At 46.3% G+C, this 72089-nt stretch overlaps 3 long non-coding RNA genes across 4 annotated transcripts; 2 read left to right on the top strand and 1 right to left on the bottom strand.

Annotated features, from left to right (window-relative positions):
- Nucleotides 1-20936: 20936 nt before the first annotated feature.
- On the top strand, nucleotides 20937-24800 carry LOC140395541 (uncharacterized). The gene is made up of 2 exons (XR_011936227.1): nucleotides 20937-21734; nucleotides 24535-24800. It is a non-coding gene; the product is annotated as an uncharacterized lncRNA (long non-coding RNA).
- LOC140395543 (uncharacterized) lies at nucleotides 21915-33167 on the bottom strand. 2 transcript variants are annotated; one of them, XR_011936230.1, is made up of 3 exons: nucleotides 33056-33167; nucleotides 28121-28194; nucleotides 21915-22178 (listed from the first exon to the last, which is right to left on the bottom strand). It is a non-coding gene; the product is annotated as an uncharacterized lncRNA (long non-coding RNA). The 2 variants fall into 2 exon arrangements; XR_011936229.1 differs by lacking the exons at nucleotides 28121-28194; nucleotides 33056-33167 and adding an exon at nucleotides 22955-23702.
- LOC140395542 (uncharacterized) lies at nucleotides 33113-58930 on the top strand. Its single transcript, XR_011936228.1, has 4 exons — nucleotides 33113-33321; nucleotides 42656-42710; nucleotides 52740-53013; nucleotides 57747-58930. It is a non-coding gene; the product is annotated as an uncharacterized lncRNA (long non-coding RNA).
- The last annotated feature ends 13159 nt before the right edge of the window (nucleotides 58931-72089 follow it).

Raw genomic sequence — 72089 nt, 5'->3', positions numbered from 1 at the left:
CGTCCCCTTGAACATACTTAATGACCCAGTCTCTGTAGCCCTCTACGGTAAAGAATTCCACAGATTCACTGAGAGAAGTAATTCCTCCTAATCTCTGCCTTGAATGGGTGACCCCTTACTCTGAGATTATGCCCCCTGATCCTAGATTCTCCCACAAGGGGAAACAACCTCTCAGCATCTACCCTGTCAAACTCCATGAGAATCCTATATGTCTCAATAAGGTTGCCTTTCATTCTTCTAATTTCCAATGAGTATAGGCCCAACCTCTCCTCATAAGAAAACCTCTCCATACAGGGCAGCACGGTAGTGCAGTGGTTAGCACTGCTGCCTCATGGCACCGAGGTCCCAGGTTCGATCCTGGCTCTGGGTCACTGTCTGTGTGGAGTTTGCACGTTCTCCCCTTGTTTGCGTGGGTTTCGACCCCACAACCCAAAGATGTGCAGGGTAGGTGGACTGGCCACGCTAAATTGCTCCTTAATTGGAAAAAATAAATTGGGTACTCTAAATTTATTGGGGGGGAAAAAGAAAATCTCTCCATACCAGGGGTCAACCTAATTAACCTTCTCTGGACTGTCCCCAATGCCAGTATATCTTTCCTTAGGTAAGGGGACCAAAACTGTTCACAGTATTTGAGGTGTGATCTAACTAATGCTTTGTATAGTTTTATCAAGAGTTCCTTATTTTTATACTTCATTCCCTGTGAAATAAATGTAAACATTCCACTTGGCTTCACTATTACCGGCAGAAGTTTGTGCTAACTTTTTGTGATTTCTGTACAAGGACCCACAAATCTCTCTATGCTGCAGCTTTCTGCAGTCTTACTCCATATAAATAATATACACTCCTTTATTCTTCCTACCAAAGTGCTTACTTTCACATTTTCTTACTCTTTAGGGCATGATTTTTGGTCCCGCCTGCCACAGGAATCATCATGGGTGAGATGAAAAATGTGACCGACCATTTAAAGGTCCATTGACCTTGGGCAGGTATTTACGGTCTTGGGATGGGTGCAACTGGAAAATTCTGCCCGTTTGTGTCATCCTCACCACTTACCTTCTCACCTATTTTTGTGTCATCTGCAAACTTGGCAATAGCATATTCACTTCCCTCTTCCAAGCCCATTAATATATATTGTAAATAATTGTGGACCCTGCACTGAGCCCTGTGGCATGCCACTAGTTACAGGTTGCCATCCTAAAAATGCCCCTCATCCCAACTCTGTCTTCTATTAGTTAGTGAATCCTCTAGCCATACTCATCTACTACCCCAACATCATAGACTCTTATCAAGTAGCCTTTTGTGCAGTACTTTATTAAATGCTTTTTGGAAATCCAAATATATTACATCTACTGGTTCCCCTTTATCTAGCTTACTTGTTATCACCTCAAAGAATTCTAATAACCTTGTCAGACATGATTTCCCATTCATGAACCCATGCCGACTGTGCTTGATTAGATTTTGTATTTCTAAATGCTCTGCTTTTGCATCCTTTATATATGGACTCTAACATTTTCCCAATGACAGATGTTAAGCTAACTGATCTAGTTACCTGTTTTTTGTCTCACTCCCTTTTTGAATAAGTGTGTTACATTGGCAGTTTCTAATCCTCTGGGACCTGTCCAGAATTTAAGGATTCTTGGAATATTATGACCAGTGCATCCACTATCTCTGTAGCCACTTCCTTTAATATCCTAAGATGCAACCCATCAGTCCAGGGGACTTAACGGCATTTGGCTCCATTAATTTCCAATTACTTTTACTCAAATGATAGTTATTATATTCATTTCCTCTCCTTGTTTATTTAGTAATTTTGGAATGTTATTTGTATCTTCCACTGTGAAGACTGATGCAAAGTATTTATTTATCTCCTTTGCCATTTCTTGGTTCCCGATTGTCATTTCCCCAGTCTCATTCTCCAAGTTCACTTTGGCCTCTCCCTTTTTATATATTTTAAGAAGCTCTTTCAGTCTGGTTTTATATTACTTGCTAGTTTATTCTCATAGTTCAACTTCTCCTTCTTGCTCTCTTTGGTCATCTTTTGTTGGTTTTTAAAACTTTCCCAATCCTTTGGCTTACCACTAACCTTTTGGTTTAAACTATACTCAACTTCTTTGGTTACCATGGTTGATGTATCCCCTTCCTTGAATCCTTCTTCCTCACTGGGATCTACCCTTGTTGTGAGTCATCAACTATTTTCATAAATGTCTACCATTGCTAATCAACCACCTTTTCTGCTAAGTGCCTTTCCCAGTTCACTCCAGCTAACACTGCCCTCATTCTTTGTAACTGACCTTATTTAAGATTAGAATTGTTGTTTCTGACCCACATTTCTCACTCTCAAACTGAATGCTAAATTCTATCGTATTATGGTCACTGTTTCCAAGGGGATCTTTTACTCTGGGATTATTTATTAAACCAGCCTCATGAGATATTACCAAATTCAAAATAACCTGATCCCTAATTGGATTCACAATATATTGTTCTAGGAAACTGTCCTGAATACACTCTATGAATTCTTCCTCATAGCTACCTCTGTTAATTCGATTGTCCCAATTCATATGAAGATTAAAGTCATCCATGATTAATGTACTACCTTTTTTACGTGTCCCCATTATCTCCTAATTTATTCTCTGACCTACAGTATAGCAACTGTTAGGGGACCTATAGACTAAAGTACCCTTGGGGGAAACCCCCCCACCCGCCCAAAGACCCCTCACCCGTACGTGCCAGTTTCCCCAACCCTTCATGTTATCTCCTGCTCATCCACCCTCCCAGGCAGTCCCCCCTCTCCCCCCACCCCCTCCCAGGACGTCCCCCCCTCCAGGTTGCTGCTGTTGACCTCCTCCTAGCGCTCCACAAGATAGTCTAGGAACGGTTGCCACCGCCTGAAGAACCCCTGCACAGACCCTCTCAAGGCAACCTTTATCCTCTCCAGCTTAATGAACCCTGCCATGTCATTTATCCAGGCTTCCACACTGAGGGGCTTCGCGTCTTTCCATATAGTAAGAGCCTCCGCCGGGCTACCAGGGACGCAAAGGCCAGAATACTGGCCTCTTTCGCCTCCTGCACTCCCGGTTCGTCCGTTACCCCAAATAATGCCAATCCCCAGCTCGGCTTGACCTGGACTTTCACCACCTTGGACATAGTCCTCGTGAAACCCCTCCAGAACCCATCCAGTGCCGGGCACGACCAGAACATGTGGGCGTGATTCGCCAGGATTCCCGAGCACCTCCCACACCTGTCCTCCATCCCAAAGAACCTACTCAACCTCGCCCCTGTCATATGCGCTCTGTGAGTAACCTTAAATTGTATTAGGCTGAGCCTGGCACAAGAGGATGAGGAGTTAACCCTACTCAGGGCATCAGCCCACAGACCCTCATCAATCTCCTCCCCAAGATCCTCCTCCCACTTGCCCTTTAGCTCCTCTACCGAAACCTCCTCTTCTTCTTTCATCTCTTGATAGATCACCGAAACCTTGCCTTCTCCAACCCAGTCACCCAAAATCACTCTGTCCTGAATACTCTGTGCTGGGAGCAATGGGAATTCCCTCACCTGCCGCCTCACAAACGCCCCCACTTGCATATACCTGAACGCATTTCCCGGGGGTAACCCAAACTTCTCCTCCAGCGCCCCTAGGCTCGCAATCGTCCCGTCTATAAACAGGTCCCCCATTCTTCTGATCCCTGCCCGATGCCAGCTCCGAAACCCCCCATCCATCCTTCCCGAGACGAACCGATGGATCTCCCGAATCGGGGACCAAACCAAGGCTCCCATCTCGCCCTATGCCGTCTCCACTGCCCCCAGATCTTCAATGTTGCCGCCACCACCGGACCCGTGATGTACCTTGTCGGCGAGAGCGGCAGCGGTGCCGTCATCAGCGCCCTCAGGCTCGTGCCCCTGCAGGACGCCATCTCCAACCTCTTCCACGCCACCGCCTCTCCCTCTATTACCCACTTACGGATCATCGCCACGTTGGCTGCCCAATAGTAGCCGCACAGATTCGGCAGAGCCAGCCCCCCCCTATCCCTGCTACGCTCCAGAAACACCCTCTTTACCCTCGGGGTCTTATTTGCCCACACAAAACCCATGATGCTCCTACCTACCCGTTTAAAAAAGGCCTTGGTAATCATAATGGGAAGGCACTGAAACACAAAGAGAAACCTCGGGAGGACCATCATTTTAACCGACTGTACCCTGCCCGCTAGCGAGAGTGGCAGCACATCCCATCTTTTGAAATCCTCCTCCATCTGCTCCACCAACCGCGTCAAATTGAGCTTGTGCAGGGCCCCCCCCAGTTCCCAGCCACCTGGATCCCCAAGTACCGAATGTTCCTTTCCGCCCCCTTCCCTGGTCCCCTGGATGCACCACAAAGAGCTCACTTTTCCCTATGTTGAGATTATAGCCCGAGAAGTCCCCAAACTCCCTTAGGATCCGCATGACCTCCACCATTCCCTCCACTGGATCTGCCACCTACAGCAACAGGTCGTCCGCATACAGCGACACCCGATGTTCCTCTCCCCCTCGGACCACCCCCCTCCATTTCCTGGACTCCCTTAGTGCCATGGCCAAAGGCTCAATTGCCAGTGCAAACAACAAGGGGGACAGGGGGCAACCCTGCCTCGTCCCTCGGTACAGCCAAAAATACTCCGACCTCCGCCGATTCGTAGCCACGCTCTCCACCGAGGCTCTATATAGGAGCCTGACCCAACTGATAAACCCCTGCCCGAACCCAAACCTCCGCAGCACTTCCCAAAGATACTCCCACTCCACCCGGTCGAAGGCCTTCTCCACGTCCATAGCTGCCACTCCCTCCGCCTCTCCCTCCACCGATGGCATCATAATCACGTTGAGGAGCCTCCGCACATTGGTGTTTAGCTGCCTGCCCTTTACAGATCCCGTCTGGTCCTCATGAATCACCCCTGGGACACAGTCCTCAATTCTCGTAGCCAGCACTTTTTCCAGCAACTTAGCATCCACATTGGACAGGGTCCCCCTCTCCCTTGCCTCATTGAAAGTCCTCACTAACAACGGGCCTAGCAGGTCCACAAAGTTCCTATAAAACTCGACCTGGAACCCATCTGGCCCCGGGGCCTTCCCCGCCTGCATGTTCCCCAATCCTTTAACCAGCTCCTCCAACCCAATTGGCACCCCTAAACCAGCCACCTCCTGCTCCTCCACCCTGGGGAACCTCAGTTGATCCAAAAATCATTGCATCCCCTCTTCCCCCGCTCGGGGCTCAGATCTGTACAGCTCCTCATAAAAGTCCTTAAATACCTCATTTACTCTCACCGCACTCCGCAACGTATTCCCCCTGCTATCCTTAACTCCACCTATCGCCCTCGCTGCCACCCTCTTACGGAGCTGGTGTGCCAGCATCCGCCTCACCTTCTCCCCATACTCGTACGTCGCCCCTGTGCTTTCCTCCACTGTGCCTCTGCCTTCCCTGTGGTCAACAGGTCAAACTCCGTCTGGAGGCTTCGCCGCTCCCTAAGTAGTCCCTCCTCGGGGGCCTCTGCATATCTCCTGTCCACCCTTAAGATCTCCCCCACCACCCTCTCCCTCTCCCTGCCCTCTCTCTTCTCCCTGTGGGCCCTAATGGAGATTAACTCTCCCCTGACCACCGCCTTCAGCGCCTCCCAGTCTCCCACCTGCACCTCTCCGTTGTTATTGGCCTCCAAGTATCTTTCAGTGCACCCCGCACCCTCCCGCACACCTCCTCATCCGCCAGTCATCCCACATCAAGACGCCACAGCGGGCGCAGGTCCCTCTCCTCTCCTAACTCCAGCTCCACCCAGTGCGGGGCGTGGTCTGAGATGGCTATGGCCGAATACTCCGTTCCTTCCACTTCGGGATTAGCGCCCTACTCAAAACAAAAAAATCTATCCGGGAGTAGACTCTATGTACATGGGAAAAGAATGAGAATTCCCTGGCCAGGGACCTAGCAAACCTCCATGGATCCACTCCCCGCATCTGGTCCATAAACCCCCTAAGCACCTTGGCCGCAGCCGGCCTCTTCCCCGTCTTGGATCTGGAGCGATCTAATGCTGGATCCAGCACCGTGTTGAAGTCCCCCCCCCCCCCCATTATCAAGCTTCCTGCCTCCAGGTCCAGAATGCAACCCAGCATGCGCTTCATAAATCCGGCATCATCCCAGTTTGGGGCGTATACGTTTACCAATACCACCCACACTCCCTGCAACCTACCGCTCACCATCACGTATCGACCTCCATTATCCAGTACAATATTCTTGGCCTCAAATGACACCCGCTTCCCCACCAGTATTGCAACCCCTCTGTTCTTCGCATCCAGCCCCGAATGGAATACCTGTCCTACCCATCCCTTTCTCAACCTGACCTGGTCTGCCACCTTCAAATGTGTCTCCTGAAGCATGACCACGTCTGCCTTCAGTCCCTTTAAGTGCGCGAACACTCGGGCCCTCTTAACCGGCCCATTCAGGCCCCTCACATTCCAAGTTATCAGCCGGATTGGGGGGCTTCTCACCCCCCCCCTCCCCCCCACCCACCTGCCGACTAGTCATCCCCTTTTCTAGGCCAGTCACGTGCCCGCGCCTCCCGCACCCTCCAGTCCCCCAGACGGCGGACCCCCGCCCCGACCACCTCTCCTATTTCCAGTTCCCCATTGGCCAATGCAGCAGCAACCCTATACCCCCCACCGCTAGATCCATATCTAGCTATTTTGCTCCCCCCATAACACTCCCGTAAGTCAGCTGACTCCTGCTGACCCCGGCCTCTCCCGCCTTCCCATTGACCCCCCCAGTGTGGGGATCCCCCCTCCTCCCTAACAGTCAGTGTGCGCACCTCCGACCCCCACCACCGTCCTTCCCCAGTGCAAGAAAAAGCCTGCGCTTTCCTGAGCCGGCCTCGCCCCCTCTGGCGCAGCTCCTTCTGCGGCCTTATCTCAATTCCCCCATCCCCGGGCCTCCCCTCCCTCCAACACCGGCGCCCACACTCTCCCACAGTCTCCCCATCAAACCCCTTCACCCATCCCCATCCAGCACCCAACCAAGGGAACATCCCCCACAGGTAGTTAAAACCATATATACAGCAGACATCCCCCCCACAACCACAGACCCTCAATTTGAGTCCAACTTGTCAGTCTGTATAAAGCTCCAAGCCTCCCCCTGGGCCCTCTGGGTCTCCACTAGCTTCTCAATCGCCGCCTTCATTGGCGCCAGCATTTCTGTCTTCAGCTCCTCAAAGCACCGTTTAAGAAACTCCTGCTGCTCCTGTGACCACTGCGCCCATGCTGCTTGGTCTCCACCCGTCGCCATCTTGCTTTTTCTCCCTCTCACTTTTCGCTGCTCCAAGATCCCTTTTTTCACCACTCCACTCCTGGTCCAATCCATATACTGTCGGGGGGACCTTGCTGTCACCTTCCCACACTGGAAGCCGTCGAACAAGTGCCGTTGGGGTACCCTCTAGAGAGCCCTAAGGTCCATTCCCGGCGGGAGCTGCCGAACGTGCAACCTGTTCAGGCATGGCCGCAACCGGAAGTCCCTCTTGATATTTCTTACCTCAACCCACATGGATTCTACATTTTCCAATCCAAGATCATTTCTTGCTATTGTATTTATTCCATCTTGCACTAATAAAACTACCCAGCCATCCCTTCCTTCCTGCCTGTCCTTACGAAAAGTCACACACACCCCTGAATATTTAGTTCCCAGCTTTGATCTCCTCATAACCACATCTCTGTAATGGCTGTAAGATATTTCCCATTAACCTCAATTTGTGCTGTTAATTCATTTGTTTTTGTGTCAAATACGACATGCATTTTAGTAAAGAGCCATTCATTTAGCCTTTTTACAATTTTTCCCCTCTTTGACCATATTGGCTGCTGTTTTTCATGTTTGTACACTCTGTTCCTTCCTGTCACATTAGCATCTTGGCTAGTTCCACTTTTTAACCTCTTTCCCACAACCCTGCAAATATTTTCTCTGCAGATAATTATCCAATATCCTTTTGAAGCCACAATTGAATCTGCCACCACCACAATCTTAGGCAATGCATTCCATGATGCACGCAAAGCTTTTCCTCATGTTACCTTTGGTTCTTTGTCCATTCAACTTAAGGTGATGTCCTCTGATTCTCATTCCTTCCCCCAGAGGGGACATTTCCACCCTATCAACTATGTCCAGACCCCTTATGGTTTTGAACACTTCTATCAAAATGCTTGTACTTTCTCTTCTCTGAGGAAAACAGCCCCAGCTTCTCCAATATATGCTCTTAACTGAAGTCCCTTATCCCTGTAATCATTCTTGTAAACCTTTACTTCACCCACTCTTATGCCTTCATGCCCTTCTTCAAGTGTGGTGCCCCAGAATTGGACACAATACTCCAGTTGAAGGAGAACCAGTGTTCTATAATGTTACACCATCACCTTATTTTTGTAGCAAAAATAGAAGAAATCAATCAGCAACATAAACTTTGCAACAATCACTCCAAATTTGCTTTTGTCTTCGCCTTCGGCCTTCTTTAGCTTGCTGACCTACCATTGACAGTGGCAGTGCTATTCTTCTAGCTTCAGAGGCTGTATTTATGTCATGAGCTTCCAAATAGAGTTAGAACTGCTGCTTAAATAATTTCCAATTCAAATTTAAGTTACCGGTAGTTTTCAGCTGCCATGGAGCTTGAACGTGGTCCATCAAATTGATTTGTTGTCGAGGATCCTTTTGCTGCGAGGACTTCCACAGTCGAACAGTCTGTATCGGAACCTTTTCTTTTCGCTCCTAATGTTACTACTAGTTGTTCTTAAAGCTTTTTTTTTAACCTGGTACCATGTTATATTACAGAGATGTAATATATATTACTCATTTATCTTGCCTAGTTGCATTTAACTTCATGATAAACTGTCAAAGTCTTCCAGTTGATGACAAATTATTTATTGAGTAACAAAATAATATACTTGTGAGTTCTTTTACTTTAATACTTTGACTAGTAATAGAATTAACTAAGATTAGATTAAGTTAACAATTAATAAAATATATTACACTCTGAGCTGGTCACTTCTATCCTCTGACTGCAATACACACACACTAACACTAAGAAAGAGCGGGAAACTCCTTATACGGATAGTGTTGCCATCAGGTGATCATCTGACTGTGCTGACTGAACATTAACAAATCATGTATTAACGTATACAGAGATCACTACATAACTCAGCCCTCATTTTTAGTTCCTGACAGCGCAGCATGCAAATTGACACAACACTCTGAAATGTTTTCAAATACAAAGCCTGCGGACTGACAGTGCTCTGAAAACATTTTACATTTTTTTTCCCAATTAAGGAGCAATTTAGCTTGGTCAATCCACCTACCCTGCACATCTTTGGGTTGTGGGGGTGAGACCCACGCAGGCACAGGGAGAATGTGGAAACTCCACACGGACAGTGACCCAGAGCCGGGATCGAATCTGGGACCATGGCGCCATGAGGCATGAAAACTCTATAAAATACACAGCCTGCAGGCTTCAGGACAACACACACCAGCCACGACTCCCATCCCGAGGAGGACCCCGACCCACCTTCACCCGGAAACCCCCGCCCCTCCCATCACTCCTAACCACCTCCTGCTCTCAACCTTGAACCATGCCTGATCTGAAGCTGGCCAACGGGAACTGTTCCGTTGCACACCCTGGCACAAGGCGGAGAGGGGGCTCACCTCCTTCCTCCCTCTCAGGAGGTCATGGTGCCTGGTTCCTGTTTTTAAAAAGTAGGAGTAATCCGAGCCCATGTAACATCACGCTGGCGGGTGAGAAGATTCAATGAGGTCTGAAGATTCGGCTGTAAACTCGTTAATTATATTAAAATGCTTTCAAATTCACTCAAATCAGCTTCTCGCCGTTCCTGATTTAGGGCCCGGGAAATCACATTCCAAAATCTCGCCACGGCAAATCCTGTTTTTGGCCTCTTACAATATTTTTTGGCCATTACGGGATTTGCACTCCTGGCTAACAGATCCACAAAACTTCTCCCTACGGATCCCACCAGGTTGTAAGAGTGTCATTTGAATTTTTTTAAATAAATAAGTTGTAGGTCGCAATAAGTGCGACTTAAAACTATGTTTCCCCAAGCCATGGGCTAAGTTGTGTCTGTGTGTGTGCATGATTTTGCAGGTGCATTTTATTTGATTTTTAACCCCCTGTGTTTAAGAAAAAAAGCAGAAAGGATAACTTAAAAATTTCAATAAGTTCTCTCGCTAAAAATAGATTCATTACATTTCACCACAAGATATAGTGTAACAATAAATGCTACTTTTTATTTCAAGATTTGTTTAAGTTACAAAATTTAATTTGGAGGAAATAGTTGTACTTGCACCCAATGTAAAGTCAGAGGCAAAAGAGCGCTCTGCTCAATTCTGCTCTGAGCTTTATTTGAATGCCACACTGGTGTGGCTTGTCAGTCAGGGATGATGGGAAATCAGCTAGGTACTACCCTGAACCTGCTGTGGGGCCTTGGGAAACAGGGGAACTCCTGCTTCTCTGAGACCATGAAAATGAAATGAAAAATTTCCTGGCCTTGTTTTTTGAATGGCTTGCAAGATTGCCACTCAATGCCTGGCGAAATGAGGTAGAGTGTGCCCAGCACGCAGCGAACACCAATTTATGGAGCCAATGCCTATTTCAGATGGGTATACTGTATGATTGAGCTGATATGATTCTACACTGGAGAAATGGGTGGCCATGAGTTGACATTTGCACCTCTGGTACAGACTTGATGGGCCGAAGGGACTCCTTCTGTACTGTAGGGATTCTAAGGTCCCTGTCACCATTAAATGGATTTGTACAGATCTCTAATTCCATTTTTATTATCACAAGCAAAAAAAAATCAACTGTACCTGGGTCACATGCTAAATTAATCCTTAAATTTATCCAAGGTAAATAAATTACTCAATGCAAGAGCTGAGGCCTTCCATAATTTTCAGCATTTTAAAAAGTGCCCAAAGATTACCCTTAAAAGAATAGATGCTCCATTTTACATGTATGAACACAGTAAACATGGAGGAAGCAAAGCAGAATTTTCTGTATTTTGTAAATAAAATGATAATTATAGATTGTTCCTTAGCAGTTAGATATAATTGTGTTCATGTTCCCATTAGGTGAAAGAAATCAACAAATAATGCACCTACCTTGGATTTTTATGGTCTTTTATGTTGAAAGGATTGTTTCATATCAGACAAACAATTGTGTGGGGCAGGAAACATGATACAGACTTATTCTGCAGATATGTGTGGGTGATCATCAGATTTTTCTTTGTAGGTGAGATCTTATTTAGGTGGATCAATGCACACTTAACCTTAATAATGTTGGAATCAAGATGACTTTGTAAGTAAATACATTGCAAAGGGCAGCATTGATCCGTATAAACCAGGAAGGCCCCAGACTTCATGTTGAGTTAGTCCATTTGAAGAAGGGTAATAACATTTGGCTCAGGGTCTAGGCAGGGAGTTATATCATGGAGTTTCTGCTGCTCATTACTTTCCAGTGACCCCAGATGGAGTTAGGTGTATGTGCAGAATGTTGGGTCAGGACAGGATCTGCGTTCCCTGTGAATACATCATTGAATACAATGGAGTTGCATTTTACATTGGAACCTCTACTTGCTGAGAATTATCCAACGTGTTTTACTTTTGAAGCTGTTGTAATGCAGATAAATAAATGGACAATTAATCCTGCAGTCAGGCCCCATGAACAACAATGAAATAAATGACCAACATATGTTTCAGATTGGTTGAGGGATAAATGATGGCCTGGACAGTGATGGAATCCCCCTGCTCTTCTTTGAATAGCACCGTGAGGTCTTATACAACTATAGGTTAGATTCGGCCTCAATTTAACATTACATTCAAAGATAGCACCTCTAACACTGCAGCAGACAGTTAGGACTACACTGAGTGACACCTAGCTTATTTGCTCACGATTCTGAAAAGGGGGTTGAACAAAAATATACTTTAATTTATTTGCTTGCATGTGGCAGATTAGGTTAAGCCCTTTTAAATGTTTAAATTGGCCACACACATATGTAATTTTAAAGTGCTACTTTGTGCGCAGCCTGTGGGGAACTCTCAGGCTGCAGGCTTCACTCAGGTTAGAGAAAACATTGGGCTCGATTCTTCCACCCTGTCCGCCGCAAGAACGCCACAGGTGAGACGCGGACAATGGAGAAGTCCATTGACCTCGGGTGAGATTCGCCGGTCGCCGGGCGGATATGGCCAGAGAATCCCGCCCATTGTCTCGAATGCATAATGTGCTGGCTCATTGAGAAGCACCCAACACAATGTTGAAACTGATCCCCAGATACAATGTACTGTTAAACATTGAGGGCGAGAGTCTCCGGCCTGCCCGTGGTTTGTTTCTCAGAGGCGGCAGGTGGCCCGCCATTGGCTGGCGGAAGGATTTTCTGGTCCCACTGCTGTCAATGGGATCTCCCATTGAATCCACCTGACACCCCCGAGAAACCCACGGCGGGGGTGCGCCCTCTGGTCTCGCCAGCGTGAACCGCTGGAACATCTCGCCCTGAATAGTTAACAAAACTTGTTGTTTAGGCTCACACACTTCTGGTCAGCCTCCCACTTTCAACTCCATAAACCTGAGGTTATCCAGAGCTCTGCTGCCCCTGTCCTAACTCGCACCATGTCCCAGCCATTCTTCACCCCGGCGCTTGCTAACCTACACTTGCTCTTCATCAACCAATACCTTCATATTAAAAATCCCGTCCCTGTTTTCAAATCGCTCCATGGCCTCTCCCCTCCCGATCTCTGTAATCCAGCATTAAAATTCTCAGAGCTACCTCCTCCAATATTGTCCTCTTTAACATCCCAGATTTGAACTGCTTCACCTCTGGTCATCCTGTTTTCAGCTGCCCAAGATTGTAAGTTCTGGAATTCCCTCTCTAGAATTGCACCTGCCTAATATCGCCTTACGTACCTCAGTGTCAAATTTTGATTGAGAAAGCTTTGGATGTTTTAATAGTTTAAGGTACGATATAAACATAGGGTGTTGCTACCCTTGTTGCCATGATCATGGCTGATCATCCAACTCAATAGCCTAATCCCCCTGTAGATATTTATGTACAGGGAAAATGTGTATAAAAATAATGGACATCAATTTAAGTGGGGAAAAGAATTGGGAATTTCGGCAAAAGCTGCAACACATCTTTGGAATGTACTTGCATGAGCAGAAAAACCTCAGTAAAACGATACAGAAAATGTGTGTATAGTTTAAAGTACAGCACATTCGGTTCTGAGCAAAAGACAAGAAGCATTGCAACGTTATTTGGTCCATTTGCTTTTTTTCTCTGCTGGATCAATTTTCCTGTTTGCTGCTGCACACAGCTGCTCCGCTCGTTTATCTCTTTTTCCTCTGGAGGTGGAAGTCTTTATAATGCTTGTGTGATTCCAAAACAGTGAGAACAAAAATCCCATTTCCAAAATTAAAATAATGATACCATCAGGTAGTTTACGCTGGTTTATCATTCTATCCCTTCCATTGTAATATACCTATATATTATACATATATTTATGTATATATAGAACGCTGAGTAGGAAATCATACAATGTGATTAGATTTCTGGCTTTGAGTTTGACTTGGTCCCTTGTGGAATAAAAAAAATATTACCTGGGCCGTCTTTCAAAATATCCATGCCTTTTTTTTAATAATGCAAGAAGCAGTTAACTTCATAAAATCAGATTTTTATTATTGGAAAGATTAATTATATTCCAGGAAAATAACAAAACTGTTTTTTTACTTTGGCTGAATAAACCTTTTAAAACTACAGAACAGTGTGAGATTATTTTACTCTATTTTGTTACAGCAAACAAGAGTATCTCAGGACAAGATAGAACACTTGTTCCATTTGGTTGCTTTTGAAATATTATGGCATCATCGTTTCTTTTATCACTATTTTTGATAATTCAGATCACCTAATTTAGTGGAGGCAACTTTTTCTCTCACTGAAGTACTGTAATACTGAAACTTACATAACATGTTAACCATTTTCTCCACTAAATAACAGTACTATCCTGCTTACTCCCTTTTAAGGAAACCTCAAAACTACATTCAGCTTCCAGTCAGAAAATTCAAAATTCAGGGCATGGACAATAAACTGCACCTATTTCAAAGTGCTTTGTGTTTACTCTTGTCTTATGAGAGTTAGTGTGTGTCTGTTCTAGAAATGATTTTTTGCATTATGAAATTTCAGCCAATTAAAGGCAGGACATTTTGCAATACTTTCAGTTTTTTAACATCCAAAATCTCCTCAATTTATAACAGTGGCTCCCTGTTTTCAGACTTTGTTTGAACCCCCATTGAGCTGCTGAAGCAGGACTGGTATGCATGCATACATCTACTATAATAAATGCTTTGAGGAAACTTTGAGATTTAAGGAATGTTCTGCGATTCCTTACGGTTAATCTAAACATATATGCTGGGAATGGGCATATGTGAAATCCCTCCATTGAGAAAGCAACTGGCATTTAGCATTTTCAGGAAGTGTTTTTTTTAATTCTCTGAATTTCAAGAAAACATTAAATGTCACCCTTGCTCAGATATGTTCACTGTTATATTGCATCACATCAGAAATGCAATTACAGCAACTGAAATACTGGCAAATAAATGTCTTCAAAGTGCATCTAACACTTGAAATTCTGGGGTGAACTACTTAAGCCCAATATGAATAAATGATATCTTAGCTCCTTCATTGGATAGGGAACTGTATATAATTAACCTCATGCCAATCACAGGATACATTTGTGCTATTTATCATGCATAAGATTTAAAAAGCATGATCATGATTTGTTGTTAATTTGGAAAAATTACTCTAACTTAAGGAAAACAATTTTGTTTCCTCAAAATGATTAGAGAATTTGTTTTGACAAATCAGTTGATTATTTTGACCACATTAAAGTGCCAATCATCCAGGCTGCAGCACAATACCGACGATAACAATTACGTTTATTGGGTCACAACATGGATTAAACAATCCAAGTAAGGATTGGGTCAGTGCAGGTTTTTAGTTGGTTTGGATATTATGGCATCACATTGCTCAGTTATTACCAGACTGGCTGATTCACGATGCACGCTGAATTAGACCTGGACATCATTTCAGGAGATGACTTCTTGGATTGTGTGGCTGATAGTTTTCTTTTTCCTTCAAAGAACCAGTCCTTTGTCAGCGTGGGCAGATCTAAACTTGGGCCAATATTAATGCTGCTAGTTTAAATTTCCAAAGGGATTGTTCGTTGCATCTTCTGACTGGAAGAAAGAATGAACTCAAATGAAAAAGCTACTATTTTAATTTTATGAACAGCACTGTCCCATTTTTGTGTGCATGAATTTCTTGTATCATTTTATATAAATAACGAACACCGAAGATATATTGCTGGGAGGAACAAATAGCTCTGAATTTAACATTTAATTTCAGTGCATAACAGGTAGGTTCCACTACCCATAGGTTCAAGTCATCGTATTTTATTTTATTTTTGAGTTAGTCACATTCCTTTAAAGCAAATCCTAAATATAATCAGCCTGAAAAGGGGACCACACCAACACATCGACAATGAATTACAGGATGTTGTTTCTATCAATTATGAAACACACAATTATCTCCTCCATGGACACTTTGCTCAGTGGATAGTCTATTATAATAAAGCAAACTGAGTTGAAAGTACATAAAACAGTGCTTGAAAATGTGTATGTCGGTCTTCCTTATTAGTTCATCAGTACGGAGGATGAGTGCTTTTTAATACTATTATTATGCAATGACAGTAACAACTCATTCTCATTGGACTGACCTCTGTGTTAAATTGAAGCAAGGACTGAGAAAGATCCAGGTAAGTCCAAAATGCTACAAGACTGGTTTTACTACCTGACTAAAATTAATTTGACCCATTGCTTAATAATGAGTAAAGTGTTGTTGTTGAACTGTCCATGTTCAAATATTATTGTCCTGTCACACCTTTGAGGAAATACGCAACTAGTAACACCACACGTGTATCTTTAATCAAAATCATGCTATGCTAGACTGATTGGGTGGCACAGTGGATTAAACAATAGCCATTCACCTCTGGAATTTAGACTCACAACCTGTTCAAGCTGAATTGATGAAACATTGCACTTTTTGCTTGATATATGTATGTAATCCGGGTCCTGAATCGGCATCTATCACAGCGCAAAATCAGCTTCCCAATAGTTCACTTACTCAGAAAAAAACCAAGGTGGGTGGTATAGAAAATTGAAGACCAAAGGTTGGCTCTGTTTTTAAAAAACAAATTACCCTCTGAAGCCTTCCAGAAGATCCCCTTATTAACCAATAGATTAACTGAAGACCTATTTAGAGACCTCCACCAATAATGTTCTTTAAACAGAAACCCAGAAATGCAAGGGAGCCTCAGGACATGGCTTCCTAAGGTTTCCATTCTCTCTGAAGGTAAAGCACCTGACCATTCCCAACACATGATGTTGCTTTCCAAACTGATTAACATGATTAAGGTGTCAAACTTAGTTCGGTGGTAGCTTGCTTGCCTTTGATTCAGAAGGTTCAAGATCTACCTAAACCTTGAGCATATAATCTAGGCTGACATTTCAGTGCAGTGCTGAGGGAGTGTTTCATTGTCAGAGGGGTCAGATGTTAAACGGAGGCCCTATCTCTCCTCTCCGGTGGGCGTAAAGATCCCATGGTACTAGTCAAAGAAGGGGCTGAGTAGTTCTCCTGGCTTCCTGGTCACTATTAATCCTTTATCTGACATCACTAATGCAGATTATTTAATCACCTATCTCATTGATGTTTGTTGGACCTTGCTGTGCACAAACTGGCTTCTGAGTTTCCTATATTACAACAGTGGCTACACTTTAAAAGTATTTAATTGGTTGTAAAGCACTTTGAGACATCTTGAGGTACTGAAAAGTGTTCTTTAAATGCAAGACTTTTCTTCTTTCTACCTCACAGGGGTAAATTATGACATTATACAATAGTGTTAAATGGGTGATAGTGAACCAGAAGCCAGTTTTTGAACTCTTGCAATTATTATTCGCATTGAAATCAATGGAGAGATGGAAAATAAGCTATCATAATTTTTTCGCTGTTGGGTAAAGTCAAGGTCTACTCCACAGTATGAAAATCTCAGAGGGGAGCCAAATTACTCCCAATCCATTGCACTGCATTGCCAAATCTCATGCTGCCCTTTTATAATTTTTAACTTTAGAAATATTCTCCATGATTTGAAATTGGTGAAATGTACTCTTAAACAATTTAAGAAAAAAGTTAATGTTACAAGCCTTTGCAAAGATCTGCTATGTTAAACATATTCAAAATATACTTGTGGTTACTGAGCTGGGTTAGTTCAAATGCTAGAATTTCCTCCAAGACAACAGTGAATACATTCTGAAGTACTTCATTGGCTGCTTTGGGATGCTCTTTATTCATGAAAACCACTGTATAAATACAAGTATTTTGTTCCTTTAGAGAGAATCCCAATGGCTTTTTCTCATTTTTAATATTTTCTCACATTTTTATATCAGCTGCAGTCGTGAGCAAGTCTTGTTTTGATTTCTGATGTGTTATATTCCCTTCTTTGCTTTCACTTTCTCTCTCTATCCAAGCTGATCGTTTCCGGGTGCTGGGCTTGCATTAATCTGGAGCCATTCAGAAGGAATTATGGGAGCAGACATTCTGACCCCACTGAAATTCTGCCAACACGATTTTAGGCCTAGTTTTTGAATGGAAGCCAATGGTTCCTTCAAAGCCTACTGCTCGGGCTGCTCAATCCCTGGGACAAATAGGAGCAGCCGGCGTGATGCACATTTCACTCTTTTGTACAGGAAAATTGGACATGGGATCCTACAGCCAGTGTAGGACCCCAATTAGTATGGTTTAGCAGCCTCCAACTGGAACCAGGTGAACTGCACTAGTTGCCCATTTGTAGGCTTACTTGGAAATTGTATCAGGTAGGCTTTGGGCATCAACGAGCCGGTCAGGCTGCTCCCCATAGCCCTGGATTTTCAGTTGCTGGCTATCCCTTTTTTCATTTGAAAATATGAAAACCAGGGTCTGGTTTAGCACACTGGGCTAAATCACTTGCTTTTAAAGCAGACCAAGGCAGGCCAGCAGCACGGTTCGATCCCCGTACCAGCCTCCCCGAACAGGCACCGGAATGTGGCGACTAGGGGCTTTTCACAGTAACTTGATTGAAGACTACTTGTGACAGTAAGCCATTTTCATTTCATTTCATTTTCATTACAAATGACCCATAGAATCCCAGCAGTGCAGAAGGAGGCCATTCGGCCCATCGGGTCTGAACCGACCCGCCAAAGACCTCCCTAATGACTGAAATAAAGGGACCCAACGATGAAGCTGTGAGAACACTAATCAAGCATCAGAAGAGCAGTGGTTCTGCAGAACATGTGGAGAACAATAATCAAAATGAGGCCAAGCATATAGGCAAAATAAAAAGAGGCCACCCATTAGCGCTATTGAAAATTGTATTTGGCTCTTGACAGCATATAAACTTTACAATCATCTTGCTTTGTTGCATCCATTTCAGTCCTTTTAAAAAAAATTAAAGCCATAAATAGTGATAGTGTCATTGGGATTATAGCTTGACAGTGATATGAAACTTAATGTGATCTGATTTAAAATTAGTAAAAGCACCATCATCAGTCACAAACCAGGCAATGATTCAGCAGCAGCAACCTGCTGATTCTATGATGCATATTGAGACAGTAAATGTGACTTTTTTCCTTCCAGCTCTGACTGCCCTGCTGTGTATTTCCCATATTCTTACATCTTACTTCAGCTTCCCAACATTTGCTGGTACTGTTGGATTCGGTAACAATTCAATTTCAAATCCAGTGATAGCTCCAAATTTCCTGACAGTGGCAAAAAGATATTATTAATCATTGTTGTTTGTCACTGTTTGATTTATTAAAGACACCACTGACACTTTGATTCTCTACTTAATCTGTAAAATACAGCTTTTTAAAAAATTCATTCTTGGGATGAGACTTTCACTGGCTGGGCCGGCATTTATTGATCAGCCCTAATTGCCCTTGAGAAGGTGGTGGTGAGCTGCCTTATGGTGGCAGCACAGTGGTTAACACTGTTGCTTCATAGCGCCAGGGTTCCATGTTCGATTGCGGAGTCTGCACGTTCTCCCCATGTCTGCGTGGGTTTCCTCCGGGTGCTCCGGTTCCCTCCCACAAGTCCCGAAAGATGTGCTGTTAGATAATTTGGACATTCTGAATTCTCCCTCCCTGTACCCGAACAGATGCTCGAATGTGGCAACTAGGGGCTTTTCACGGTAACTTCATTGCAATGTTAATGTAAGCCTACTTGCGACAATAAAGGTGATTATTATTATTATTCAATCGGTGCAATTCATGTGGTGTAGGTACACCCCCAGTGCTGTTAGGGAGGGAGTTCCAGGATTTTGACCCAACGATAGTGAAGGACCACGGTTATGTTTCCAAGTCAGGGTGATGAGTGGTTTAGACAGGAATTTCCAGGTGGCGGTGTTCCCCTGTACCAGCTGGTCTTGTTCGTCTAGATAGCAGTGGTCTTGGGATATGGAAGATGCTGCCTAAGGAGCCTTGGTGAGTTTCTGCAGTGCATCTTGTTGCTGGTACACACTGCATTTACATATATTACAGATGTATGAATACAGATGTATGCCCCTGTATTTTACTACATGTTATATTTTTCCCCCTTGACAAATTGCTACATTAGAAAAAGAACATAACTATTAACCAGTAATAAATGATCGTTGTCAAATGAAAGTACAACTTTTTTACACAAATGGTTCGGGTCTGGAATGCACCACCTGGAAGTCTGCTGGTGGCAGGTTCAATCGAGGCTTTCAAAAAGGCATGAAATGCTTAGTTGAACAGAGACAGTGTACAGGAGTATGGGGAAAGGCATGAGGCTCGTTTGAAGAGCCAGTGCGGACACGCGATGGTGCCTTCCGTGCTGCAACAATTGTGTGATTCTGGTCGAATATAATGATACAAGACTGTCCCAGCAGGTCTGACAGCATCTGTGGAGAGAGAACGGAGCTAATATTTTGAGATGATTCTAAAGAGTTTTTCATAGAATTTACAGTGCAGGAGGCCATTCGGCCCATTGTGTCTGCACCAGCCCTTGGAAAGAGCCCACACTTCCATCCTATCCCCATAACCCAACCTAACCTTTTGCATGGCCAATCCACCTAACCTGCACATCTTTGGACTGTGGGAGGGAACCGGAGCACCTGGCAGAAACCCACGCAGGCACGAGGAGAATGTGCAGACTCCGCACAGACAGTGACCCAAGCCGGGATTCGAACCTGGAACCCTAGAGCTGTGAAGCAACATTGCTAACCGCTGTGCTACCGTGCTGCCCCGGTAATCTAGTCAACCAAACTGCAAAGGTCAGCTCAAAGTTCTGTCTCCACAGCTGCTGTCATACCTGCTGAAGTTATTCAGCATTTTCGGATTCAGATTCCAAGCATCCCCAGCAATTTGCTTTCATCAGATGTAAGGATGAGGTTCGTGCTGGCTTTTAGGTGCAGAAGAACAACCACACACACACGTTCACTGGAAGAGAGGCATCTCAGGGGTTAATACTGCTCTGGACTAGAGGACTAGCAGGGGAAGGCTGAGCCAACATTGTAGTAACTGGGAGAAGGCCTGGGGAAGGGGGGGGAGTGCGAAGGATGTTTTTTTTTCAGAGCAGCTAGAAAAAGTCGGATGGGATGGAAAGGAAAGGAACTCGGTCTCCATTGGGCGAGAGCATCTCTCTGGGAGTGAATGACAGGCCAGCCGAGGAGGGGGGGGCGGGAGGGGAGGCTGGCAGCGCGGCAAGCGGATCCAATGAATGGCTCTTCCATTGACCTCTTTCCCGCCCTTCCGAAGTTCTGTGAGTGCCAGCATCCCCCGGGAATTCCCCCCCCCCCCCCCCATGGATAATAATCAGCAGCCAGGATACAATGTGTAAAATACAGAGAGGGGGGTGGGTAATCCCCCTGTGACAAGAGGAGCTTTTCTGGAACAGTAACATTTGCAGCCGGCAGGCAGAATGAGCAAATCCAGGCGGTGCAGCAGCACCTTTAAAAAAAAATTAATCCCTCCCCTCACTGTCTCCCCTCCCCCCCCCCCAAGCTGCTGGCTGCTTAACGCGGCCAAATCGCGCTCAATATGCAGCGGGCTGTAATTTTCAAAGTGATTGAAGTGTGTCCCAGTCTGTGTGTCTGGAGAGAGGGGGGGGGGGGGGGGGGGGGCTTCACCGCAACGTGAAAACTCCACGTGTCCGCCACAATTCTACAAAATACATTGTGAAGGTGCGGCGATCGCATCTGAACACCCCCCCCCCCACCTCACACACAAAAATACAACAACCTCTAAACACTTTCAGAAAAGACGGCGGGAGATTTGCTGAGGGAGAAAGTTTCAATGAGGCGCGGAAGGGATTTGGAACTGAAAGAAGTGGACACCCACCCCCACCCCTCCCTCCATCTGCAAAGGACAACGCGGAACGGAAAACAAAAGTTGGAAGGTTTGGAAAACGATGGAAGAATTTCAGCAAAATCAAAAATCTGAAGGGTTGTGATTGGAAAACAAGAAGGGAGCAAGACGTGCTTTGAATTAAAGTAATTCAGATCTTTAAATCTCCCTCCTCAACTCGATGTGAAAATGTGACCGTGGGTGAAATGCGGGTTCAAATCCCGGCGAAGACTGAGAGAAGTGAAGGTAATTATTTCTCTTTTGTCCTTTCCAACAGCGCCAAAAGCATCTTGTTCCCTGCTCTGGGCTGTCGGGGGGGGGGGGGGGGGGGGGAGGGTTGTGCAGCACCGCTCCTGCAGCAAGAACAAAAGAGCACATGGCATGGACTTGGGGAGGAGGCACACACACACACACATAGCTCAATAATATCATCAAATCCTTATTTATTTCAACATGTTACGCCGTACATTATTCGCGTGGAAATGACCGTTAATCCAGAGGGGGAGGGTTAATTTTAAAATTTGGGGGAAACGAGAAAGGAGTTTGTTCATTCTGTCTTTAGACCATCGATCCGACTTTGTAACTTAAAATCGGATGTGTTCTTGTAACGCCGCCAAACCGAGGGGGGGGGGGGGGGGGGTTGCTTGAACGGGTTTCTTAACGCCTCCTTCCTCCACAGTTGTTAAACTGCTGCAAAATAGAAAATCGCTTTATTAATCACTGCTGATACTACCTTCCAAGGGTTTTGCTTTGCGCGCCCACCTCACTGAAAACATGTGATTGGAAACGTGTTAAAACATGTCTAACATAAACATTTTAATGAAGCGCTATGTGCAAGTAAGTGTGTGTGCAGACATATAGGGAAACACGTTTCTTAATATGGCCATCCACAATTCACTGGAGATAATTTAGAAAGTGCTCAGATGCATCTTGCTGCTTCAAGCGCTGTTGAAGTACTCTCAGAAATGTATTACATTTACAGTTCAATCCTCTTTGCAGCACATTGTGGGACTGCATCTGCAGACATTCTGTTGGGTTGACGCTGTGACCATCTCGTGTTTGTTTAAATTCACAACAACACAAATTTAACGAGAGCAGACTGCGCAGTTTTCCCCCTGCAGTGTTACAGCAAGTTACCAACACTTCATTTGTTTTGTGCGATGGAGATTTAGGTGAATCTTAGCGTTGTATGATTGATTTTTTTTAATAGAGTTCTTTACCACATCTGTAACACGAAAGGCATAAAAGATTTTGAAACAGCTGCCGATTAGAGTTTTAATTGAATTTGAAGTTGTTCCGATCTCGTTTTATTTTACCGAGGAGGTAGATTTCCAGCCAAATGCCTCCTTTGGTTTCCAATTTGCCTTAGGATTCACAAAGGAAACAGCAATGGAATTTCAATTGGCAGGCATTGCTCTGAACACAGGGTATTGGATATCGATAAAAATAATGCTACATTCACTTACTTCTGAAGATTTTAAAATCGCCATTTGATATAATGCAGTAAAGATTTCGAACGTTTGTAACGTTAAGTTACAGCTACGTTTTTACATTAGCAGGATTTGATTTTTATTTAGAATTAGGCGGCGGATGAACAGTCTTGCCCACACACTGATCGAGCCAAAGATTAGTCAGCGCCAGGATGTTCAAGAAGCCAACCATTCTCCAAAACAATCGGTGCTAAACTTTCAACTGGTTGCAGCCCGGAGGTGCTAGCCCAGGTCACTTGCGAGAACTTTTATTCATTTTTCAAAAAAGCCCCGAGACTACCAACATTGTAGGCAACATTTTATTCTGCTGCAACAGTGCACACATGCAGCAGGAGCACGCAATTTACTGTGTTTTCTGAGCATTTTTGTTGTGAATTGTATTTTTTTTTAAAAACAGCCATGCGCGTTGGACTCTGCTTACTAACGTCCCTTCTACACAATCTTACTTTGTAACACCCGCTGTTGATGTTGTTACAAATGTACTGACATTTGCGTTTCAAGCATTTGCTTTACATCAGGGGCCGAGGGGGATTCTGATTTAATTTGGTTTTTTTAAACTGCTCAGAATACAATCAATTGGACGAATGATATCAATCCAACAACGTGCCCTTTCCGTATCAAGGCAGAATTAATGTGGACTCGAAACTGCGGTTCTATTTATCATGAGGCTTCTTTCTTTAAAAAAAAATGAAGAAGCTTGTTTAACAGCAGATTAGTGTTAAGTGGGCGCCCAGCTTTGACAACATAAACCTACCCATTAACTTTTCATATCGAAGAGCTATTTTAAAGTATTTTCGTGGGCATATTTAGGAAGCGAGTGCTGACACTACCTCATTGAGAGTAAGCTCCAAGTGTTGAGACTTTTTTTTCTGCTGGCAGGAAGAATCTCGGACATTGCTAACGATTAATGGTTACGAAGAGATATTCTGCGCCGCGTTTATTTTTACTTAATAGCTCATGCCTATTACATGTATCCCAGCAGAGAGAGAGAGAAGGGATTTAGATCTGCGATTGCACCGACTATTTCAGAGCCAGCCGCTGAAAGGCAAACAGTTACAGAATGAACGTTAAAGAGAATATATCAATCCACTTCAATTCTGACCGAGATACCAATTCAATTACATTTTCTTTTGTTACGAGACTCGCAATTCTATCCAATGCAAGAACAGGCAAAGGAATGGCTTTGGAATCGGGCTTAACGTTATTCTTTGTATTTCCTGAAATTGTCAGTGCTAATCGAGAGGATTTGGCCGGTAGTGAAAGGTTTTGGGACGTGGTGTGTTTAGACCACGATGCGTGGGAAATCTTTATTTATTTTTGCATGTCTCAACAAGGAGTAGGTTTGGATGTGGTTCGTCTTACCAGTTTCTGCACACACACACTGGGTTGTAGCAGTAGGCACATTTTCGGATGGCAAGCACAAGTTATATATGACATTCTCCCTGCTTCTGAAGAAAATGTCGATTCCAATCAACAACAACAAAAAACCGTCTCTGATTTGTGCCGATTGTCCACTTCATTCATTCTGTTTCTAAGTGTGTTCTTTTTTGCATTAGGAGGGCCAGAGAATAACTGAGGAATGATTTTGTTGGGGGCCCCAGATTGAATAAAAGATGGAAGAACCTGCTGTAAAACACGTACAAGGCACTGCTAATTTCCAAGGTTACTGACTGTGAACAGGGCTGCCTTCAAATAAGGACAGGAACTCTCCGAGTGTCTGGTCACATACACATTGGTGTTTCATTGTGATCCACTGTATACTTTTCACCATTGTTATAACTCCTAGTTTTTGCCTAAGAAAATAATAAAAGCATCAACTCTCCACCCCACTCCTTTTAAATCTTTCTTTTTGCAAGATAACACTTCCGCCAGCATTTCGAAAGGGCATAACGACGGCGACGAGGCATACAGCTGGGAGAACAAAAACAATCAGAATTAGACCAACAGCTAGGATTGGACTTTGTTTATTGTCACGTGTACGGAGGTATAGTGAAAAATATTTTTCTGCGAGCAGCTCAACAGATAGCATTAAGTGCATAAAAAGAAAAGGAAATAAAAGAAATACATAATAGGGCAACACAAGATACCCCCGTTTCAACAAATGCCCAGACGTTCCTTGAGAGAAGGTGACACTTTGGCCTGTGTCGAAATCCACGCGGTGTACTTAAACCGTGAGAGTTTTCAACGACACACAAAAAAAAAGAATAATCGGGTGTTATTTGCAGGAATCAAAGTGTAAGTATATCATCATCTTGTCCCACCCTTGGCGAGTGGAACTAGATTGTGACCACATTTAATGCAGTTTGTGTTACATGTATTTTGCTGATACAGGGTTTGGCCGGTTTTGTGTTCGCCAGGTGAACAAATGATTTAAAATATATATAATATAAAATAAAAATCCCACCTGCAAGAGACGAGCTTAAATTTTTGCAGTTGACATTTTCTCTAATTTAAAAAACAACCACAAATGAGCGAGCTGTTTCTGAGCCTCCTGTTTATAACCGAAGGGCTTGTCGCCCAGTGAAATGCTGATGGACTCTTTTTATTTTAAAAAAAGTGAAAACGACTGTTGGAATTATTTTGCGTTGCTTATTAGTCGATGATTAATTAGCAAGTACTGAAATGCTTGAGGTTTCGAGATTTCGAAAGGAAACCTGTTTATTTTCGGGCACGAGACTTTCTTGATAATGTCAGACTGGCTTCGAAGAGAGAACACTTTAAAAAAATGATAGGCACACAGTAGCATAAGCCCCTTTCATTAGCTAATGTTGAGCATGCGGTATATAAACTCAAATTTGAGTGCGGGCCCCCATGGTGGAGTAGCACCGTTGTAAAGGTCTGCTAGCTTGCTTTGCGCTCAAGATTGGTCCTCATCCCCATTTCTCACTGCCCCGGGGATGGGGAGCTTTGCTGAAATTTCTTTTGACAATTAAAAGGATATTTGGCAGCGAATCGTGCCCCCCAACCCCCCCTGCAATCGGCTGCCTTTGTGACAAGTTTCCATGGGGAGGGAGAAAATCTACAACTTCTCCCGCAAGAACTTGTCCGGAGGGCAGAGTCGGCGGCATTGTGGACATTCATGACCTGCAATTAAGGCCAAGCCGTTCCCTGGCTGCAATTGGGAAGCAGGCTGACAAAATTCCCATCTAAAACTCACCTCATCCTAACCTTACAGTATTTCCTCGCAATGCATTGCCTGGAAAATCATACAATATGTACCAGTCTGAGTTTGAGGTCACGTACCAAGCGACTCAAGAACAGTTTCTTCCCTACTGCCATCAGACCTTTGAATGGACCTACCTCGTATTAAGTTGATCTTTCTATACACCTTGCTATAACTAACATATTCTGCAGCCTCTCCTTCCCTATGTACGGTATGCATTGTTTGCACAGCATGCAAGAAACAGTACTTTTCATTGTATACTAATACATGTGACAATAATAAATCAAAAATCTCCCAGCGAATTGTCTTTTTCTAATTACATTAAAATTACAGATTCATTTAAAAATCTAGCTTTTTAAGTCGTCGAAATAGATTACGTTTACAAACAGTGATTGAGGTATGTATATAATAAATTGAACAACAATTGCCCAGGTTAATTTTGCAATATAGCCAAGTGATCCCACGCAGAGAGCGTGGACAGTGATTTCGAATTGGTATCACAAATGGTTACAGCAGTAAAACAAAATGATCGAAAAGGACATGAGAAAGAAATGCCAAGGAGGGGGTGGCTTCAACTGCATTTTAAGAAACTCCTTCCTCTCACAATCTCTTTGAGGCATTGGGAGTATCGCATCGATGGTCAGCAACCCGTGGAAGGCGAATTCGATCAAAAACTCACTTGTCCCTGACACGGTCGAATGAGAAAGGGGGTTGTCACAGCTGAAACTAGGCGACATTGCCGTACATTTCCCCTCCCTGCTGCACCCTACTCGGTTTAACATTGAAGTTACATCCCCTTTGGTAAATGTTTAAATGCGATGCATTATAAAGAACATTGGGGGCGAGTGGTAGATTTAACCGGGGGGTGGAGGCTGAGCGGTTCGGCCCGAAGAACTGCATCTCATTTTAAACCAGAGCTAATCTTGCACGGATTTAAATCAGACAGGTTCAGAGGAAACGAATCGTTTGCTTTGCCCAATTCCTGGGTGCATTTTAGCATTCCGCATTGTGTAAGGCCCTGGTTGCGTTTCCTGATTAGGTAGATCCTGCAAAATCTCCCATCAGGAGGAGCTCAATAATGCACAATTGTTTCATGCGATTGAAAAACTTTTGTCGTGGAAAGAGTTTGGAGGAAATTGACTTGAGATCGTAAGCGATATTACGTCCAAATCGATTGGAATGCATTCCTGTTAAAGGGGCTGACACGTTATATTTTTCTCTTTGAACTGGCTTACTTCGTCAACATTTCTGGGAGTGAAAAATCACGACACAGCGTGGAAGAGAAAATAAAAAGCAGATGGCGAATAGGGGACGAGCTGATAAATGAGTTCTAATTTTAAGTGTTTGCCCCGATCGAATAACCGTAAAGAGAAGTACAATACAGAAATGTAGCAACGTTTTAATAATAGAACATTGCACATCTACAGCAAATAACCAGAATTACATCCACTCTGACCCCTAATGAACTTGGAGCAGGAATGCAATATTTAACAGCGTGATGCCTTTCAGCGAGTTTAAAATAAAGGCCTTTGCAAAACCAATATCCTTCTAATCACGCCACAATTATCCTTTTATTAGCGTGGTTGCTCGCTTTTCTTGCGCTGTTTTTATTCACTTAAATGAAAAACAATTTCATCTATAGAGGGGAAAACTACATTAACCTGCTCCCGACCATAGAATCCCAGATTTTGCACACAAAAAAACAACACCGAATTAACTCAATAACAAAAACTTGGTGATAAAGCTCAGAGCAGTTTCGAAATATTTTGGCACGGGATTGATTTCTTTTGAAAGATTTCATTTGGTGACTGGAACAAGATGGGACTCCATGAGATAACATGCCTTGGATGTGATCAGGGCCCCTCAGCAATAGAAAGGCAGGAGCCCTGCACACACCCTGGAGTTTTGCAAGTTTTAATCATCTGTACTTCAAACAGCCCTGCTCCCATTGGGCAAGTTTGGACAATCCGCCTCTTTACCTGAGTAGAGCCACATCCCTCCCGAGTGCAGCTCCTGTTTGCCAATGAGACAACAACATTGGAATTCTCGAACACTGCAGCAAGACAAGTGTGGGAGGGGAGACAAATGCTATGAATATATTATCATGGGCTGTAGTTACAGAGAGCTAACACATTCAAACATATTGTTCTATAATGAGACAGACCAGGCACATAACTCCAGATATTCTTTTGGACTATTTTCCACGTCAATTTTCTGGAATGTTCTGAAGGTACTGACTCATTGTGTGCTAACTTCCTCGCACTGCTATGTTGCCCAAGTGAGCTCCGACAGCGTAAGTTGGCAGGCTATCATTCTGCATGGGCATCCTGTCGGTTATGGCAAACTCTGGCTTTCTGACATATCCGTCCACCCTTAAATGATCCACCAATTAAAATCAGGAACTTTGGCTAATTTCACCCCCCCGCCCCCTGCGACACACACACACACACTTACTGTGGGGTGCTGAGGCCAAATCAAGAGCCTCTACAACTGTCCAACTCAGACCAGTTAACAGACTGGAATGGAGTATGGGATTTTACCACACTGCCTCCATGCATTTTTTAAATATAAATTATAATTAGAACTTTAAAAAGGACAGATTATATTTTAGCACCTTTCATGAAATTGTGATAATTAACTCTCTCTCTACACAGATGCTGCCAGACCTGCTGAGTTTTTCCAGCATTTTCTGTTTTTGTTTGTGATATTTCATGTAGCTTGAACCAATAGCTGTTCATTTCTCCATCGTTACAACAGGAAAGTTTCTCAATTTCTTTGGTTACAGTTTCTCTCCTTTTATTGGAAAGTAACGCCATCTCACTGTGATTCAGAAGAGACTTGGCAACTTCCAGCATGTTCATTCAAATGGTCACAATTTACATGTGAGTCAATGACAATAAAAAAAAAGAAAGGCTTGCATTTATATAGTGCCTTTCCTAACCACCGGACGTCTCCAGGCAGTTTATAGCCATTAAAATGCATTTTAAATGTTGTTTCTGTTGTAATGGCAACTGATATGCACACAAACTGCACATCTGATCATGACTACATAATCTGTTTTGGGGATGTTGATTGAGGAATAAATATTGGTCAGGACACCAGGGATAATTGCTTTGCTCCACTTTACTTATAACCGCGCAGAGCTCCCTCATTACTGCACTAGAGTGTTAGCTTTAGTTCTTTATACTCAAACCCTCGAATGAGACTTGAACATAAAATCCATAGAATCTCTACAGTGCAGAAGGAGACCATTCAGCCCATCGTGTCTGCACCAACCCTCCGAAAGAGCACGCTACATAGGCCCTATCCCCCTAACCCCCCGCATTAATCATGGTCAATCCACCTGCACATCTTTAGACACTTTAAGGGGCAATTTATTATGACCCATTCACCTACCTATACATCTTTGGACTGTGGAAGGAAACCTGAGCACCCAGAGTAAACGCACGTAGGCACGGGAGAACGTACAAAGTCCCCACAGTCGGTCACCCAAAGCTGGTATCAAACCCGGGTCCCTGGCACTGATGCAGCAATGCTAACCACTGTCCCACCGTGCTAGAGGCAAGAAGGCTATCAACTGAGGCATACTTGACATTGGACATTGCGGGGTGATTAAATTCCTGGAGGCATCCCACCCAACCCCAAACTATTCATTGCCCAATGTCTAGATACATGCACATCCATTCAGGAGTTGCTGGATCAGCAAAGGGAAATCTGAATGATTTCCTGTAACCTTCCAAAATCAGAATGAAGCTAGTTACAAACTACCCCACTGTAATGCTGCCCCAACGTACCTAACTCAGTAAAGACGAGGGTTACTTTTCCTGATTAATAAATATCTAACTATTCCTGCTGGAAGCAAACAGATGTGGATTTTGATTGACAACAAGATTGGGCTTAGGTTCTGTTTTGCCACTCCATTGTTGAATAACCTGCCAACACTCAATGTGTAAAGTGGGCATTTGCATTTATACAGCACCACCTCAGAATATCCCAAACCGCATTACTGTCAATGAAGTATTTATGAAGTGTCACTTAGAAAACGCAGCAACCAATTTGCTCACAGTGAGGTCCCACAAACAGCAAAATGACCAGATAATCTATTTTCAGTGATGATTGAGAGAAAGACATTGGTGAGGACACTGGAGAACTCCCTTGCTCTTGTTTGAAATAGTATCACAGGATCTTTTACACCACGTGAGATGGCTGACTGATTACTATATGATCCGAGAGACCGCATCTCCAACAATGCAGCGCTCTGCCAGTATTATGCTGGAGTGTTAATCTAGATTTTGTGCTCAAATCTCCGGAGTGAACATGAACCCAAAACCTTCATGGGGCAAGAGCTGTGAGTAATATAAAGTTGTGGCGGATGGCTTTACACTGTTCGATAAAGAACAGGACAGAAGTCCCTCCCTTCAATCGAGAATATTGGGTGGAAAATAGCATTCACTTTTAATTTTTATAGGAAAACATTCATCAAAAACGTAATGCTGAAAGTTTCAGAGAATATTGCTAAAACACAAGCACGTGAGTCTTTATTGTATTCACTTCGTCTAGTCTGGTTTTTGTATACAATTAGTGTTTTTTTTCCAACTAATTGAGTATTTAAACCATGAGAAGAATCTTCTAACCTGCTAGCTAAATTAACTTCCTCAGTAGATGTTTTGTACAATATGTGAAATTAATTTCTGAAAATATCCCCTGTGTTTGTGTACTCCATAATTAGAAATAGAGCTGAGATTGCCATTAATAAAATGGGGAGATTGTTTCAGTCTGGGAGGAGAATGTGTATAATTGCTTTGCACCAACTTTCACCAGTTAATTTTTAATGTCTTATAAAAAATTACTAAGTGTCAAGCAATTTTACAAATCTAAAATAAAACAACTTTAACTATACTTGCAAGCATATCAAAAAGCCCCTAAGTAACAGTTGTTGGACATCTATCATTCAGAACAGGTAATGTGTGGATTCTATGTAGTGAGAGAAGTGTTAAGATTTGACACCTTCATAGCAAGTTTGTTAGAGTAACATTGAATGTCTTGATAGAAAAAGTTCCTTTACAGGTATTAAAGTAGGCTGTTCAACATCCTGGGCAGGAATCTCCAATCCTGCGGCAGAGTGTCCACGCCGTCGTAAATGCCGTCGCGTTTTACGACGGCGTGAGCGGGCCGCTCGCACATCTAATTCCGGCCCCTATAGGGGGCCAGCATGGCGCTGGAGCGGTTCTCGCCGCTCCAGCTGCAGATCCCGGCGCGAACTGTGCGCTGCGGGGTACGCGCATGCGCAGTCTCGCCAATGAGGACATGCGCAGTGGCATCGGTGCCATCGCGCGCATGCGCAGTGGCCTTCAACGCGCCGGCCCCGACGCAACATGGCGCAGGGCTACAGGGGCCGGCGCGTAGGAAAGGAGGCCCCCAGCCACAGAGGCCGGCCCGCCGATTGGCAGGTCCCGCTCGTGGGCCAGGCCACATCGGAGGCCCCCCCCCCCCCCCCCCCCCCCCCCCCCCACAGGCTGCCACCCGACCCTTACACGCCAAGGTCCCGCTGGCCCAGAGCAGGTTAGAATGCGGGGCTCGGCTCTTTTCCTATGGCCGCTGGGCCAGAAAATCGACAGGCCGGCCGCGTAGAGCGACCGACGGCGTGGCCCGTTCACGGGGACTCTCCGGCCCGGCGCAGGGCTGCGAGAATCCCGGCCCCCGTGTAATATTCTCCGTAAGTAACAGGGAAGGGAAGAGCCAAGTTTATGGATATTTATCCATTGAATAGATTTTGAATGCAGTATTAAAGCTAGTTCACTCTCCCTTAATTGTCTCAACCAGAGAAGGCAGAGATTAAATTAAGAGATCGCAGAAAGACATTTGCTCCATGTTTATGGCACCTGCTTTATTTTAATACACTACAACAAAACTATGATATAATGGGAGGTCAGTTCAATTTGGATATGCCTAATTTGTGTCTCTGATAGATGTTGGAGGGATTGCTGCTACACTACTGTTCCCACCGCACTTGTGGGTGGTTAGCTTGGAGGCCTCAATAGTGCCAGCAAACTCAACCTGGCCTAAAATTGGCTTACTGTGAGTGGCAAAAGGAATTGTCATGACATGAAGATCTGCAGTTTTCATTACCAATCCTGTTCCTCCTGGCCCCACTAACAAAAATGTTTAACTTATCCTGGAAGGTTTCCCTACCTTCTTGTGAAGCAGGTTTAACTGATTGGGGTGTCCCCTGTGGGTGCCATGCAGTAGGCTTTCAAGATCCAACAGGTCGTCACAGACAAACATGCGTCTCCTGCCTGAGTCAGATCACAGAATCATAGAATCCCGACAGTGTAGAAGGAGGCCATTCAGCCCATCACATCTGCACCGGCCCTTGGAAAGAGCATCCTAGTGTCTCAGCTGCTTAAAAAAGGGTCTAGTTGAGGTGGCAGCTCACGGGAATGGGGCAGTAATTCTTTGCACGGCTATCTTAATTGTGAAGCAGGCCCCCATCCCACATCCCAGGTCTCAGGTAGAATGGGTTAAAACTTCCCCTCCATGTTAATTCAAACTGAGATGTGGATTAGGGCAGCTTTGCCCTTATTCCAGGTGAAACATGACTGTGTAGTAACTAGATCATGTCAGCCATCAGATCATCAAGCTTATATCAAAGCAATAACAACATTGATGTTCCACTGAAAAAAGTTAATATAATTAGAAACGTTGAAGCAGAAATTTATTGAGGCTCTGAGTGAGCTTCTGGGGCCTTCTGCACCACCGTTTGCAGCTCGGTCATTTTATAAATGCAAGTTCTGTGGGGAAGGGAGTAAAGGAAAATGGGCGTGCAGGCCTCAGCATTACAGTGAGTCCAGGTGGAGCACTAGAAAGGACACACCCACCGGCTCCATATTAAACAGAAGAAAATAATAACCTACCTTTCTGCTGGTTGCTAGGTTGCAGCCATGCCTGGAAGGAATTGGCCCGGCTGGTGCTACCTGAGCGATCCAAAAACAGACGCTTTAAGGTAATTGCCGAATGAAGCAACGGAGACACGAGGAAAAACCTTTCCACTCAGTAAGTGGTTGGGATCTGGAATGCACTGCCTGCGAGAGTGTTGGAGTCGGGTTCAATCGAGACATCCAAGAGGGAATTGAATTATTTTGAAGAGACGGATGTGTAGGGCTACGGGGGATGGCACGAGGTAAATTGCTCCTTTGCAGAGCCAGTGCAGAAATGATGGGCTGAATGGCCTCACTCCTCTGTGCTGTAACAATTCTGTAATTCTGTCGTTAGGAATATACAGGGGGCCTGCCACCTGTCTTAGGTGGCCATTCCAGTCACGTGGAAAATGGTTTGGCTCAATTTTGGCTTGATATTTTAGGCCTAATGAAATCCGATTTCTACCTCATTGGATTGATAAGTAGCTACATTCATTTGTTTAACGCTTCCGTTTACACCCATATCAAATCTATGGGAATCTCAATGACCTGCTTCTGGAGTCCCTAAGAATTCCTGTACCTTCTAGTATGTCACTGCAGCCTGTGAATTTTAAATATTCCCGATGTTTGAAATTAATAGCTGTTTAGTCTCCCAGGTCAATCTCATTCAGCAAACTCAGTTTGCAGGAGAAGTTGACTTCACCATCTCTCCATTGTCATCCGGCTGGGTGGAGGACCTCTTTCACTTGGTTCCATTCTTATCTATGTACACATTGCCAGATACTCACCTCCAACGGCTTCTCTTCACATTACAGCACCTGCCGCTGGTGTGCCCAAGATCTATCCTTGGCTTACTCTTATTCCTCATCCACATGTTACCTACACTGTCAACTGCTACAGGTACATTGATAACACCCAGCTCTGCCTCACCACCACCTTGCAACCCCTCCACTGCCTCTAAGTTGTGACGCTGCTTGTTCGACATGCAGCACTGGATCAGCAGAAATTTCCTCCAATTAAATATTAGGAAGATTTAGGGGCGGGATCTTACCTTTTACTTTTAACCACTTTCCAAATTTTCCCATCTCACCTGCAAGCCCATCAGTGTCGGAGCCCGAAAAATCCCACCCTAAAATAATTTGTCTTTGGTCACGACTTATTTCGACCCATGTAAAATCGTGCAACTTCATCCCTGCGGCTGAAACCTTCGTCCATGATTTTGTTACCTCTAGATTTGACTATTCCAAAGTACTCCTTCCATGTTTCATCCTCCGTAAACTTGAGGTCATCAAAGGTTCTGCCGCCTGTTGTCTAATTTGTGCCAAGTCCCATTTATCCATTACCCCAGTGCCTGCTGACCTATCTTGGCTCCCAGGTAAGCAACACCTCACTTTTAAAGTTAACTTTGTTTGCAAACACCACCATGGCTTAATTCCTTCCTATCTCTAAGTTCCTAAGCCAAATGGCTCTCCTAAGTAACTTATTTCTTCCTTCTTCTTTCGTTTTCTTCCCATATCTAGTGGCATATGAGGCAGACAATACATGTGCTTATGTCTGTTTCCATGGTTAGCTCTTCCTGGGTTGGATCACCAGTAGCTATAGCTTGAGGGGCGCACACTCCACATCAAGCATGGCTGACCAAAGAGCCTCTCCTGTTCTTACCGCCTGCCGTAGGCATGTTGGAAGGATTAAAAAGTTGATGATCAACCCATATGGCCACATTATGAACATACCTTCCTTGGCCATCAAGTGGGACTCGAACCCAGAGCGTCTGGCTCAGAGGCAGAGTCGCCACAAAACCTTCCTCCAAACCACCACCACTCCTCTAATTCTGTCCTCTTAAGCATCTCCGATATTAATTACTGTACCATTGGTGGCTGTGCCTCCAGCTGACAATGCCCTAGTAGATTGAATTTCCTCCCGAAACCTCTCCATTGAATCCCTACAATGCAGAAAGAAGCCATTCGGCCCATTGAGTCTGCACCGACCTTTCGCATGAGCACATGATCCATGTCCACTCCCTTTCCCACCCCGGCCTATCCCCGTAAGCCCATAACCCAACCTGCTCATCCCTTGACACTAAAGTGCAATTTAGCATGGCCAATTCACCTAACCTGCACATCTTTGGATCGTGGGAGGAAACCGGAGCACCTGGTGGAAATCCATGCAGACACGGGGAGAACATACAAACTCCACGCAGACAGTCACCCAAGGCTGGAATTGAACCCAGGTCCCTGGCTCTGAAGAAGCAGTGCTAACCACTGCTGCCCACCTCGTTTTTATCCTTTAATTCAGTCTTTAAACTTACCTCTTTAACCAAACTTCTGGGGCGAAATTCTCCTACCCGCCCCGTCACATTTCTGCCCCGACCGGCCGGCGGGAGTCTCCGTAACACCGGCCGGTCAATGGGGTTTCCCATTGTGGGGCAGCCCCACGCCGTCGGGAAACCCCCGGGCACCAGCAAAATGGAGACTCCCGCCGGCGGAGAATGACGCCCCTGATATCTGCCCAGCTATATCCTTATGTGACTCAGTGTCAAATGTCGCATTCTAACATGCCTGTGAAGCACCTTGAGACATTTTATTACAATAGAGACGCAAGATGAATGTAAGTTGTTGGTATTCTGTGTACAGTTATTTCCTTTCCCTGCCAACTGCAGTTCCCTGATATACCTTTCCCTGCACTCTGCTATAATTTCCTATCTCAATTCCAAATGAGAAGAGGTTTGGGTCTTATGCTGAGGGCAACATTTTCACCTGTACATTAACCCAGGCCGAAGTGTTAAGGATGGTGGCAGCTCAGCCCTCGCTATCCGAAGAGTCAGTGGGGAACACGCCGCTGCCAACTGCGACTGCCCTACTGCCATTTTACAATCAAATGAGCATTGATTGGCATTGAGCCAATTTGATTGACCAGTAGCTCTTTACAACAACAGCGCTGCAGTGGCCAGAAGGGGAACTTTACAGATGTGCCGGAAAATAACTCCCAGGAACCAGAGACCAAGGTAAGCAGATAGGGCCCCCGAACGGGGAGGGTAGGGAAGGCCTGTGTGGTCGCAAAGGGGGGGGGGGGGGGTGGCTTGGGGTGGAGGGCGATCAGGGGCTTGTGGGATTGGCCCGGAGGGGAGGGGGGGGACAGTGGTTTGGAGGTAACTGGGCCTTAAAAGGAGGGCAGCCACAGTCAGAAGGGGGCACCTGATGGAGGCCCTCTCTCCCCAACTCCCGCTTCCTGCCCGAGATCTAACTGTCTTCATTTCCAGGTTCCTCCCACGGAGCTTCAATCCGACCGCCATCCTATAAATTGAAACTGTATGGGAAGCGGTCTATATGCGGCCATTACTTGACCATTTAAAGACCTCAGTTCGGGCCTGGGTGAGTGTCCTGTCAGAGGCCTTGCCTGCCCCAGCATAAAATCACTGTGAGGTCGGGGAAGGCGGAAACCCAGAGGGATTCATGTCCCTGAAGTTTTGTACTCCCCCCCCCCCCCCCCCCCCCCACTCCCATCTAAAAATCAGCCCGAGGTGAGGGGGGGGGGGGGGGGGAGTGTAAAATTCTGCCAATAGACTTGAGCACATAATCCAGATGCACTCCAGCCCAGTTCTGAGACACTGGCGCACTATCAGACATACCCTTCTTTCAGATGAGATGCTAAGATGAGTTTTTTGAGTGGATGTGAAAGATCCCAGAGCACTATTTAAAGATCAGAGGAGTATTCCGTAAGTCCTGGCCAATATTGTCTCTCAATCAACCTTCTTAAACCAGTTATCTGGTCATACTGCATTGATTACTGTTTCAGGGCCTTGCTGTAAGCAAATTGTCAGCCATGTCTCCCTACATTATAATAGGGACTATACTTCAAAAAGTACATATTTGGCTGTAAAGTGCTTTGGGACATTGAGGTCACAAAAGGGGCTGTATAAATGCAAATCCTTTGCGTAAACTGCTTCATAAGGCAAGGAAGCAATGGAAAAGGGGAGAATGAAAAAATATTGAATCAGTTAAGGAGAATGGAAAGAGAAATATGGATACAATCAAAGGGTTCATTTATTTTATATCAGATCTCCAAGCTTACATCAGTCTACAACTATGCCACATATGTTCCTCTGAAATCCATTCATATGGTTTTGCATTATTCAATTTTAATTATTTGAAGTCCTAGGGGTAAATGGGTCTGCGTCCACCTTTGGACCTGGACTCAATGCTACACAGGCAGCACGTGGCTGGTCAGAGAGATACAAAGCCTGCCTGCAACTGGACATTATCTTAGTTTTTTGGGTGAGCTACTGATGCCTTTTTCATCCCCACAGAAATGATGTCCTCCAAGACTGAATTTCAGGTCACCTGCCTTACTGACAGTGGCCCTCAGCACAGTGGGTGTACCTACACCACATGGACTGTAGTGGCTCACCCACCCCCTGCCTTCTCAAGGGCAATTAGGGATGGGAATTAAAATTGCAGGCTGAGTCAGTGACGCCCAAATATCACGAAATAATTAAAAACAGAAGCTGCATTCCAGGAGCAGGTTTGGAGCAGGCAACGGGGAGGCATTATTGCTCGGACTTTGGAGTTAGTGGAAGCACTCCTACTCTCCCTGGCTCCACAGAAAGTTGATAAAATTATTTTTGTTAAAACCCTCATCGGTGACAAATTTAGAGAGGAGACCTTCAATATATTCAAAGCGCCTAACACCTGTTTAAGGCGGCCACCTGGCACGTCTAGAAAATATGCACGTGAATTTTACAGTGAGTAGCACCTGCACAGAATGAACACAGTCCAGCCTGCTGATAAATTGACATCGTCTGTACCCTCTTTATGCCTGAATAATAGGACAAAATATTCTACGGTGCAAATTAGCAGAAAAATAATTTTGGATCGTATTAAAAACTTCTTCATACAAAATGTGATGAATGTCAGAAAGAAGCCCCCACAGAAAGTGATAAAGATGCAGATAGCACAGTGGTTAGCACTGTTGCTTCACAGCACTCGGGTCCCAGGTTCGATTCGGAGTCTGCATGTTCTCCCTGTATCTGCGTGCGATTCATCCGGGTGCTCCGGTTTCCTCCCATAAGTCCCGAAAGACATGCTGTTAGGTGATTTGGACATTCTGAATTCTCCCTCTGTGTACCCAAACAGGCGCCGGAATGTGGCGACTAGGGGCTTTTCACAGTAACTACATTGCAATGTTAATGTCAGCCTATGTGTGGAATAAAGATTATTATATTATTATAGATTTTAAGAACCTTGGAGTAGATGGGAAGCAAAGCTCGACTCTGATAGGCCAAATAGCACTTTATCCAACCTTGACCTTTTTTCTTGAACAGTTCAGTGGACATGACAAACTATTCCTTAAATAGTTTCCGTGTTTAACTGCACATACACGGACTCCAGCAGTTGCTTTCAATTTCGGAGGAGTAATGACGATTGCACTGACATTACTACCATGCCATGGATATCACTTCTAGATGCACAGTCAATCTACTTTTTATAATAATAATAGTCTTTACTAGTGTCACAAGTAGGCTTATATTAACACTGCAATGAAGTTACTGTGACAATCCCCTCGTCGCCACACTCTGGCCCCTGTTCGGGCACACAGAGGGAGAATTCAGAGTGTCCAATTCACCTAACAAGCACGTCTTTCGGGACTTGTGGGAGGAAACCGGAGCACCCGGAGGAAACCCACGCAGACACGGGGAGAACGTGCAGACTCCGCACAGACAGTGACACCTTTTACAGTCTTTAGTGCAGAGTCATGAGGAAAACCCCAATAGTCCTGAAACCTGATCCCAGAAACATTCCCACAAAGGATCCTGGACCTCATCATCATCTAGTTTCTCTCACCTCAGATGCTGCCTGATCAGCTGAGTATTTCCAGCATTTTCTGAATTTATTTGAATCTGTGATTGCGACGTCCAAATATAATGCAACTGGGAATAAGCAGTTGCTAGTCTGTAGATCTTTTATTTTACTCCTTCTGTTTTTACCTTCATGAAGCAAACGTAGAAACATATATGGGCGGGATTTTCCGTTCCTGCAGCTGGCCAATACGGTTCCCCATTGTGGCCACTCCCACGCCGACGGAGAATCCCGCAGATAGACCTTTAGAGATCTAGATAGTTACAGGCAAGTGATGAAGTTACAGTGTTGTGATTTTATTTACTTCACAAGATCACAAACCGATTAAGACTGAGGGAAGCCATTTAGCTTGCCTCAGTTTATCAGTAATGAGACAGCTTGGATTGCATCCATTATAGCATTCAATTGGTTATTAAATGATTGCAGGGTTTTCAACTTTACTGCTCCATCTGGAAGTCCATTCCATGAATTGATAATCTTTGTCTGAAAGTAATCTTCTCAATATCAGTCTTAAATCTATGACCTCATCCTGTTCGTGCAAGTTGCCTTAAAATCATTTTCCTGGTTTACTTTCTCCACACCATTAACCATCTTTTGTGTAACCATAAGATCGCTTTTTGATGTCTCCTTTCAAGTTTGAAAATCGTGGGCTGGATTCTCCGGTCCCCCAGCTGCATGTTTCTGGGCAATGCTCAGTTCTCCGGTGGCAGGATTCTCTATGCCCGCCGCTTGTCAATGGGATTTCCCATTGAATCACTCCACACCACCGGGACACCCGTGGGCAGGGGTGCACTGCCAGTGGGAACAGATAATCCCAACAGCTGGAGAATTCTGGCCCCTATTCCTTTTTTAATTGCACCTCGCAGCTCAGACCCCTAACGCTCTCTCAATCTTTCGGTGCATAGGTCAGACTTTCGTCTGTTTCTGCAGCTAATTACTCTTGGAACAGGTCATTAGTCTCTCGACAGGGGCTTATGGCTTGAGGGGCACATCACATCAAGCATAGCCACACTCACACACAGACACGCTAAGGGGCAATTTAGCATAGCCAATGCATCTAACCTGCATGTCTTTGGACTGAGCGAGGAAACCAGAGCACCAGGCGAACACCAACACAGACATGGAGAGAACGTGAAAACTCCGCACGGGCAGATCCCAGGCCGGAATCGAATCCGGTCCCCCTGATGCTGTGAGGCAGCAGTGCTAACAACTGCGCCACCGTGCCACCCACCCCTAACACCAGGGAACAATATTGCGGCCCTTCTCTCCATTGCTCCCAATGCATGAATGTTTTCCTTGTCAATTAGGCTGGACACAATACTCAAGTTGTGATCTAAGCAGAGCACTATACATTTTGACCATGACTTTCTCTGACCTACAGTTTACTTTTCTGGATGTATGTTTCAACAGTGTATTGCATCTCTGCACTGGTAGGACCTGAGCACAGAATCTCCACAGGCACCTCGGTCCTTTTCAGCTTTGTCCTATTTCAACACTGATCACGGAATATTATGTTGTCCATTGTTTCTTCTTATATGTAGTACCTTAAACGTATCTGAATTAAAATTAATCTGTCATATTTCCACCCAGTGACATATTTTGTTCAATACCTTTTATATTGGCAGCACGGTAGCATTGTGGATAGCACAATTGCTTCACAGCTCCAGGGTCCCAGGTTCGATTCCAGCTAGGGTCACTGTCTGTGCGGAGTCTGCACATCCTCCCCGTGTGTGCGTGGGTTTCCTCCGGGTGCTCCGGTTTCCTCCCACTATCCAAAGATGTGCAGGTTAGGTGGATTGGCCATGATAAATTGCCCTTAGTGTCCAAAATTGCCCTTAGTGTTGGGTGGGGTTACTGGGTTATGGGGATAGGGTGGAGGTGTTGACCTTGGGTAGGGTGCTCTTTCCAAGAGTCGATGGGCCGAATGGCCTCCTTCTGCACTGTAAATTCTATGATCTATGATATTCTTGGGGCAGGCTCCTCTGATTTCAATGTGTGCCCTAGTTTGGCATCATCTACAAATGTGACCAATTTGCATTGAGTTTCTGCATCAAACAGCCCAAGCCGTTGATGCAAATTAAAAGCAGTAGCTCGCCCTGGGGCACCCTTCTTGCTATTCTCCCATCCAAACACAACTCCTCCAACTGTTTTTTTTTACCCGTCAGCCAATTTATTGTCTATTTCCAAAATGCCTATCCAAAACTAACACCATCATATTCCAGTTAGAGCCACATACCATTGGTAAGACATAGTAGATTGTAAAAACTATCAGAGCCAGCATGCTTAGATAAGTATCTAATAACCCGCTACATTTGTAGGTTATTTGTCAGCAAAACCGTTTTATTTTGCCAGTTAATTCAATATGTCCCCATCGACTGATCTTCTTGTTCTCTGATTTATGGTCAGTGGGATGGCTCTTCACCATATTAGTGGTGGCCAAAGAAAATAATATATTCAAAGGGTTCAATTCCACAGAATGTCCTGAGAAAATAAAATGAATACCACTGAATTTTGTTAAGGAGTATTAACGGCTGTGGTGACGTTAAAATCTGGATGACTTTGTAAATTGCTCATGTTTTGCCCGATTGTCTTATGATGTAATTTCACCTCGTGTTGAAGCCATGTTTTGTTTATTGTCCAAATAATGGAGCTAGAAACCCTAAGGAAACATAAACTTTGGAAGTCATCCATTATCCAAAGGCACATGTTCACTCCTTCTGGTCCAGAGGAGTAGCTTTGCTACAAAAAACTAAAATATTAGTTTCTGCAGCCTAGTAACATAAGCAATAAAGTGATCCCCTCCCAAGACCGTCATGGGCCCAAAACCACAACTCTTTGTCGCTTATATTTACTGGTATCACGTTGGCAGACTTTATGAGAGTTGTTTAAAAATTAATTCAAGGGATGTGGGGATCACTGGCTAGGCCCAGAATTTATTGCCCATCCCCAATTGTCCTTGACAAGCTGGTGGTGAGCTGCCTCTTGAATCACCGCTGCAGTCCACGTGGTGGAGGTACACCCACAGTGCTGTTAAGGAAGGAGTTCCAGAATTGTGAAGGAACATCAATATATTGCTGAGATACTAATGATGTAGTAACACAGAAAAGTGCGTTCATATTTCAGAAGAAGAAAAACCTGTTTCGCCCCATCTCATCCCAACTGAATTGTCAGCTCTGACACCCTAATCACATGGTAACACCAAAGAGAAAGTGAAAGTTCACAACCTTCACTGTCTTGCTTTCTTGGTTGCAAAAGAATTTGAACCAGAAGGATGGCTTTGAGGGTGTGGAAAGGAAAATTGGAATTTGGTGAAGTGATGCATTTATTTTGAATCTTCACACACCTTTCTGTCAATTAGAACCATGTATGAAGACAATTGTCTAATTCTTGGTTTTATTTTCTTGCCTCAGTCTGTCTCTCTGTCAGGACCATGTTTGTTGTCACAACGATTGACTGAGAATAGGATTTTATTTTGTTGATTATTCCTTGTTAAAACTAAACCTCTCGGTCTAGTGAAAGCAAAGGACCAGATGTAAGCCTGAGACCATTTTGCATCCTATTATTTAAAAATAAATAAAATGTAACTAAAGAACGATAGAGTAAAATAAGGTACCATTTCCATTGATTTGCAGATATAGTCACAATAGCAATTAATTAAAATTACTCTAAGTGAAATGCTTGTTTAGGCTTAAAGTCACTTAAAGCACTGGTTATTGAATTTTGTACATTTATTATATTGCAGCGCCTCATCTGAACATATGGAACTGTCAATAATAGTTATTGTTCCAGTAATAAAGGTAAGTTATAATAAACATTATGGTATACATTTTAGACTTGGTTTAGGGTCCTTCTGTACTGGGACTGACTGGGAGTGTTGCTTTCGAATGTTTACATTAGAAGGTCCAGAAAAATAGACCACATGAAATATTAATTGGGAAAGGGAGCTGTTTTGAGTTAACATGATGCATGGTTAGAAGCATTAAGCAATTCCCTGTCATGTTGAAATACAGTACAGTAATCTAAACCTGAGATCAGAAAGTCCCACCCTACCAGGATGACATCTTTATTTCCTTGTGTACGATGGCATGCCATCTCTGCCTGAGATGATTCAGTATGACATATCAACATGGGAAATCCAGATGTATAAAACACCCCGAGCAGTTTTGTGCAGTTATGTAAGCTTAGCAGTTTTCCCTGTTTAACAGTACATAAGGGAGGAGAATGGCAGCCTGACCAGAGACTAGAGCCTGGCAATGGTGAGGGGGGTTGGAGTGGGGTTGGGGACATGGAGGAGTGAAGTGGGAAAGGCCTGGCGCCCTGAGTGTGGTGATGGCGGGGTGGTGGGAACAGTCAGTCAAGGTAAGAAGATGAGGGTCCTAAAGGGCAGTGTCATTACTGTCACATATGTGTCTATCTCACGTGTTGGCTGGCGGAGTCCTTACAGAACGTTAAGTTCACCTACAACATTTCACTTAACCCGCTGAGAGTGAACTCAGATAATGTCCTTAACAATGCATAGAAGCGAGGACCAGCTGAGCCTGCAAGTTCAGACATGTTCCATAGAGTGCCAAGTAAACCAATGGATGCTAACACGAACATTCAATAAAAAGTGAAAGAAAAAATACAACATTATTTCTTCCACGATATTGGAAACGCCCCTAACTCCCCCGTAACCATCAATGTGGCAAGCAGGAGGCTAGCTCTCTGACGAAGATAATCTCAACAAATAACAATGATGTTCGCATGAATAAAGTGAAACCAATGTAATGTGAACTAATTGCAAGTAAAATTTAATTTTGAAGACCCCCCTGCCACCTTTGTACTTGCAAGTCCTATGTTAATGGAAATGAAGTAGGGCAAGATATTTTTGGCTGTGATGTAGAGCCTCCTTGTTTGTCTAGGAGGCCCTTTAATAGCCTACCCATGCCTGCCGCATTGTCAGCTGACGACAGGGTTAACCACTGAAAAGCATTCCCTGCCGCTGAATCTCACGTATTTCCCATGCAGACCACCCCACACTTTAAATTTTAATTGCAATCATGTGGGAAACGGCAAAAAAACAAGGGAGTGGAAATGGTACATACTTCTGCTTCCGTCATTGGGAATAGTGTGGTATTGACAAAATCCTGGCCTATAATTCCAATTGTGTTGGAAATGTGAAAATCTCATCGCCGGAATGTCACCCAACAAGATTAAATAATGTGGTTTGTAATGCTGGATTGTCTCAGGGGAATCTTTGAATCGATTTAATCTTCTGGCAGGTTATAACTCCCAAGGGATTTACATAATCTGGGAGAGTTCATGAACCAAATTATATTTCTACATTTCATGTTTTCTCAATTCTAATTGGACTCTTGATGCCATTCCCATCGAACAGCATAATAATGTTCGATAAAGACATGATTTAACAGAAAAAGAAGAGGCCCATTTTGGGTGCGTAGAGCTACCTAATGAGACTCTGCCCTTTTTTTAGCCTCTGTCGGGAATGCTCCACCAAGGTCGCACTTACCTCATTTCCTTCACTGTCAAACTCAGCCCATCAGTGCAGGAAGAGATCGGGCACCATTTTTAAATGTCGGCCTGAACTTTCATCTCACCTCGGTAACCCACGTGGCCTCTGGACCTCCCCCCCCTGGACCTCCCCCCCCCCCCCCCCCCCCCACTGCCCCAACACACCTCTTAGGGTGTCCTCGAGCCCCCCCCCCCCTCTTCACCGCACCTCTTAAGGGCAGGGCACCCCCAGACGTGATCCCTCGCATGGGCAACCTAGCATCCAGGTACCTTGGCACTGCCAGCCTGACACCCTGGCACTGCCCCTTCCAACCTACCAATGCCACCCGAGCACCTTGACAGTTCATAAGTGGCACTGCCAGGGTATCTGTTGGCAGTACCAAGGTGCCTGGGTGTCCCCAGGTGCCATTTTGTCTGGTCCACATTTGTGTAGCCCAGTGATAAACGGCACCATGGCGAGGTCTCCCAGGCAAGGCCATTAGTTCCCAGGTCTCTGGCGAATCGGTGTAGACTTGCTTAGATGTGCCTAATGGCGTTCCGAGCGTTGTGAATCTCGCGTAAATGGCCTTGTTGTGTCACCAAGTCGGGCGAGACGAGGCCATTGAATAATGCCCCACGATTTCCTTGTTTGTTTAACCAGTCTCTTATTATGTGCCAGGGTTTAGAGAACACCAAAGTATATTATGGAGTTCACCTGACCCACATATTTTAATAGATTTTGGTTATGGGGAGCACAAGGGCCCACTTTACAGGTGTGATGCAACAGAGAACTGAAAGTATTTTTAAACAAAACAATGTTTATTCTATGAATCCAGTTAACATTTTATAAGCACACAGTAAACATCTTATCAACTACCAACACTGATAACCCCCCAAAAAGATACAGTTCTCTATAGGTAGCCTTTAGTAACTTTCCTTACAACATCCATAAGTCGAAAAAAACCTTTTACCAACGTTTGCATTCCTTACAGAAACAGGTATTACATTGGAATCATCAAGTAATCTGGAGACATTCTTTAGATTGCAGAGAGAGAGATCAATACACATCTGCCTGGTTTGAATGCAGCTCTCCAACTGAAAGCAAAACTAAAACACAGAGCCAAAAAGAGCTTGCAGCTCAAACGAAAGTAAAAAGCAGAATCACATTCTAGCTCCACCCACACAATGACATCACTGCAGCCATTTGATAAAAGACACTTTTCTTAAAGGGACATCCACATGACACATTGTAAAACTATAATGGCCAATTTCAGTGCCCAATCTAACCAAAGTTGCCAAATTCCATTAATGCCTAATTCACCCATGGGTAAAACTGTCCGAACCTGAAAAGAAATCAGTGAGGAAACAAATATTTTATGTATATCTATCTGTTACTCATTGCATTACTTCAAAGTGTCTTTGAAAGGCCTTTTCCTGCACTGCTATTATAGGCCTCTGCCAGCCAGCGTGAATTGGCGGATGCGCGGGGGTGCCAGCGTGTGCTGGCGTCATCCCAGCGCATCCGCAGGGGTTTCTTCTCCGTGCCGGCTTTGGCGGACTGTTACACCGGCCGGCGCGGAGGGAAAGAGTGCCCCCACAGCACAGGCCTGCCCGCGGATCGGTGGGCCCCAATCGCGGGCCAGGCCACCGTGGGGTCCCCCAGAGGCCGGATCCCCCGCTCCCCCCCCCCCCCCCCCCGAGGACTACGCAGGCCGCCCTCAGAGCCAGGTCCCGCCGGTAGGGACCTGGTGTAATATACACCGGCGGGACCCGCGGAAAAACGGGCGGCCACTCGGCCCATTGCGGGCCGGAGAATCGCCGGGAGTGCCGCTGCCAATGGCACGGCACGATTCCCGCCCCGCCGAAAAACCGGCACCAGAGAATCCAGCAGCCGGCAGGGAGGTGGGATTTACGCATCCCCCTGGCGATTCTCCGGCCCGGTGGCGGGTCGGAGAATCCCACCCCTGTTCCCCCTAGGGGGTCGGAGGGCCAACAGCAGGGTCACCAATACTGCCTGGGAAGCAGTGGCAGCGGCTGTAAATGCGGGCAGCATGACCAGGAGGACGCGCGTCTGGCCATCTGGGCTGTCACCACCATTCTGGGCTGCGATTCACTGGTCCAGCGCCAGAGTGCCGGCGCAAAAACGGGAGTACTTTACTCCAGCGCCGGTTCCGAGACCCGATTCTCGTGTCCTGCGGGGGGGGCAGCATGGCGCCGGCCCTGACACCAAATGGCGCAGTGATCCAGGAGCCGGCGCAGAAGAAAGGAGGACAGAGAGGCCGGCCCGTCGATCGTTGGGCCCCGATGTTGGACCCCCCCTCCCCGGTGTTGGACCCCCCCCCACACACAGGCCGCACCCGGACCCTTCAACCCCGAGGTGCTGCCGGCTCAGAGCATGTTAGAACGGCGCCGGAGGGACTCGGATTTTTTTGGACGGCCGCTCGGCCCATCCGGGCTGGAGAATTGGGGGGCCGCCGGAGGATCGCCGCTATGGCCATTTATGATGATTCTCTGTGCGGCCTGGTGCCAAGCGTGCCCGCCTGATTTTTCACGGGCAGGAGAATGGCGTCGGGGCGGCGTGGTGCGATTCGCGCGCCCCCCCCCCCCCCCCCCACCGATTCTCCGGTCTAGCAGGGGGTCGGAGAATCACACCCCTGGTCTTTGTCAGTATTTGGAGGAGGAGCTAGACTGACAATCAGTTGGGACTTTCACCCAGCGACCCTTAAAGCCCCCAAACCTCTCCCAAGCACATGTGTCCCGCCTTCTCTCAGAGTGCCATCCACCTAGCCAGTGTGCTGGGGAACCTCGCTCACTCACCTCCAGCCACATCAGGAGCCCCTAGACCGTGACCCCTGCCGGGAACATTAGGGAGACCATGCTCAGGCACCCTCCCCTGATCCACATGCTCACCCTTTGTTCACGAGGATATCCCCAGTGCTGAAGTCCAGCACTGATTGTTTGATTGTTGCCTGCTGCCTCTATGGTGCTGAAGCTTCCAGAGTTCAGGCAAACTGTTCTGGCTTCAAAGTTTGATTGAAATAGGATGCAATAATCAGCATGTGAGACATGGCATGTGTACCCACGAGTCGGCACTTGACTCATATTTTATTGGCAATGGTCAACAGTAACAAAGATTTGAAAATCAACTATGTAACATTCCACATATCACACTAACCATTAATCAACAAGGAAGTGTTCCATAGTGGTACCAATGCAAAGTCACATCAGCTCAAAAAATCCAAACACAAGGTATCACCCCTTTTAGGTCCTCAGCAGAATGGAGGACAAGCCTTACAAGTGTTTTATCTTTCCAGAACTTTGTCGTAGAAATGATCTGTTCATCACTGCGTTACTTGTTGATTGTTTCACGTATCAGTGTCATTCTCTGTCACAGCTGTGCAGGCCCTCCCACACGGCCCAATCTTATCAGAAACAAATCCTGACATCCACATATTCCACTGGAGCTCAAAGTACAGTTGAATATCCTTGAATTCCAAGATGTCCCAGTTACATGCAGCACTCACCACACCAGCAACAAAAGCATCAGAAATCTGTGAAAGCATTTCTTCAATGGCATCATCAGCAGGCCCATTTGGATCAATGTTGTGCACCAGGTCCCACAGCGTCTTCTTGATTCAATCCTGAGTGCTTTCTGGACCCATACATCTTCCGCAGCATGGTGTTCTAGGTTCAAGGTATCTTAGAAAAAATTGTCCTTCTTTCAGGCTACAAAAGAAGAAGGAAACAGCAGCAGCAGCCTCCAGGCATTTGCAGCTAACAGCAAGAGCAAGCAGTAAACACAACTTGCAGCAACACCTGAGAGCTGTGAAGTGTTCACAGAACTAACAAGGCCAATTGCTTATTACCAATAGCCAACAGCTGTGAAGCTAGAGGCTGCTCAGCATCAAAGGGGATTAAAGTGACCTTCAGCATATAACCAAGAACAGGGCTCTGTCCTGGAAGTTCTCGGTACGATATACAGGCCACAGCAGTAGTTGCCCCTGTTATGGGTCTGCATATGTAAAGATGGGTTGAAGGCATCACCAGAGAAAAAGCCCCTCACCTCCTCCCCCAGCCCCCAGCCCAGGAGCAACCCCCGACCTGAAAAGCTTCAGCCCCCCAACCAAGCCCAATCCCCAGAGGGGGTTCCCCAGCCCCAGTGCTTTAGAGCTGCATGCCCCAAAATGGAAAGGGCTACTCACCTCCTCACTTCCCCTCAGCAGCCATTGCGCCAGCTTCACGTTTTTAAGAAGTACTAAACGATGCCCGCGTGATTTCTCGCTGGGGAGCCGGTTAATTTCCAGGAGACTGGTAGATTTGATTTCAATCTCGCGAATGAGATGGAAATTGACGCTAATTGTTGTTAATGTTATGCTCGCCATATTTGGGTGTGATCTGGAACTCGCCATCGGGAGTGGGCCAGTTAGATAGCAAACTGATCCGCGCCGCCTTTCCCACTATTTTACCAACACGCCCAGTTCTGCGCAGGGTGCAACACAGTGGTTAAATTGCGGCCATTGTTTTTGATAGGGGAACAAACAGAAGTGCTCATTTAGCTGTGACTTTTGGAAAATAGCAGCATATACGGGGGTGGAGGGCGTGAATGTTTGTGGAGGGGGTGCCAATCTAGCGGGCTGTGTAGCCACCTGGGTTGGCCAACTCCCGGTGTAAAATGGAGAACAGCAAAGGCTGCAGGGAAATTCAACCAACACAGGCAGAAACCAGCAGGTGCAAGTTTACTGTGTATTAAACTCTGCGAAAGCCCAGACAGCATCGATACAAGCAGCCATCTGCATAATAATGTAGCAGCCATCTACATACTAATAAGCAATCCCCGGCAACAATCGCAGCATTTGGGACAAACAAAGCTAAGCCAGACTCCCCGGCGCCAGCAGGAGCCAACACAAAAGAGGTTAACGGACACCTCAAGACTGCCCATCGATCAGGGAACCGCTCCGGTATTGGAGAAATTGAACCAAGCGATTGGAACGAAGTCCAATCACCTAGAAACAGGTACAGGGTCTGCCCTGAAAGGTGGGAAGCCCCTGGGGACTATAAAGTTAAGCCCCCAAGCTCAAATCGTTCTTCTTGACCGGGTCACCCAGCAACGCGAACCAACCTTGTCCGTGACCGGTTCAACTGCCGCCGAGATCCAGTAAGTCTTAAGTCAACGCTTGCTGCGCGATAGGCGCTCCTAGCTACCAATCCGTACCAACTTCGAATCCCGCAGACTCAGAACCCGAACGAAAGGCCATTTGTTCCCCTGACCTGGTGGGCCAGTCTGAAGCTAAGTATAGGCCTGTTAGTTGTAGAAGTAGCTTAGAAGTAGAATTTGTGCATGAGTAGCGATTACTGTGTATAATAAATGTGCTTTGATTTGAATCTTACTAATCGGTGTATTGAGTTATTGAACATTACTTGGACTTGAACCTCGTGGCGGTATCATAAAGATACCTGGTGACTCGAGAGCAACGGTTATAAAACAGAGCCAATTGAACCAACCAAAAGTAGCAACTGCTGCTTCGTCCTGCATGGTGTCGAGCTTCTTGAGTGTTGTGGCAGCTGAACTCATCCAGGCAAGTGGAGAGTATTCCATTACACTCCTGGCTTGTGCCAGGACGATTGTGGACAGGCTTTGGCAGTCAATGGATGCTGCCTACTCCCCCACAGGACCTCCCTGACTTCCCAATAGGAATGATAGAATTGTGTGTTAGCTATGGTTTAGTTGGTAGCAGTCTTGTCTTAGAGTCAGAAGTTTGCGGTTTCAAGTGCTGCTTCAGGATTTGAGTACAAAATTCAAGGCTGACTCTCCAGTGCAGTACTGGGGGAATGCTGCAGTGCTGGAGGTGCAGCCTCTCAGACAAGACATTAAACCAAAGACTCCATCTACTCCTTCCAGTTGATATATAGGATCCTGTGGCACTATTTGGGGGAGATGAAGTACAGTGGTAATGTTGCATGGATCAGAAATCCAGTTGGCCCAGGCTAATGTTTGGGGACATGAGTTCACATCCCACCAAATCAGTTGGTGGAATTTAAATCCAAATATTCAATTTAAAAGAAAATCTAGAATTTAAAGCGTGTCTCAGTAATGGTGACCATGAAAGTATAATTGATTGCAGTAAAACCCCAATCTGGTTCACAAGTTTTGTTAACGAAGGAAATCTGCCATCCTTGCCTGGTCTGGCCTACCATCCTCTCAAATGGCCTAGTTCAACAGCAATTAGGGGTGGCCTTGCCACTAATGCTCACATCTCATGAAACAGTCAAAAGGAAATAATTATGTGCATTAGCCCTGGCTGATATTTTCAACCCTAATCCCGGCACATTTTAGTTAACTGCAAGTTCCATTTCGCACAGTTTTGCAACTAAATCCGGCACGGCGGTAGCACAGTGGTTAGCCCTGTTGCTTCACAGTGCCAGGGTCCCAGGTTCGACTCCCAGCTTGGGTCACTGACTGTGCAGAGTCTGCACGTTCTCCCCATGTCTGCATGGGTTTCCTCTGGGTGCTCCGGTTTCCTCCCACAAGTCCTGAAAGACGTGCTGTTAGGTAACTTGGACATTCTGAATTCTCTCTCTGTGGACCCGAACAGGCGCCGGAGTGTGGCGACGAGGGCCTTTTCACAGTAACTTCATTGCAGTGTTAATGTAAGCCTACTTGTGACAATAAAGATTATTATTATTATTAGTTTCCTAATCTGTATAAATCACTTAAATATTGCATTACCAAGTGAGTTATCATTTACTAATGATGAGCTCCTCATTCCAATTCCAATATATCTTGTTTTTAACTTTGGGCAAATGAAGCAAATCTATGGAAATTAAGGTCGGATCCACTTATTAAACAGCATGATGTGCAAAATGCAGATTTAATGTATGAAGTTATGGCTTACGCTAGGCTGAAAGTGAAGACGTTCCAGTGGTCCCTCTAATTTTTCATGTTGGGGCTCAGTTTTGTTTGATAGAAGAAAGTCTATCATTCTTTAAGATCTGAATATTGGAAGTTCTTGGGGAGCAGGGGAAAGTTTTTTAATTGAAATTTTATGTGATGCCAAGGGAGGGCCAAGGGAGCTAATCATGTGACTTTTTAAAATCACTGCCACCACATGGCGTCAGTTACTGACATCGATTTGTACAACTGTATGTAGCTGAGCTTCAGAAGCCAAAATTTCAAACAAATTTCAGGAATTTACAAATTATTTTATGTGTTGCTCGCTATTTAATCAAGTTGGTCACTGACAGCTTGCTGAAACTTTTTTTTATATATGAGGTGTGCCAAATCCATCATTTTATTTTAGGGAATGAGCAGCCCACAGGTTATCTATCCAGTTCCTCACTTTCTAAAAGTCACATTGAAAATAATGAAGTTGCAGGGATTTCTCTTCTGATTCAGCTGAATATATCTTGCTATCAGTTGAATAAAAGGCTTGTTGCAAATTAAGCTTTTATTGCACAATTTCTATGGAAATCTCATGGCAGTCAGACACAATGAGAAAGGTGGGCAGTGTGGATGTTGAAAGAGTGATCCCAGATGACATCTGTTAACAGGACACAATTGAAACTTTGCTCCTTTTTTGGTGTGTGTGTGTATGCGTATACAGACCAATAATGGATACAATAGACATCTCAGCAAAGCAACGCCTTGCATTTATATAGCACCTTGAACATAGTCCCAAGGCGTTTTACTCCAGCATAGCCAGACCAATACTGAATCTAAAACAAAGATGGAGACATTCATTCAGATGACAGAGGACTTGGCCAAAGAAGCATGGCTTTAGGAGCTTCTAAAAGGAGTGTTGATGAGGATGAGAGATTCAGCCAGGGAATTGCAGAGCTTTGGGCTTAGATGACTGAAAGTACGGCAGATGGTTTGGGATGCGCGTGAGGTGGAAAGAGGTGGGATAGATAAGAGACCAGAACTGGGAGGACAGCAGAGCTGGAGGAGATTGGGTGTACGGAGAGAGGGGGGGGAGAGGTATGGGCAGGGAGGGGGAATGGTGGGTGGGGGTGGGGGACGCTATTGAAGACCATGGAGGGGTATGGACACAAGGATGAGAATTCTAGAAGCTGACTCTCATAAAAGCATTGACGTGGGATAAAGGAATAACTCATGGGCATTTAATGCGTTAATATATATTCATGGGAAGGATTATTTCGACAGCAAAAGGTGAGAATATGTATTTGCATGTTTATTTTCAACATTACACATTTGTCAGCATTTTGCCATTTCTGTCGATATTGGCTCACCAAACGCTCTTTGAAGTGCAATCCATTTAACAGATTGTTATCTTTTTGTCACGGAGATTGAAGCCCTGAGCAGTAAGTTTTATTTACAGAAGGAGCTGGCACACACACTCTTGCCCCTGAAGTTCTGAACTCGGTCACTGGCGTGGAATAGTACTGGCGAGCTGGGGGTCAGCAGGAAATTGGACACAGGTCTGGATTCAGCAAGCTTCAAAGTCTGGATTTTTTGTTACCAAACTAGAATGTCACATGCACAGATCACATTCCACCGAGGATTTTGTTTTTGGCAAAGATGAGACATGAATGACAGCACTTCAAGGAGGATTCTATTTCCACCGCTGACTGTACCCGTACAGCGAATCGAAAGTAAATATTTGCTAAAGAATCTTTAGTACTGTGGCAGCAACTTAACGTGTTCTGTTATCTTGACAGGAATGAGTGCAGGTCCAAATATGTGGGAGCAGGGACGGAAAGGAGCCACTGCGACTCATTGTCAACCCATTAATCTGACTAAACCTGTGGGGTACAGCAGGCATTTAGATGGCACCATTCTGTGTTCCAATATTTTGTTGGCATTTAACCTGGTGTTGTCAGACTTCTTACCGTGCCCATCCCAGTCCAAAACCGGCATCTCCACTTCATAAGATATAAGAGGTTGGAATGTGTCATTTTTAGATTATTTTACCGGTTCTTTAATACCTCCGGTTTGCACTGATGTCTAAATCTACATTGTTTGTAACAAATGCAAAACATTTATGAAGTTTACATCAGCACAACATTAGGGTGTACAGGAGAGATTTAAATCATGTTCCAATGAAGAGGCTGTGACATTTTAACGCAGAGCTCCTCCCTATGAGCTTGGAAGTGTGGAATATGGAGCAGCTTCTGAGTAGGAAAACCAGTAAAAAAGACAGGACAACCAGATTGTTTTATACAATAGTGTATTTAAGTGAGTGCCAAAGCAGCATTGAATTGTAAAACGAAAGGCAGCAATTTGTGTACAATATGTGGGAGCAGGGGAAGCAAAAAAGTCACTGAGATGCTTCTTTCTTATCTGTTAGCCTTTTGGGATGGATATTCCAATTGCATTTGCACTAATTCAAGGAAGAGGAAAACGATGAGCAGGAATTCCTGGATGCCAAGAAGCAACGTCACATTGGAGGAGGAGGGCTTCTATCCACAGGCACTGTCCCAGATGAATATGTCAACAGCAACTAGAACTTTCTGAGACTTGCAATGTCTCTACAGGCAAAGATTCTTTAAGGAGTCAGTAAAGATAGCTATGGAACTTGCTTTAAGAGCACACACTGTCAGCAGGTATATCACGGAATCACAGAAATTGTACAGTGCAGAAGGAGGTAATTTGGCCCATCACATCTGCACCGGCTCTCCAAATGAACATCACGGCTCAGTGCCATTCCCCTGCCTTTTCCCCATTCCCCTACATATCATTTATATTCAAGTAACAATGTAATGCCCTCTTGAATGCCTCAATCGACCTACCATCACCACACTTCCAGGCACTGCACTCCAGACCTGAATCACTCGTTGTGTCAAAAGATCTTTTCTCATGCACATTTGCTTCTTTTGCAAATCACCCTGAATCTGTTCTCTCTTGTTCTGGATCCTTTTATGAGTGAGAGCAGTTTCTCCCCAGCTACTCTGTTCAACTCCCTCTTTATTTTGAATATCTCTATAAAGTTTCCTCTTAGCCTTCTTCTCTCCAAGGGCAACAGTCCAAACCTCTCCAATCTATCCTCGTAACTTAAGTTTCTCTACCCTGGAACCATTCTTGTAAACCTGCTCTGCACGCTCTCCACTGCGTTCACATCCTTCTTATAGCGTGGTGCCCAGAACTGTACACAATATTCTAGCTGAGGTCTAACTAATGTCTTGTATAAGTTCAGCATAACCTCCTTGCTCTATTACTCTATGCCCCTATTGATGAAGCCCAAAATACTATATGCTTTATTAACTGCTCTCTGTGCACCTGTACTGCCACTTTCAATGATCCATGCACATACATTCCCAGGCCCATAAAAGCAGAGAATTCCTACAGTGCAGAATGAGGCCATTCGGCCCATCGACCCTCTGAAAGAGTACTCGACCTAGGCCCACCCCCCCCACCCCCCACACCCTATCTCTGCAATCCCTTTAACCTACACATCATTGGATACTAAGGGGCAATTTAACATGGCTAATCCACCTAACCTGCACATCTTTGGACTCTGGGAGTAAACCGGAGCAGCTGGAGGAAGCTCATGCAGACACATGGAGAACGTGCAAACTCCACACTGGCAATCACCCAAGTCCGGGTCCCTGGCGCTGTGAGGTAGCAGTGCTAACCATTGTTCCACTGTGCTATCCCTCTGCTCCTGTGTCCCTTTTAGATTTTTATCCCTAATTGTTCGTGCATCATGTTCTTCCTACTATTGCTGGTAGTGAAGGTGACAGACAGTTTGAATGTTTTCACCTCATGCTTTTACAGGAACCACTCAGAACAACAGGAACATTACGATCTGAAGTGGGACCACTGCAGGTGTCTGATGCCAAGAGCAAACTACTTCCTCACTTTCCCCATTGGCATGACAGTGCAGCATGAGGCAGCGATAGACTTGTTTTTAAAAGGCAGGTTTCCCCAGAGTCCAGGGTGTCATCAATAGCACACATCACCTCCATGTGTTATGCTTGATAGTCGTGCTCCCCGTAAACCATCTAAGGATTCCACTCAAACAAGGTTCAGAGTGTGGATGACCTCGAGCACAGAATGGGCAATTAGTGAATTATTGACTTGCAGAATCTATAATAAACATAAATTTCAATAAACGAATAGGAATTAACTTAGCAAACACATTAAAAGTTCATGGCTTGTGCAATTGCCCATTTTAATTAAACAAATTCTTTTAACCCAGCCCCGAAAAATAGTTCAGAAGAAAAACATTTTGGACAGAATTTCCAACATTTCGATTGAGGAAATAGAAACCCATTTTCAATAAATAACCTGTGTCGACAGTTAGAAAGGACTACAAAAGAAATCACAGCTGTTGCTAATCACAGGTCTTGTCTAACTTAGCACTTTATAATAAAAAAGTTGCAAAGTTTTTAAAAATGTGACCTGCCTGAAATAAATCTCAGTAAATTCAATCTCCTGTTTGTTTGAAAGTCTTTTGGAAAAAGCAAAGAAACTCATAAATTCTGCTGTGAAGGTAGGCCCATTTGCTTCAAATCAAAAAATTGCTAATGCTCGCCCAGAAATTCCTCAAACTGCACATGCTCAGAATGCAGATATATGGCTGGGAACTTTTTCAGTCAAAAGGTTTGGATCACAAACCTTTAATAACCATTCTCAGGTACATTCAGCTGGTAAGTTCCATCCTGTCATTGTGAAATACGTTAATTTTTTTATATTTTCACTTTGGTTGAAATGAGATTTACAGTTATTGAGAAAAAAGGCAGCAATCTGTATTTACAAAAAAAATGTGAAAAGCAGCCTTTTGGCAAATTAGAACTAGCTTTGTCAGACAAAGCGGCTGTAAAGTCAGGACTGTTGTGGTGGAGTCAAACTCCCTGATCCATAGTCTCACCCAGTGGGCTATGAGCCTTGTTCTTAATTTTATTCATGGGAGTGTGAGCCTTGGCTCGGTAGTGCCTGTCTCACCTCTGGGATCAGAAGGTTGTGAGTTCACGTTTCATAGAACCATAGAATCCTTACAGTGCGGAAAGAGAACATTCGGCCCATCGAGTTTTCACCCATCCTCTGAAAGAGCACCCTATCCAGACCCACTCCCCCACCCTATCCCCGTAACCCCACCTAACCTATAGGGCAATTTTATCATGGACAGCCCACCTAACCTGCACATCTTTGGAGTGTGGGAGGAAACCGGAGCATTGGGAGGAAACCCACGCAGACACGGGGAGAATGAGCAAACTCCAAACAGACAGTTACCCAAGGCTGGATTTGAACCTGTGTCCCTGGTGCTATGAAGCAGTAGTGCTAAAAGACTCAAGCACCTAACATAGGCTGACTCTGCAGTAACAAGGGACTGTTGCATTGTCACAGCTATACTTGTTTGAATGAGATTTTAAACTGAGACCATCTACTGCCCACTCAGGTAAATCTAAAAGATCCCACGGCATCCTTTGAAGAAGGGGAGGGGAATTTCCTGAGCAATATTTATCCCTCAACCAAAACAGGATTTCTGGACTTATCCCATTGCTGTTTGTGGGATCCTGCTGTGCAGAAATTGGCTTCTTTTAAAAATAGTTTTGTTGTTTCTTCTTTCCTTCCATTCTGTCTGACCAAAATAAAATCAGGATAATCGTGTTACAAATGTGGTTGGTTTTTGCTGTACATGCCTCTTCCTTTCACTTGGGAGAGCTGAATTAACAGCCAGCAGAAAGAATCATATTCATGCGGAGCTTGCAATCCAAGACTGGGAACTCAGATGGGAAAATGCCCTTTTGCATAATCCCTGCCCAATTTTCACACTTTTTCCATTGGGACTTGTAATTGTCGCTGAAGTATCTTGCAGAAAATGGGCACAAGCTTCATTAAGGCCATGAAGTCTTTTTCCAATGAACTAAAAACATATTCCTTGTTTTTAGTGTTCGGAATGCCCCGCCAGTCCATTTCAAATGGGCGATGAGGGGAAGACATGTTCTGGCCTCAAACAAACTCATTTGGAGCTTGCACGTTCTTCCCGTGCGTGCGTGGGATTCCTACGGGTGCTCTGGTTTCCTCCCACTGTCAAAAGATGTGCGAGTTAGATGGTTTGGCCATGATCAATTGCCCCTTAGTGGCCAAAGGATGTGTAGGTTAGGTTTCGGGGCTGCGAGAATAGGGCGGGGGAGTGGGCCTGGGCAGAGTGCTCTTTTGGAGGATCAGTGCAGACTCGATGGGCCGAATGGCCTCTTTCTGCACTGTAGGGATTCTATGGAATCTACTTCTTGAAGGAATGTGGGAGATTTTCTTGTTGGAAATGTATTTGCTCCATTGGCACTCTCGGTGTTGGATTTGTGTGTTATTTTGATTCATTGTTGGCTCCACTGATGTCTTCCCCTTTTCTATATTGGTTTGTTTTCTTTTTCTGTTTCTGCAGTTTTGAGACCTGCCATTTTGCTGGCTCCAATCACGATTCAGAACTTGGGAATTGCTCGGTGAGTTTCTCTCTTAGTGCCTTTGAAGAGCAACACAAAGATTAAAAGATGGACGAGCAGCAGAGCACTAAATGTGATGCATCTATCTTAAACTTAGCAACCATGTGTGCAACCTGGGAATGACTGAGAAAATCTACCTTTGTAAGTTATTTTTCACCAGGGAGGCAGTTACGAAGTTGCACCATCTCCACATTTCTGCAGACAAGATTCACCACAGGTTGACTCAATCACGAGCTGTGGAGATGACCATGGCGCTGAACTTTTACTCTGGATGTTTTAAGACACTTGCAGAGATTTGCAGCATTAATCAGCAATCCACCAGTGCATACTGCGGACTGTTCAACAAAGTTAACATTCGTTCGTTTCCGCATGAAAAGCCGCCCAACATAAAGCCCCTTGTGGTTCATAAAAGATCTTACATTCAACCCTCTACACTAATTGCCATGGCCTTCATGAGTTTCATGAGCCATAGGGGGTTCCATTCAATCAAAGCGTAGGTACCCTGTAGCCATCAGCACAGAATCATGCAACAGTCAAAACTACTTTTATTTTAAGATAATCCATCATACTTGTGTTATTTTAAATTGAACACAAACTGGACAGATGGCTGCTAGGTGACAAAATATACCTTGTTTTGTACTGGCCTATGACCCCGCTGAGACAGTAATATGACAAGATACATGATGCTCCCAGGATAATTGTGGAACGTACATTTTGTCTGTTGAATTGGCGCTTCAGATTTCTGGAAAGATCAAGGTTGCACTGTGGTACAGAGATACATATTTCATATCTTTGCCATAAAGGGAAGCCTTCGGTATGACCCAGAAAGCTAAGGACGTCCAGCCACAGGCATCAATGCAGGCAAGGAAACTGAATGCGTGCCAGAAGACATCCCTACTGAAACCCATTCTCACCGAGACTAGTCACATAGAAAATCTAAACATGACCTTGCTCTGAGATGTAATAAGTACGGTTTGTGAAAAACTTAGAAGTGGTAAGAAAATTTAAATAGTAATGGAAATGCTGTCTTTCTGAGAACTACTCCTTATTACTGAGATACGCTGGTATAACATGGCAATAATCAGATGGTAGCAATAAATAGTTTTTCAAAGTTATTAAACAATTACCATGTTTACTGCTTCAATTTGTTTAATTACAGTGATGTAGCTCATGTTCTTGGGAAAACTATAGTTGAATGTTTGGTTTCTAAAATGAATGGCCATGTCCAGTTTGAGTTTGCATGCTATCATAATCAATTACATTTGTTTTTAGTGCTCACTGGATTAACCTTTAGCAGGGCACATTCTAGGCCAATTCCATGCCTTCCATCACAGCCCAATCAGTACCCCCGTGGAAGGGATGTGACAATTATCTCCCAGTCCCTTTCAAATATGCTCCATCATCTGATGGTGTCCCATAACTGGTCTCTCTACAACTTTGATACTTTCATGACCCATCAAGTCTCCATCAGTCCGCCAACCAGGGAGGTAGCTTTCACAGGTACATTGGTAACACCTAACGTGACTGCTCCACCCTCAACAAGACTATTACTATGCTATCTAATCCAGTCTTAAACCATAATACCTATGAAATGACTTATTTGAATGCAATTCCCACTAGCCTACCTTCCTTCATCTTTTGCTAACTCTTGTTAACCTAAAACTCGGCAGCCCCCTTTTGCACAACATCCACACCACCATCATCATGGCTGTTACCAAACTATATTTTTGAAGTCCTGTCATATAGGGGCTGGTTTAGCACACTGGGCTAAATAACTGGCTTTGAAAGCAGACCAGGGCAGGCCAGCAGCACGGTTCAATTCCCGTACCAGCTTCCCCGAACAGGCGCCGGAATGTGGCGACTAGGGGCTTTTCACAGTAACTTTGTTTGAAGCCTACTTGTGACAATAAGCGATTTTCATTTCATTTCATGTGCTTCGATTTGGTAGCCCTCACACTTGTATGCCTCTATATGATTACTGCTTAAATGCTTTCATTCCAATCTTTCCATATAACTCCGATCTGAGACACTGCAATGAGTCTTGTAACTTGCCTCTGACATGCCATCAGTGCTGGAATAAGGGCGACACTGTGGCACAGTGGTTTGCACATTCTCACTGCGTCTGCATGGATTTTCTCCGGGTGCTCAGCTTTCCTCAGATGTGCCGTTTAGGTGGGTTGGCCATGCTAAATTGCCCCATAGTGTCCTAGGTGAGATTATGGGTTTGTGCGGGAGTGGGCCTAGGTAGGGTGCTTTTTCAGAGGGTTATAGAATTTACAGTGCAGAAGGAGGCCATTCAGCCCATCGAGTCTGCACCGGTCCTTGAAAAGACCACCCTACACAAACCCACACCTCCACCCTAGCCCCGCAACCCAGTAACCCCACCTAACCTTTTTTTGGACACTAAGGGCAATTAAGCATAGCCAATCCACCTAACCTGTACACATTTGGACTGTGGGAGGAAACCGGAGCACCCGGAGGAAACCCACGCAGACACGGGGAGAACGTGCAGACTCCGCACAGACAGTGTCCCAAGCCGGGAATCGAACCTGGGACCCTGGAACTGTGAAGCAACTGTGCTAACCACTGTGCTACCATGCCAACTCGATGGACTGAATGACCTCCTTCTGCAGTGTAGGGATTATGATCACTCTTGCTTTTCAGAATCCAGAATTGGATGTAGATTTTCTTAGTCATTCATGGCATGTGGGCCTCGCTGGCTGGGCCGACATTTATTTCCCATCCCTAATTGCCCTTGAACTGAATGGCTTGCTAGGCCATTTCAGAGGGAATTTTAAAGTAACCCACATTGCTGTGGATCTGGAGTCACATGTAGGCCAGACCGGGTAAGGATAGCAGATTTCCTTCCCTACAGGACATTAGTGAACCAGATGAGTTTTTATGACAATCGACAATGTCATGGTCATCAAACAACTAAGAACAAAGAAAATTACAGCTCAGGAACAGGCCCTTTGGCCCTCCAAGCCTGCACCGACCATGCGGCCAATCTGAACTAAAACCCTTCCGGGGACCATATCCCTCGATTCCCATCCTATTCTTATATTTGTCAAGACGGCCCTTAAACTATCACTATCGTATCTGCTTCCACTACCTTCCCCGGCAGCGAGTTCCAAGCTCCGACCACCCTCTGTGTAAAAAACTTGCCTCATACATCTCCTTCAAACCTTGCCCCTCACACCTTAAACGTATGCCCTCATGATTAGGCTTTTAATTCCAGATTTTCTAAATTGAATTTAAATTTCACAAGCTGCCGTGGTGGGATTTGAACCTGGGTCCACAGAGCATTTCTCTGCGTTTCTGGGCTACTAATGCAGCGACACTATCACTACACCAGCAGCTCTCCCAGAGGTATTGCCTGACCATGATTTGATCATGTTTTCCTCTAACTTGTATTCTACTGTTTTGGCTCTGTCGATCAACATCCTTTTAGCATTGTTGATTGCTGCACTGCATTTCCTGGATGTAGTTAGTGTGTGTGCCTAGATGTCTACATCTCTTTTAACGTCATCCTTATCTATGCAATTTGCATGTTGTTTTTCTTTCCATTGTGTAGCATTTTGCACATATCTGCATTAAATTTCACCTGCCATTGTCCTGGCGACTTGAATATTCTGTTCCTCAGTATCCCAGCTGGACGGATGGTGTCCCCCCCCGAACCGTGTACGAGCCTACGTCAGACAGCTCACCTCAGATGTGCAGCCTCAGTCTAGCAATGGGTGCGTGTGTGTGTGTGTTGGGGAGGGGTGTTGACAGTGGCAGCGAAGTCTGCCCCAAAGTGTCCACGTATTGACCGTGGCATGGATGGTAGCTTGGCGATAATGCTTCTGGACTGGAATAATGCTTCAGAGACATGAGTTAAAGTGTGATTAAAATATAATTAATAATGATTATCAAATTACTGGATTGTTATAGCCCCATCTCATTCACTAATGATCTTAAGGGAAGGAAATCTGCCATCCTTACCCGGTCTGGCCTACATTAAACTCCAGATGGATGGTTCTTAATTGCCCTCTAAAATAGCAAACCGAGCCACAAGGTTGGATCAAACGGCTACAAGGAATAAGACTGGGTGATCGCACATCGCACCACCTTCCCAAAGGCATTTAGGGATGGGCAGTGAATGCTAGCCTAGCCAGCAACCCACATCCCAGGAATGGTATTTCTTTAAAAATAAACCAAATCATTAAAACTTGGACCACAGACCTTATTTTAGTTCTTGAAATCTAAGAGCAAACCTTGTGTGAATTGGTCAGATGTATTCAATCTTCAGCCAGGAGCTGGATGTGTTGCACAGATGCAAAAGATTCTTAAAAATGAAACAGTGATTGAAAAATGTTGCATTAGTCAGAAAGAAACTGATGTCATTGTGCTATTATGGTGCAATTTGTAAGACGCTCTGATCTTGTGTTGAACAAGGCAGCTTTTCTATTTTTTTTTCATTTATTTATTTCACAAACCGAGAACAAATTCCACACAATAAGACTTAATTATTAATTTGAAATTTCAAATGCATGAGAGAATTCAATAAGCAATATTTAAAGGGTTAGGCAGATGCAGCATTGAATTTTATTAGCACTTCAAGGCATGAATGCCCCCCTTTAACATAAAGGCTCTCTTGGGACCAATGCATTTCTCACATGAGTACACACTGCAGACACTCAGTTGTATGCACGTATGGTACAGTTTAATACAGTTACAAGCTGCAGAGGGGGGAGGAGCCTGAACGGGGCGAAGAGACCGAATGGAGAAGGACTGGTTCCACTTCAGAATGTTCACTTCATGACGCTTCGTAATCTTCCTATTTATTTGGCTCATTAACGCCAGCCCCAAAATAAAGTAAAATACTTTTTGATTCGATTGGGCAGTTGAGTTCAGAACTAATAACTTTAACAAGGCCTTCAGGCAAAAACCTCACTTCAACCCAATTCACGAGTCCATTTTGGTCAGGTCAGATCCCACTGTGCTGTATTAAACAGAAGATAGCTGATGAATATCGCTGACCAACATTTCACCATTCTTTCCTGACAACCTTTTACAATAGCATTTCAGAACAGTGGGACCCAGAGCCAATGAATGTAAATGACTGTAACTGGACTGTAACTCCCAGGCAGAGAAGGCAGAAAGTTATGTTGAAATCACATTGTGGAATGAGAAAGTCTCTAGTTAATCTCTTTGGTCGCCCTCAATGTTCTTTTTCATGTACTCTATTTCTTTTTTAAATTTAGAGTACCCAATTCTGCTTTTTTTCAATTAAGGGACAATTTAGCGTGGCCAATCCACCTACCCTGCACATCTTTTTTGGGTTGTGGGGGTGAGACCCACGCAGACGCAGGGAGGATGTGCAACTCGACACAGACAGTGTCCCGGGGCCGGGATCAAACCCGAGCCCTCGGCACTGTGAGGCAGCAGGGCTAATCACTGCTCCACATGATCTACTTCAGTTAATCAATCAGTCACATGATATTGTTTGTCATGCTCAATCATGTGACATTTACCCACTATTTGAAAATATCACTATTTACCAAGTAACAAATATATGACCTTGGGCTGAATTCTCCATTTGGGAGACCATGGGCTGGATTCTCTGCTGTCGGGATTCTCCGCTGTCGGGATTCTCCGTTGCGTCGGCAGCCCGAGGATTTCCCGACGGAGTGTGGCTGCCCACAATGGGAAACCCCATTGGCCGGCTGGTGAGACGGAGAATTCCAGGGGGCATACCGCACCAGAAATCTGGGGCGTCATTCTCCGACCCCCCGCCGGGTTGGCGAATCGCCGGGGGCTGCCGTGAATCCCGCCCCCGCCGGTTGCCGAAGTCTCCGGCACCGGATATTCGGCGGGGCCGGGAATCGGGCCGCGCCGGTTGGCGGGCCCCCCCCCCGCTCGATTCTCCGGCCCGGATGGGCCGAAGTCCCGCCGATAAATTGCCTGTCCAGCCGGCGTGGATTAAACCACCTTTTGAACGGCGGGACAAGGCGGCGTGGGCGGGCTCCGGGGTCCTGGGGGGGGGCGCGGGCGATCTGACCCCGGGGGGTGCCCCCACGGGGGCCTGGCCCGCGATCGGTGCCCACCGATCCGCGGGCAGGTCTGTGCCGTGGGGGCACTCTTTCCCTTCTGCCTCCGCCACGGTCTCCACCATGGCGGAGGCGGAAGAGACTCCCTCCACTGCGCATGCGTGGGAAGCTGTCAGCGGCCGCTGACGCTCCCGCGCATGTGCCGCCCGGGGATGTCATTTCCGCGCCAGCTGGCGGGGCAACAAAGGCCGTTTCCGCCAGCTGGTGGGGCAGAAATTCCTCCGGCGTCGGCCTAGCCCCTCAATGTTGGAGCTCGGCCCCCAAAGATGCGGAGCATGCCGCACCTTTGGGGCGGCGTGATGCCCGTCTGATTGGCGCCGTTTTGGGCGCCAGTCGGCGGACATCGCGCCGTTTCCGGAGAATTTTGCCCCTGATGCGGCGGGACGGAGAATCCCGCCCGATGTTCTCCCGCCGGAAGTGAATCACATGGATTTCATATTCCTGCTGGGAGCGCTGTTCAGACCAAATTCAGGTCATGCAAATGGGCCAACACTCTGCCCATGTGACATACAAGCAATTCCCTGCCCCGCTGGTGTCTGATTCATTGGGGCTGGGATTCACGTTAAGGAGCCTGAAAGCTGGAGCTGCTCCTAAGCGTTCCACTCACACACACTCTCATTCCAGCCAAGATGAAGTCTGTGTGAAGAGCTGGGGTGTCGGGGAGGAGGTCTGAAGGCTACGGTACGGGTTCCAGAGATCGGGGCACTATTTAAAAATAGCGGCCTGATCTCTTCCTGCACTGGTGAGCAGAGCTTGTTCGTGCAGGAAATGGGACTAAGTGTGGCTTTGGTGGGGCCTTCCTCGCTGAGGCCCATTCAATAGTGAGGTCATTCTGAGTGCTGCCAGTGCAGGGAATCACCCGGCTAAACGCGCATGACACGGGACTCTTTAATTTCCATTAAATTGTGCCCCATAATTGGTGGGAGCACCAAAAGACAAGACAAGAGGGGGCATCACTGACTTTCGCATCCTCACCCCAGCTGAGAAGAAGGCCCTGCAACCCGCGGGGGAGGCCGAGGAGAGGGCAGTGGCACGGACGGAGGTTGGCATGCTGCAAACAAGTGAGAGCCCAATGCAACGCTGGATGCCACCATATCAAGTGGGTCACCCCCTTCCCACAGACCCGCCCTTCCCAAGATCTTGCCCCATGTCTTTTGTCTTGCAGGGTCACCATCAGATGAGGCCGGGCCATCCAGGGTCATTGCACCCCAGCCGGATCCTCAGCACACCCTGGAGCACCACCCTGGGGATGACACCAACGGTGCAACACTGCTTTCACCAGCACCATCCACCATCGCAGAAACTATCACCTTGGTGGGAAATGGTAGTGATCAGGCTCCTGGGTCACATTCTGGTCCTTATCCCGCACATGCTGCAGCACATCAGGAGGAGGTAGGGACTCTCGAGGGAGCAGACGGTCGATGTGCTACCTGATCCCAGGGAATAGCTGTCACCCAGACGTGTGGCAAACTTCTGGAAAGTATTATGCCATCACTGGGGCAGATGCAGAATCACGGCCAGCACCTACAGGGACTGAACGTCCAGCTGGAGGAGTCCAATTGGCTTCAGATGCAGGAGACAATGCATGGCGCCCAGGCCAACAGTGAAGGGAGGTGTCTCTGGTTGAAATCAGAGCCATGTCTTGGGGCACACTCTGCTGTCTATGGCTGAGGCACAGGACAGGAGAGCCCAGTCACAGGCAGACATGTCCCGGGCGCAGATGGACATTGCTGCAGCGCTCCAGAGCTTGGCCCACTCACAAAGCGTCATGCCTGAGGGCATTGTGAGCAGTGGTCAGGCGCTGACTGACTTTGGCCAGTCATAGAGAGACATGTCACAGGCACAGAGGGACATGGTTGAGGTAGTGAGAGACATGACTGCGGCAGTGAGGGACATGACCGAGGCAGTGAGGGACATGACCAAGGCAGTGAGGGACATGACCGAGGCAGTGAGGGACATGACCGAGGCAGTGAGGGACATGACCAAGGCAGTGAGGGACATGACCGAGGCAGTGAGGGACATGACCGAGGCAGTGAGGGACATGACCAAGGCAGTGAGGGACATGACTGAGGTAGTGAGGGACATGACCGAGGCAGTGAGGGACATGACCGAGGCAGTGAGGGACATGACCGAGGCAGTGAGGGACATGACCGAGGCAGTGAGAGACATGACCAAGGCAGTGAGGGACATGACTGAGGTAGTGAGGGACATGACCGAGGCAGTGAGGGACATGACCGAGGCAGTGAGGGACATAATCGAGGCAGTGAGGGACATGACCGAGGCAGTGAGAGACATGACCGAGGCAGTGAGAGACATGTCACAGGCACAGAGGGACATGGTTGAGGTAGTGAGAGACATGACTGCAGCAGTGAGGGACATGACCGAGGCAGTGAGGGACATGACCGAGGCAGTGAGGGACATGACCGAGGCAGTGAGGGACATGACCGAGGCAGTGAGAGACATGACCAAGGCAGTGAGGGACATGACTGAGGTAGTGAGGGACATGACCGAGGCAGTGAGGGACATGACCGAGGCAGTGAGGGACATGACCGAGGCAATGAGGGACATGACCGAGGCAGTGAGGGACATGACCAAGGCAGTGAGGGACATGACTGAGGTAGTGAGGGACATGACCGAGGCAGTGAGGGACATGACCGAGGCAGTGAGGGACATGACCAAGGCAGTGAGGGACATGACCGAGGCAGTGAGAGACATGACCGAGGCAGTGAGGGACATGACCGAGGTAGTGAGGGACATGACCGAGGCAGTGAGGGACATGATCGAGGCAGTGAGGGACATAATCGAGGCAGTGACGGACTTGACCGAGGCAGTGAGGGACATGACCGAGGCAGTGAGGGACATGACCAAGGCAGTGAGGGACATGACCGAGGCAGTGAGAGACATGACCGAGGCAGTGAGGGACACGACTGAGGTAGTGAGGGACATGACCGAGGCAGTGAGGGACATGATCGAGGCAGTGAGGGACATAATCGAGGCAGTGAGGGACATGATCGAGGCAGTGAGGGACTTGACCGAGGCAGTGAGGGACATGACTGAGGTAGTGAGGGACATGATCGAGGCAGTGACGGACTTGACCGAGGCAGTGAGGGACATGACTGAGGTAGTGAGGGACATGACCGAGGCAGTGAGGGACATGACTGAGGTAGTGAGGGACATGATCGAGGCAGTGAGGGACTTGACCGAGGCAGTGAGGGACATGACCGAGGCAGTGAGGGACATGACCGAGGCAGTGAGGGACATGACCAAGGCAGTGAGGGACATGACTGAGGTAGTGAGGGACATGACCGAGGCAGTGAGGGACATGACCGAGGCAGTGAGGGACATGACCGAGGCAATGAGGGACATGACCGAGGCAGTGAGGGACATGACCAAGGCAGAAGGGACATGACTGAGGTAGTGAGGGACATGACCGAGGCAGTGAGAGACATGACCGAGGCAGTGAGGGACATGACCGAGGCAGTGAGAGACATGACCGAGGCAGTGAGGGACATGACTGAGGCAGTGAGGGACATGACCGAGGCAGTGAGGGACATGACTGAGGTAGTGAGGGACATGACCGAGGCAGTGAGGGACATAATCGAGGCAGTGAGGGACATGATCGAGGCAGTGAGGGACTTGACCGAGGCAGTGAGGGACATGACTGAGGTAGTGAGGGACATGATCGAGGTAGTGAGGGACATGACCGAGGCAGTGAGGGACATGATCGAGGCAGTGAGGGACATAATCGAGGCAGTGAGAGACATGATCGAGGCAGTGACGGACTTGACCGAGGCAGTGAGGGACATGACCGAGGCAGTGAGGGACATGACCAAGGCAGTGAGGGACATGACCGAGGCAGTGAGAGACATGACTGAGGTAGTGAGGGACATGACCAAGGCAGTGAGGGACATGACTGAGGTAGTGAGGGACATGATCGAGGCAGTGAGGGACTTGACCGAGGCAGTGAGGGACATGACCGAGGCAGTGAGGGACATGACCGAGGCAGTGAGGGACATGACTGCGGCAGTGAGGGACATGACCAAGGCAGTGAGGGACTTGACCGAGGCAGTGAGGGGCATGACTGAGGTAGTGAGGGACATGACCGAGGCAGTGAGGGACATGACTGAGGTAGTGAGGGACATGACCGAGGCAGTGAGGGACTTGACCGAGGCAGTGAGGGACATGACTGAGGTAGTGAGGGACATGACCGAGGCAGTGAGGGACATGACCGAGGCAGTGAGGGACATGACCGAGGCAGTGAGGGACTTGACCGAGGCAGTGAGGGACATGACTGAGGTAGTGAGGGACATGACCAAGGCAGTGAGGGACATGACTGCGGCAGTGAGGGACATGACCAAGGCAGTGAGGGACTTGACCGAGGCAGTGAGGGACATGACTGAGGTAGTGAGGGACATGACCGAGGCAGTGAGGGACATGACTGCGGCAGTGAGGGACATGATTCACTCGCTGACAGACATGTCCCAGTCTCAGTGTGTCGAGAGCATGAAGACCATGGTTCAGACAAGGGCAGACTTTCAGGATTGGCGGCGCCAGATGATGGTGGAGCTTCTGGAGCTAACTCTGGCCTCACCTTTGTCCCATGGTATGGCCCAGGCGCCAGTGATCACCCCGAGAGAGGAGGAAGAGATGGGGCCCATGCCAGTGGCTCCCACAGGGAGAGTGCTGGAACATCTCAGCACCTCCAAAGCCCTCCCACCTGAAACTGGGGCATCTCATGGGCAGCAGGCAGAACAGGATAACATATCATCATCAGTGATATTCAAAAGTCGGCCGGGCCGACCCAAGTCCAGGCCCACCAAAGGATGGCCACCATGGGAATCGCAGAGCAGAGGGCGAGGTAAGCAACAGGCCACCTCCACTTCTGATGTGCTGTCTGGGGAAACACCTAGAAGAAGCGGTAGGATACGCAAGATAATGAAAGTAGATGACACTTAGGCTGGCACGGGTGTAGTAGATAGAAGATAGTTAGAGGTAAGGGCACAAATTATCATAGAATCATAGAATTTACAGTGCAGAAGGAGGCCATTCGGCCTATCGAGTCTGCACCAGCTCTTGGAAAGAGCACCCTACACAAGCCCACACCTCCACCCTATCCCATAAGCCAGTAACCCCCCCCCCCCACCCCACCCCCAACACTAAGGGCAATTTTGGACACTAAGGGCAATTTAGCATGGCCAATCCACCTAACCTGCATGTCTTTAGACTGTGGGAGGAAACCGGAGGAAACCCACGCAGACACGGGGAGAACGCGCAGACTCCGCACAGGCAGTGACCCAAGCCGGCAATCGAACCTGGGACCCTGGAGCTCTGAAGCAATTGTGCTAACCACTATGCTACCGTGCTGCAAAATTGTACATAGTCACCAGTAAACACTTTTGCACCACCAGTCTAACCTCTGCCTGACAGGTGTGAAGGATGGGCTGGGGTTGGGTGTAGTGTGTATGCCTGGTGGAAAGTGTGGAGGGGGGTTGTGGAGATTGGGGTGAGGCAGGGGCCCCATGATGCATGAACATACCACATGGTGACACCCTCACCGAAAAATGGTAGAGCAAGGGGGCAGCAGTGTGTACTCACCTCGTAAGACAGCAGCCCCAGTGAGTGAGCCCTAAACGGTCACCATCTTCCGCAAAACCGCCCCCACCAAGATATATGGGGCTGTGGGAAGGATTTTCTAGCACCTGCAGGGATTATCCAGGCAGACAGTGAAATACCATCATCTTTTTTTAAAAAATTATGTTTATTCAAGTTTTTCAATAAATGTTTACAAAGCACTCCAACAAGGAAAGAAAATATACATAAGGAAAGTAAAAAGAGAGGCCTTACGCCATCTCCTCCAACAACTTAACCTACTAAACATTAAATTATCTAACAAACTGAGAAAAAAAATGGGGCAAACACCCCTTACAATAATAAAAACAAACCAAACCGCACCCCCCCCCCCCTCTCCTCCCTGAGTTGCTGCTGCTGACCTCCACCTAACGTTCCGCAAGAAAATCTAGGAACGGTTGCCACCGCCTGTAGAACCCCTGCACAGACCCTCGCAAGGCAAACTTTATCCTCTCCAACTTGATGATCCTTGCCATGTCATTAATCCAAGCCTCCACGCTTGGGGGTTTCGCATCCCTCCACATTAGTAGGATCCTCCTCCGGGCTACCAAGGACGCAAAGGCCAGAACTCCGGCCTCTTTCGGCTCCTGCACTCCCGGCTCATCTGATACCCCGAATATTGCTATCCCCCAGCTCGGTTTTACCCGAGTATCCAAGACTTTAGACATAGCCTTTGTAAAGCCCTTCCATGACCCCTCTAGCGCTGGGCACGCCCAGAACATATGGGCGTGATTTGCTGGAGTCCCCGAGCACCTCACGCATCTGTCCTCCACCCCAGAAAACTTGCACATCCTCGCCCCTGTCATATGTACCCTGTGAACCACTTTGCACTGGATCAGGCTGAGTCTGGCGCAAGACGAGGAGGAGTTAACCTTACCCAGGGCATCAGCCCACAAGCCCTCATCCAGTTCCTCACCCAGCTCCTCCTCCCACTTGCCTTTCAGCTCCTCCACCGAGGATCCTCCGCCTCCTGCAACTCCTGATAGATCGCCGAGACCTTGCCCTCTCCCACCCATACACCCGAGGTCACCCTGTCCTGGATCCTCCGTGTGGGAAGCAGCGGAAATTCCCTTACCTGCCTTCTCACAAATGCCCTCACCTGCATGTACCTAAAAGCGTTTCCGGGGGGTAACCTAAATTTCTCCTCCAGCGCCCCCAGGCTAGCAAAAGCCCCGTCGATAAATAGGCCCCCCATTCTTTTAATTCCCGCCCGATGCCAGCTTAGGATTCCGCCATCTATCCTGCCCGCTGCAAATCTATAATTATTCCGTATTGGGGACCAAATTGAGGCCCCCCACTCACCCCTGTGTCGTCTCCACTGCCCCCAGATCCTCAGAGTCGCCACCACCACCGGGCCCGTGGTGTACCGTGTCGGCAGTAGCGGCAAAGGTGCCGTCACCAACGCTCCCAAGCTAGTGCCCACGCATGACGCCGCCTCTAATCTTTTCTACGCCACCCCCTCTCCCTCCGTTACCCATTTCCGAATCATTGCCACATTGGCTACCCAGTAATAACTACACAGGTTCGGTAGCGCCAGCCCACCCCTGTCCCGACTACGCTCCAGAAACAGCCTCTTGACCCTCGGGGTCTTACTTGCCCATACAAACCCCATAATGCTCCTGCTTACTCACTTAAAAAAGGCCTTGGGGATGAGGATGGGCAGGCACTGGAACACAAACAGGAACCTAGGGAGGACTGTCATCTTAACGGACTGCACCCTGCCCGCCAGGGAGAGTGGCAACACGTCCCATCTCCTAAAGTCTTCCTCCATCTGGTCTACCAACCGCGCCAAATTGAGCTTATGCAGGGCCCTCTAACTCCTGGCCACCTGGATACCCAAATACCAGAAACTCCTCTCCACCCTCTGAAGCGGCAGCTCCTCCAGCCCCCTTTCCTGGCCCCTCGCATGCACCACAAAGATCTCACTCTTCCCCACATTAAGCTTGTAGCCTGAGAAGTCCCCAAACTCCCTCAGGATCCGCATGACCTCTACCATCCCCTCCACTGGATCTGCGATGTACAAAAGCAGGTCATCAGCATACAACGAGACCCGATGTTCCTCCCCCCCCACCCCGGACCAACCCCCTCCAGTTTCTAGATTCCCTCAATGCCATGGCCAATGGCTCAATTGTCAAAGCAAACAACAGAGGGGACAGGGGGCACCCCTGTCTAGTCCCACGGTACAACCTAAAATATTTTGATCTCCGCCGGTTCGTAGATACACTCACCACCGGGGCCTGGTATAACAATTTGGCCCACCCTATGAACCCCTCCCCTAACCCAACGTGCCAAGCACTTCGCACTCCACCCGATCAAAGGCCTTCTCCGCATCCATTGCCGCCACCACTTCTGCCTCCCCCCCCCTCCGAGGGCATCATAATCACATTCAGGAGCCTCCGCACATTTGCATTTAGTTGCCTGCCCTTCACGAACCCCGTCTGGTCCTCGTGTATCACTCCCGGGACACAATCCTCAATCCTTGTGGCTAGGACCTTTGCCAGCAACTTGGCATCTACATTAGGGAGCGAGATTGACCGATACGAGCCACACTGCAGTGGGTCCTTG

Source organism: Scyliorhinus torazame, chromosome 18, assembly GCF_047496885.1.
Source record: "Scyliorhinus torazame isolate Kashiwa2021f chromosome 18, sScyTor2.1, whole genome shotgun sequence".
Taxonomy (NCBI): Eukaryota; Metazoa; Chordata; class Chondrichthyes; order Carcharhiniformes; family Scyliorhinidae; genus Scyliorhinus; species Scyliorhinus torazame.
Note: the sequence above shows the minus strand (reverse complement) of the source record. Positions and strands in the feature narration are given on the sequence as shown.